At 36.7% G+C, this 72,089-nt stretch overlaps 1 long non-coding RNA gene across 1 annotated transcript; it reads left to right on the top strand.

The window, feature by feature from the left end:
• The first annotated feature begins 28,526 nt into the window (after positions 1-28,526).
• Positions 28,527-50,068, top strand: LOC140512000 (uncharacterized). Its single transcript, XR_011969747.1, has 2 exons — positions 28,527-40,329; positions 43,258-50,068. It is a non-coding gene; the product is annotated as an uncharacterized lncRNA (long non-coding RNA).
• The last annotated feature ends 22,021 nt before the right edge of the window (positions 50,069-72,089 follow it).

The following is a 72,089-nucleotide window of genomic DNA, read 5'->3' as shown; positions in this document are numbered from 1 at the left end:
TTATAATCACCCTGTAGAATTTTAGTCACTCTAATGTCCCCTGCTCTCATCCTACTTTCTAATGTCCCTAAAAGTCCTTCATGAAACTGAAATTAGTTGCTCTTCTTTCTAGTGGCACCCACTGCTCTGAGAGGTGAAGAGGGAATTTTCCTGTGCAAACGAGGACCTTTCCAACTACCTTCCACTCTCCATCCAATCATATTCTAACCTCCTACTTAATTTAAACTAAACTTTTTTACAGACCTATCCATCCTCACTGATGTCACCCTTTAATTTATTTCAGCTCTATTTGCTAGGACAGCACTATATCTCATGTCTACAGTGCAATTAGATAATGGTATCAATGAGTAGCTGAGATCAGTTATTTCCATGGAATAAAAGGATTACTCAATTAGCTCTGTTTTCATGTAGGCTTTTATGGTGATTTCCCTTAGTAATTCCAAAAATTATTCTTTAGTAAATAATCATACTCTGTTCATGGGTAGGAGAATGAATCCAAAGTCTCTAATGTCATTTTCCTCAGATTTATTGGAAAAATTCCTTTTCTCTGATCTTTGAGAGTTATAATTCTTTCCTCTTTTCTTTTCTTGTATATCTTTCTTTTTTCTTTTGGTCTTTTGGAGAAAATGTCTCTGAAGTTAGTAAAAGATCATGACAAGAACAGGATGATGGATTTCTTCCTGGATCTGCAGAACTCCTTGAAAGAACAATAACTGCCTTTAGGGTAAGGTTGTTGCTTACTGTGCCTTTTGTTCGAAAAAAAAATGTGCCACTTGACAATCCACCTTATTTGTCCTAAATGTTTCAGATTAGTTCTCATTTGGGTGATAATCATTTTGGTCAGTTTCATCTTTCTATTAGCATTCTACGCTGCATGAAATTTTCTAAAATATTTGTATATTAATTTATTTCATGGTATATTATATACTTTTTTCTTTTTTTATTATTAGTACTTTGGATCATGTTTATTTTGTCTAGTATTTCCTGAAAATATTGATTCTTTAACAACTAATTTCTCTATTAGATTATAAGCTCCTTGACAATAGAGATTGCCTTTTTTTCTTATTTATATCTCAGTTGCTTTCCAGAGTGCCTGTCATAAAAAGAGATGTCAATACCAACTCTCTGTCTCTTTCTCCCTCTCTCCCACTCCCTCATTTTCTCTCCCTCTCTCCCTCCCTCATAGCTAGGTATTTGTGGATATATACTCTACTCTATATCATCACTCCCCATGTCCCCTCTCTCTGTGCTCATTTCCTTGTAACAAAGATAAGCCATAACCAAATTTAGTTGTGTATGCAATATTCCATACTCACAAGCCTTCATTTCTCCAGGGACAGGAAAGAGATATGGCTTTTTTTTGGCTCTTCCCTGGGGCAAAAATTGGTCATTTTAATTATCACGGGAGAGAGATGTTATTATTATCTTAATTTTATAGTTGGGGAACTGAGGCAGGTAGAGATTAAGTGACTTGTCCAGACTCACTTACCTAATAAATGTCTGAGGCTTGATTTGAACTCAACTCTTCTTGATCAAAACCCAGTGGTCTATCCATTAAACCACTCAATGCCTCTAGAGTAGGCAATGGTCTCTTTCCTTTATATTTTTGTGTCCAACAGTACAAAAGTAAAAATTTTTCCCCTTTTCTCCTAAATATATTGGGGGCACTATACTCAAAGGGCAACGAAAATATGCATACACTTTGATCCAGCAATACCACTACTGTCTGTATCCCAAAGAGATCATAAAAAAGGTAAAAAGACCAACAAATGCAAAAATATTAATAGCAGCCATTTTTTGGTATAATAATATTGTTATTAATTACAATTAACATGATACATTATGCCAATTATTTAACTTTTTTTAAATTAATTTACTTATTTGTTCTCAGTTTTCTACAATCACTTCCATGTATCTTAGATTATTTTCCCCTCCCTTCCAGGGACAGAATACCATCTAATATACATTCTGCACATACATTCTTACTAAATACATCTTCATGTTGCATAGAAGAATTAAAATGAATGGTCTTCATTTTGTGATCCAATTTCATAGTTCTTTCTCAGGCTGTGGAAGGCATTTTGCCTCAAGAGTCCATTGGGAAATTTTTAGATCCTTGCATTTCTGTGAAGGGCTAAGTCAACCAGAAAATTTCCTCACACACTGTGGTTGTTGCTGTGTACAACATTCTCCTGGTTCTGCTCCTTTCTCTCATCATCAATTTATATAAGTCCTTCTAGGCCTCTCTGAAGTTTTCCTGTTCATCATTTCTTATAGTACAATAGTATTTTATTACAAGTAATAGCAGCCATTTTTGTGGTGGCAAAATTATGAAAACTGAGATGTCCATCGATTGGGGAATGGATGAACAAGGTGTGGTATTTGAATACAATAGAACACTATCATGCAATAGGAAATGATGAAAAGGCAGAGTTCAGAAAAACCTGGAAAGACTTATCCAAACTTGTTGTGTTCATCCTTCATTTTTGAAGAAGACCATGACATCAGAGAAATGACAACACGACTTGCACTTGAGTTTGTTTTGAATGAGGGAGGGTCACCAGCCTCACTGCTCCTCCAGAGCCATCTGGATCTAGTGACCAGATACTTATCAGGATGACTGGAGATGGCCCAGGAAGCAAGGGGAGACCTTGGCCCTTAAGGCCAAGCCCTATTCAGGTACTCACTTAGGGTGAGATAACGCCCCCATTCAGTGAATAGGCCCCATTTAGGAAGCAGTCAGGGGATAGCCCCTTTAATAAGGCAAAGAAAAATAACTAAATCAGGCTGAGAGGGAAACAGCAACAGTTACTATTGATAGTCATTCTTAAGCCAGGAGGGTACAGAAAACAGCTCTTAAGTGGAGCTTGGACAGGGGTCTAGTGTTGTACAATCTATGGGCTTCAGAGTACAGTAGGTTTAAGGTTTTGACAAAGAAAAGAAAAGGAAAGGATGCAGCTAGTAAACCCCAAGTTAACTGGGCATAGCCTGGTCATCCAAATTTACCTTCCTTTGGCTAGAAGAAGGAAGGAGAGGGGAGAAAGACAGGACAGGAGAAGCTGAGTTACCTAGTCTAGCTGGGTCCCCATTCATGTATCTGGGTCTACTCAGATTATTGCGTTCATCCTTCGTTGCTGAAGAACACCATGTGTACCATCAGAAAAATGATGACATGACTCACACTTGACTTTGTACAAACTGATGCAAAGTGAAATGAGCAGAACCAGGAAAACAACAGACACAGTATCAACAACATTGTGTGACGATCAAGTATGAATGACTCAGGTCTTTTCAATAACACAATGATCCAAGACAGTACAAAGGACTCATAAAGGAAAATACTATCAATATCCAGATAAAGAATTTATGGAGTCTTAATTCAGTTTCAACCATAGTGGTTTTTTTCACTCAATTATTTTTCATGTTCTTTTTTTATCTGTTTCTCTTTTCATAACTGTGACTAATATAGAAATATGTTCTACATGATAGAACATGCATAACTTATATCAAGTTGTCTAACATTTTAGGAAGAGGGGAGGGGAGTGAAGAAGGGAGAAAAATTTGGAACTTAAAACCTTATAAACATGAAGGCTAAAAATTGACATGCAATTTGGGAAAATAAAATACTTTAATATATATACATATATGAATATATATATACACACACATATACATACATACATATATACATATATATATTGACAGCAAGAAGATCAAGATTAGTATAGGACTGTTATTTGAAGTAGAAGGAAAAATGAAGAAGAATGGGAGAAAAAAGACAAAACTACTTAGCTCCTGTTTTGTTCCTGTGCTTTTTACTATGAAGATTGCTTTTTCACAGTAGGAAAGAGAGAGTATAAATAGTTAATAAAGGATTGAAACTAAAGACAATTGAGGAAATGGTAAAAGAATATTTAGATGCCTTTAATGAATTTGTCACTTGGTGACAGCAAATTAAATTCTAAGATGCTGAAAGAATTGGTAGATGTGATCTTCAAAAAATCATTGAGAATTTGCGAAATAATAGTGGGGAGAGACAGATGTGCCATGTTTTTGCACTTATTCAATAACCATTTATTAAATTTCTACTCTGTGAAAAGAACAAGAAATATTTAAAAGTCTAATTACTCTTTTTTTAAATTTTTAAAATTCATGCTTTATGTTTTAGTCTATCTTTTTCATTTGAAAAGCATTTTATTTTCCCCCAATTACATATTAAGAAAATTTTTGAAATTCAGTTTTACAAGATTTTGAGTTCCAATATTTTCCTCGTCAGCTTCCTCTTCTCTCTTCCAAAAATGGTATGCAAAATATTTCCATGTTTGTTGCAATTGTGGAAGAAAAAAGAAATCAAAAGTAAATAAAAAAGTGTAAGGTAGGTGAAAAAAATATGCTTTGATCTGCATTCTGAGTCTATAAGTTCTTTTTTTAAATGTTTATTTTTAGTTTTCAACTAAAACTAAATTATGAGTTCCAAATTTTCTCCCCATTTCTCCCCTCCCTCACCCCAAAATGCCATGCATTGTGATCTCTTCCCTCAGTCTACCCTCTCTTCTATCACATCCTTCCCTTCCCTCATTCCCACCTTCTTTCTTTTCTTGTATGTAAGATAGATTTCTAAACCCCATTGCCTGTATTTCTTATTTCCAGATGGCATGCAAATACAATTCTCAACCTTCATTCCTAAAACTTTGTGTTCCAACTTCTCTCACTTTTTCCCTTTTCACATATCCCCACTGAGAAGGCAAGTAATTAATTATAGGCTATATATGTGTAGTTTTGCAAAAGACTTCCATAATACTCATGTCGTGTAAGATTAACTATATTTCCCTCCATCCTGTCCTGCTCCCCATTTATTCTATTCTCTCTTTTGACCTTGTCCCTTTCCAAAAGTGTTTACTTCTAATTACTTCCTCCTCCCATTTGCCCTCTCTTCTATCACCCCCATCCCTCTTATCCCCTTTTCCTCTACTTTCCTGTAGTGTAAGATAGATTTTCATAGCAAATTGAGTGTGCATGTTATTCCTTCTTTAAGCCAAATGTAATGAGAGTAAGCTTCACTTTTTCCCTCTCACTTTCCCCCTTTTCCCCTCCATTGAAAAAGCTTTTTCTTGCCTCTTTCATGAGAGATACCTGCCCCATTCCATTTCTCCCTTTCTCCTCCCAATATATTTTTCTCTCACCTCTTGATTTTATTTTTTAGATATCATCCCTTCCTATTCAACTCACCCTGTGCTTTCTCCACCACTCTAGAATTCGTTTAGAGTCATTTTTACAAGTATTTTATGGGCTATGTGGGAGAGCTTCTACAGGTCCATCTTTCTACTCCACCATCTTGATTTCCTGAATAATTTCCTGAAAGATGATGTCTAGTCTCTTTTTTTGATCATGGCTTTCAGGTAGTCCCATAATTTTTAAATTGCATTTCCTGGATATATTTTCCAGGCCAGTTGTTTTTACAATGCGATAATTCACATTATCTTCTATTTTTTTTTCATTCTTTTAGTTTGGTTTTGCAATTTCTTGGTTTCTCATAAAATCTTCCATCAGCTTCATTCTAATTTTTAAAGAAAATATTGGAATGGAGCAGATGTGAAGTAAAGTCTGTACTTGATTTCAGTTTCTGAATTCTTGTGCAGAAGAAAGGATTATCTTCTAATTAAAAGATCATACTTTATATTGTTCACTAATATTATTTTTAATACTAAGGTGTAGCACTTAGATTGATGTACAAATTACTTGAGAGAAAGTGAAATGGTTTGATTTATATGATAAATTTAAAACTTTATATTAACAAACTTTTAAAATGCTATGTTTTCTTTTGCTGTAATCACATATTTTATATGATTTAACAGTAAGTTCTCAATATTTGATACGTATTATTTAATTTTTATTCATGAAACTACTTTTTACAACATTAGATATTATGTATGTAGATATTAACCCTTTGGTGAACAGCAATATTTTTCCAGATCTAGCCCTAATACCTCATAAATTTTAAATGAAGTTTAAGTTAAGTTCTCAGGCTATTGAACCATACTTTTCTCCATCTCTTAATCTTTTGTAACATCCAGCACAGTACAAGTTCATCATCAGTATTCCATATCTGTTTGGGAGTTTCTACAATTTCAAGACATTTCTAGTACATGGATGTTTGAGAATGGCATTGAAAAAATTGGCTTGTCCATTCACACAGGAAAAACAAATGAAATAAAATTTTAACATGCAAGTGAATGGATATGGATACCTGGGACCAACAGTACAGATAAACTGTGAGTTGGTACAGATTTCAACAGAAGGAAAGCAGGCTGGATGGTTTTGGGGAAGTTGCAAAGCTCTTTTACTGACTCCAAGCTTCCTATTAAAGTGAAGACCCATCTTTCAGTAGCCTTTCAGCTTTGGTAGGATGTGCCAAAGCTTAAGTATTACTGGTATAGCCTTTGAAGATGTAGAATTTCTAACCACCATGGTGAGACATCATTGTAGAATAAGTTATATGAAGAACCATATTGAAAGTAGAATGATTTCGTTTTTACTCTAAGAATATGGACTACACATATTCTTTAACAAGTAGAAAAAAACTATCCTTAACACTTACTTAGCAAGAATAATTAGTAAAAAGAAAGTATTAGTACTGTGTTTCCATCCTTTAGTGATCACTTCCCAGATGAACTTTTCCCTAGCCTAGTAACTCCTCAATCTTCACCTCCTTCATTCAGTCAGTCAGACCATCAGATGAATATCTGGTCACTGGATCCAGATGACTCAGGAGGAGAAAGTGAAGCTAGTGACCTTGCATAGCCCTCCCTCATTCAAAACAATATCAAGTGCAAGTTAGGTCATCATTTCTCTGATGTCCTGCTCTTCTTTGAAAACAAAGGACAAACAAAACCTATGAATGGACTGAGCTGCCTGAATCAGGACTCAGTTTGCTGGGTAACTCAACTCATTTTCTCCCTTCTGTCCTCCTCTCCCTTCCTTCCTTCCTCCTTCCTTCCTTGTCATTCCCAAAACCTTAAACCCAGTGCACTCTGAAGCCCATATGTTGGACAAAAATAGGTCCCTGCCCAACCTCCACTTAATGGCTGACTTAAAGTGGCTATCAATAGTAACAGCTTCTCTTTGCCTCCCAGTTTGATTTAGTTATTTTTTTTTCTTTGACTCATTAAAAGGTCCATTTCATGACTCCTTCTTAAAGAGGCTAATTCACTCAATGGGAGTTACCTCCCTCTAAGTGAGTAGGTGAAAAGGCCTAGCCTAAAAAGGCCAAGGACTCCCATTGCTTCCTGGGCAATCTCCAGTCATCCTGATGAATATCTGGTTACTGGATCCAGATGGATCAGGAGGAGAAAGTGAGGCTGGTGACCTTGCATAGTCCTCCTTCACTCAAAATAAAGTCAAGTGCAAGTCATGTAATCATTTCTCTAATGTCATGGTCTTCTTTGAAAATTCAGGATGAACACAACAGGAATGAATATTATTAAGTATCTACTATGTGCTAATTGCTGAGGATCCAAAAAAAATACAAAGATAGTCCCTGCTCCCAAAACTCACAATTTAACCTCCTTGGCAGAAACCTTGTGGTATTCCAACCCATGTGGACTGGTATTCTGGAGTGTCTGTATTTCTACTACAGTGAGATTTGCTAAAGAGAATTTCTACTCTTCCTCTATGGGACTTTATGTCTCAAGATCCAATGTCATTTGAGGTCCCTCTCTTTTTTTCCAGCACCCCAACTGAATTTCCCTTTAAAAAGAGCACTTTCTGCAATACTTACCCTAGAAGCAAAATTGCTAGTTAAAACTTTGGCAATATGTTCCCAGTAAAATAAGAAATTTACACATGTATTCAGTAGCATAGATAAGTATTTTTGTGAACTTTTCTTGAGGACTTGATCTCAGAAGAGTAGCATAGTTAATGTTTTTTTGTAAGCATTTACTTAGCTAAGGGGATTTCCTTAAGCTTGATGTTGATAAATGTCTATATGGACATTGGTCTGTGATTCATTTTCACAGTTAGAAGTCAGATTGAGTATTTTGCAGTTACTGCTCTCCCCATCCCCACCCACATACTCACCATATCATTGTAACCAATCAGATCTGAAAGGTTCAACATAGGCCAAAAAAGCAAACAGTTCACAAATAAAAGATACCATCTTTTATTTGCTTCACAACTACTTGGTTAAAAGGAGAAAACAAAGCAGCATGTGTATTTTAAGTTGTATATATTCAATTGTACTCAATGATATTTATCTTATAAGTTAAAAATATCATTTGAAGTGTTTAAGTGTTCCTTAAACAAGACCAAGAGATAAGAAGGAACATTTCACTGACATTTTTAGCATCCTTTGCCATACCAAAACAAATGATTTTGAGCCAAGGTAATGAAAACTTTTTGTTCTCCTAATGTCTCCTAAGGTGATTCTTAATAACTGGGCATCCTGACTCTAAATCGCAGCTTGAAGAATTGACCATTGTAAATTTTTGGAGGGAAGCCTTTCATGTTTTACATGGGAATGAGAGTCTAACTTTTACCCTTGTTTAGCAGTGGATATCTGGATCCTGAGATCTTTCATTCTAAGGGTCATTTAAAGGCTGTGTGAACTTCTGTGTGTATGTGTGTTTTTAGAAGGGGGGGTGGAGGCTCAACACAGATATGTTACCTAAGCATACTTGGCTGTACTTTGATGCATCACTGAAAGCAACACATAAACATGTCAGATGGCAACCACATGTGTACACAACCTTAGAGAATTCTTCTTTTCCCAGACTGCGAATGAAACTAACAGCAGGTTAGAAAATTGGGTGACCTGTTAGTAGGTTCTTCACTATATACAGAATTGCTGGGTTAGAGGGGAAACCCGAGCTAAATAAAAATTCTAAGTCAAGGGGGATCAATTTAACACAAGAGGGGAATCAAAGCTTCTGAAGCTTAAAAAATAAGTTTAGTCTCTTATAGACAATAACAAATGCCTCACTGAAAATTATGAATGTCAATATGTAAGTTATCTGAAAAATTCAAGCTGTGTGACCTTGAACAAGTCATTGAACTTCTCTGGATCTTTTCCTTCATTTGGAGAATATAGAATATTCAACCATAGAATAGTGGAGTCAAGATGGTGAAGTACAGGAAGAAACCCAGATGAACTCTCCTAATATTTCCCTCCAAACAACTTTAAAATAAAGCCTTAAGTCAAATTTTGGAATAGCAGGACCAATAAAAGGTCAGAGTGAGACATTTTTCCTTCCTAAGACAACTTAGGTGGTTGAAATGAAGGATCTATGATAGTAGTGTGGGAGCTGGTCTGGTACACAAGTGATGGAAGGCAGTACCACCACCAGAAGCAGGCGATAGAGGAAGTAGCAGCAGTTTTTGGAGGCAGCCCACATATGGTAAGGGGGTTGGACAACTGACCAGGAAAAAGATTATAGTAGAATCTTTATTGGCATAAAGTGCTACTGGTGCTGATTAGACACTTTATTGCCCACAAACAGTTCTGAGTCATAGTACTAGGTCAGGGAGGAGTGCTTGTGGTTGGTCTTAGTCATAGTTCCAAGGCAAAGAGGAGTGTTACCACTTGTGACTAGAGGAGAGCAAAGGACCTGTTCCAGTTGCAGGGCCAAGAGAAACACTAGCACTTGTGGCTGTAGGGGAGCAAACAAGGAGAGTAATGATCATACCTCTCCCAGGATCATATCACTTGGGAATACTGAAAGTTTTCACACACTCAGAAGGCACTGTGAAAATGGCAATATGGAATAGCCTAAAGCTTGGGATGATGCCTGCTCTTGGATGAGCAGAGTCTAACTTTAACATAAAAGTTGAGAAATAAGGCTGGAAAAATGAGCAATAACCTACAAACTAACTTGACAATAAAACCTACTAATGGTGGCAGTGAAAACCAAGACACAAATTCAGAAGAAGACAATAATGTATAAACAGCTACCAGCAGAACCTCAATGAGAAAACTGCGAATTGGACTCAATGACAACCAGAATTCTTAGAAGAATTAACGAAAGAGGTAAAAGTGGTAGAAGAAAAATTAGAGAAAGAAATGAGATTGATGCAAGACAATTATTAAGAGAAAATTAACAGATTGGTAAAAATAAGAAGAAAAAAGAAGAAAACCTTAAAAAATAAGAGGCTAAATGGAAAAGGAGGTACAAAAATTCACTGAAGAAAAGAACTCCTTAAAAGTAGTCAAATGGAAATTAGTCAGAATTAGTCAAATGGAAAAAAGGACTACAAGTCTACTGAAGAAGAAAATTTCTTCAACATGAAAATTGTGCAAGTGGAAGCTAATGACTCTATGTGGCATCAAGAAAGAAGAAAATAAAATTTTTAAAGAATGAAGAAAGGAGAAAATGTGAAATATCTCGTCAGAAGAACAATTGACCAGGTAAATAGATTGAAGAAAGATAAATTAAGGATTAGTAGATTACCTGAAAGCCACAACAAAAAAGAACTTATACATCACTGTTTCAAGAAATTATCAAGAACAGTTGCTCTGAGAGCTTAGATCCAGAGGGTATAATAGAAATTGAAATAACCCTTGAAACATATCCTATTAGAGATCCTTAAATGAAAACTCCCTGGAATACTATAGCTAAATTTCAGAGCTCCCAGATTAAGGAGAAAATATTATAAGGAGCCATAAAGAAATAATTCAAGTATCATTGACTCAGTTAGGATCACATAAGGTTTAGTTAGCATATTCCATGTTAAAAGAACTGAGGACTTGAAACATGACGTTCCAGAAGCATAAAGGTGCCAGGATTACAATCAATAATAACCTGACAACACATTATAATCCTTCAGGGGGAAAAATAGAAATATAATAAAATAGAGATTTTTCAAGCATTACTGATGTAAAAACCAGAATCGAATGAGTAGAACATTTGACATTAGAACAAAAGATTGAAGAAAAGTATAAAATAGTAAACATGAAGGAATGCTCATAAGAAACTCGAAGTTAAACTGTTTACTTTCCTATATAGGAAGATTACACACACAAACACACACACATTACATATAAACATGTAACAACAACAACAAAACATAAGAACTAAATGACCTAATGCAAGACAAAGTGAAGAGAACTAGGACATGTTGTACGGTGTAATATTTTTTCTTTTTTTAACCTTAAAAGTCCAATTAAAAGTATTTTAATAATTGAAGTTGAAAAAGTATATAAGAATTTTTTTTTAACTTTTAACATTCATTTCACAAAATTTTGGATTACAAATTTTCTCCCCTTTTATCCCCTCCCCCCCCAAACACCAAGCATTCTAATTGCCCCTGTGACCAATCTACTCTCTCTTCTATCATCCCTCTCTGCCCTTGTCTCTGTCTTCTCTTTTGTCCTGTAGGGCCAGATAGCTTTCTATACCCCTTTACCTGTATTTCTTATTTCCTAGTGGCAAGAACATTACTCGACAGTTGATCCTAACACTTTGAGTTCCAACTTCTTTACCTCCCTCCCTCTCCACCCCTTCCCTTTGGAAGGCAAGCAATTCAATATAGGCCAAATCTGTGTAGTTTTGCAAATGACTTCCATAATAGTTGTGTTGTATAGGACTAACCATATTTCCCTCCATCCTATCCTGTCCCCCATTACTTCTATTCTCTTTTGATCCTATCCCTCCCCATGAGTGTCAACCTCGAATTGCATTCTCCTCCCCACGCCCTCCCTTCTGTCATCCCCCCCACTCTGCTTGTCCCCTTGTCCCCCACTTTCCTGTATTGTGAGATAGGTTTTCCTACCAAAATGAGTGTGCATTTTATTCTTTCCTTTAGTGGAATGTGATGAGAGTAGACTTGATGTTTTTCTCTCACCTCCTCTCTTTATCCCTCCAATAATAAGTCTTTTGCTTGCCTCTTTTATGACAGATAATGTTCCCCATTCCATTTCTCCCTTTCTCCTCCCAATATATTTCTCTCTCACTGCTTGATTTCATTTTTTTTAAAGATATGATCCCATCCTCTTCAATTCTGTGCACTCTGCCTCTATGTATGTGTGCGTGTGTGCATGTGTGTGTGTGTACTCCCACCCAGTACCCAGATGCTGAAATGTTTCAAGAGATACAAATATTGTCTTTCCATGTAGGAATATAAACAGTTCAACTTTAGTAAGTCCCTTATGACTTCTCTTTGCTGTTCACCTTTTCATGGTTCTCTTCATTCTTGTGTTTGAAAGTCAAACTTTCTTTTCAGCTCTGGTCTTTTCATCAAGAATGCTTGAAAATCCTCTATTTCACTGAAAGACCAATTTTTCCCCTGAAGTATTATACTCAGTTTTGCTGGGTAGGTGATTCTTGGTTTTAGTCCTAGTTCCTTTGACTTCTGAAATATCCTATTCCATGCCCTTCGATCCCTTAATGTAGAAGCTGCTAGATCTTGTGTTATCCTGATTGTATTTCCACAATACTTGAACTGTTTCTTTCTAGCTGCTTGCAATATTTTCTCCTTGACCTGGGAACTCTGGAATTTGGCCACAATGTTCCTAGGAGTTTCTCTTTTTGGATCTCTTTCATGCGGTGTTCTGTGGATTCCTTGAATATTTATTTTGCCCTCTGGTTCTAGAACCTCAGGGCAGTTTTCCTTGATAATTTCATGGAAGATGATGTCTAGGTTCTTCTTTTGATCATGGCTTTCAGGTAGTCCCAAAATTTTTAAATTGTCTCTCCTGAATCTATTTTCCAGGTCAGTTGTTTTCCCAATGAGAGATTTCACATTATCTTCCATTTTTCCATTCTTTGTTCTGTGATATCATGCTTTCTCTCAAAGTCCTTAGCCTCCATCTGTGCCATTCTAGTTTTGAAAAAACTATTTTCTTCAGTGAGCTTTTGAATCTCCTTTTGCATTTGGCTAATTCTGCTTTTGAAAGCATTCTTCTCCTCATTGGCTTTTTGAGCCTCTTTTGCCAATTGAGTTAGGCTAGTTTTCAAGGTGTTAATTTCTTCAGCATTTTTTTGTGTCTCCTTTAGAAAGCTGTTGATCTGCTTTTCATGCTTTTCTTTCATCTCTCTCATTTCTCTTCCCAGTTTTTCCTCCACCTCTCTAACTTAATTTTCAAAATTCTTTTTGAGCTCTTCCATGGCCTGAGCCCATTGGGTGTGCTGGGACACAGAAGCCTTGATTTCTGTGTCTTTGCCTGATGGTAAGCATTGTTCTTCCTCATCAGAAAGGAAGGGAGGAAATGCCTGTTCTCCAAGGAAGTAGCCTTCAATAGTCTTATTTGTTTTCCCTTTTCTGGGCATTTTCCCAGCCAGTGACTTGACCTCTGAATATTCTCCTCACACCTACCTCGCCTTCTGATCCTCCCAGCCAGCATTTGGGGACTGAGATTCAAATGCTGCTTCCAGCCTTAGGGCTTTTGGCGGGGGCAGGGCTGCTATTCAGTATGAGATTATGTTCAGGTGGTCAGGTCGGGGCAGGGCCGCCTCTCAGGCTCAGTTCCCTCAGGGGGTTTATGCACAGACCTTCCACAATGGATTCAGGCTCCCTCCCGCTTGGGGAGCCCTGGTCTGCAGCCGCCTCTCAGCTTCTACCTCCCGGGGGGGCCCGAATCATGGGGGCACCCCACTCCCCTCTCCACCGGCCAAAGAAACTCTCTCACCGACCCCCGTCACCTGTGGGCGGAGGGACTTGTGCGGCCGCTGGAGATCCTGTCCCTGAAGCCTGCTCGGGTCTGTTTCTCTTGGTGCTGTGGCCGCAGCAGGTCTGGGCTGGGCTGGGCTCCGCGTCTGCAGCAATGGACCTTTTGCAAGAGGTTTGCAGGTCCCTCTGTGGGTGGAGGGACCCGCGTGGCTGCTGGAGATCCCATCCCCGAAGCCCGCTCGGATCTTTTCCTCTCGGGTGCAGCGGCCGCTGCAGGGCTGCCCTCAGCTCCCAGTCCCGGTGCCCAGTCAGCAGCGCGAAGGACCCCCCGCGAGAGATTTGCAGGTCCCTCCGGAACAGAAATCTCCCTCGCTCTAATATTCCGTGGCCTCTGGGTGCAGAATTCGCCGTGAGTTACTCTCCTGTAGCGGTTCTGTGGGTTGTGGGTTCGGAGCTATGTGTATGTGGGTCTTTCTACTGTACGGTGTAATATTGCAGTGATAACGAACTTTGAAAAACTTGACTGCTCTGATCAATATAATGATCAAAGACAATTCCAAAAGACTCTCTGATGAAAAATGATATCCATCTCCAAAGAGAGAACTAATAAAATCATTAAAAAATATTTTGGCAATATATCGAATATGGCCAGTATGAAATATGTTCTGCATGATTTTACATACATAATTAATATGTTTTGCTTACCTTCTCAGTAGATGGAGAAGTGGTGGAAGGGAGAGAGACAATTTGGAACTCAATTAAAAAAGAAAAGAACATTAAAAACAAATATTTTTTATTGATTTTTAAAATTTTTTTTGACATTTTATTTTTTAAATTTATTTTCAGTGTTCTACAATCACTACCATATAACTTAGATTTTTTTACCTTCCCTCACCCTTCAAACCCTCCCCTCCCTAAGATGGCATATATTTTTATATAGGTTCTACACAGACATTTCTATTAAATACATTTTCACCATAGTCATGTTGTGTAGAAGAATTAAAACTAATGGGAGAAATCATATAACAAACCAAAATGTAACACGAAAAAATGATCTGCTACATTCTGTGATTGAATTTCACAGTTCTTTCTCTGCATGTGGAAGGCATTTTGCCTTAAAAGATCATTGGGAATTTTTTAAGTACTTGCATTTCAGTGAAGTTCCAAGTGGACCAGAAAAACTCTTACACGTTGTGGTTGTTGCTGTGCACAAAGTTCTCCTGGTTCTGCTCCTTTTGCTCAGCATCAGATCATAAAAGTCTTTCCAGGCCTTTCTGAAGTCTTCGTGTTCACCATTTCTTATAGCACAATAGTATTCCATTACATTCATATACCACAATTTATTCAACCATTTCCCAATTGATGGGCATCCCCTTAATTTCTAGTTTTTGGCCCCACAAAGAGTGCTGCTGTAAATATTTTTGTACATGTAGGACCCTTTCCCATTCCCATGATCTCTTAGGGATACAGTCCTAGAAGCAATATTGCTAGGTCAAAGGATTTGCACATTTGTGTAGCCCTTTGGATGTAGTTCCAAATTGCTCTCCAACTGGTTGGATCAGATCACAGCTCCACCAGCAATGAATTAGTGTTCCAACTCTCCCACATCTTCCCCAACATTTATCATCTTCCTGTTTTGTCACATTAGTCAATCTGACAGGTAGGATGTGGTACCTCAGAGTTGTTTTGATCTCTAATCAAAAGTGATTTAGAGCATTTTTTCCTATGACTATAGATTATTTTAATTTCTTCCTCTGGAAACTGCCTGTTCATATCCTTTGATCATTTATCAGTTGGGGAATGACTAAAACAAACAGTTTTTCCAAAAAGAAAAAATACCAGTTCTAAATTTTCTTTACTAGCTCATTTTACAGATGAAGAAACTGAGGCAAACAGGGTTAAGTGACTTGGTTAGGGTCACACAGCTAATAAGTGTCTGAAGTTGGGTTTGAATGTAAATCTTCCTGACTCTGTGACTTTTCCTCTATCCATTGCAATACCTTCCTCTTTTTGTGTGACCAAGGAGCTAAGGTGCAGTTAGGTTGTGCAGTGGATAGAGAGATGGCCTTACAGTCAGAAGGATATGAGTAATGTGTCTCTCTCAAATACATTATGGGATCATATACACATGTGTGTGTATGTATATATGCAAATAAATGTGTTATATAATCAATAATCATTTAAAAGGTTTTGAAGCAAAATGATTTGTGAGAGTGTCATTCTAGTTCAAGAAGATGGTTACTTACAAGTGTATTGATTATGTATTTTTTTCTATATATTGTTAATGTAATTTTGCTTCTTAATGGGAAGATCTTTCCTGTCCATTGATAAGAACATATGACCTGCCTGGGTCACATGGAAGTCTGAATCATATGGACCCTGTGGTGAGGGGAGCTTGCTGAATGGGTGGAATAGGAAGGAGTGGAGTAGGAAGGGTGGAACAGGAAAAGGCTGAGCTAAAGCAGAGCTGAGAGAAAGTTGGACAGAGAGCAGTCAGGGCTAGGAAGGATGCAGGCTTCTGGCTAGTGCAAGTGAAAGAGCTTGTTTGTGATTTTGTTTAAGGGTTTCTGCTTGTGATTTGTTTAATGGAGGTGGTTTGTGGAAAGCCTAACAGAGGGAAGGATTGTTGCCCTCTGCATTGTGATTGTATATATATTTTTGTTGCTGTAATGGATTTGGCCTTCTGGTGTCTGAATAAATGTTTTGGTTCTGTCTTTCATGTGGAGAGTCTGTTGTATTTTGTGATTCAGAATTGCTCTGGGTATATTCATGACTGCTGTAGGCTCTGTGATGATCACATTGGCGTTATAACAAGTAAATATATAAATATCCATTCTTTTTTACCCAAATGCTTGGCTCAAGGAGACTGACACTTAACAACCTCAAAACACATTTTTAATTTAAGAATTTGACCACAGAATTAATTTTAGGAAAAAGTTAAAGAAATATGTCAAATGCTACATGCATTTGATTTCTATGACATGTGGGTCCTAAAGCCCTGAACTCATTTGTTCTGTCATTATTTAATACCAGGACCATGAATTATTTGGTGTCACCCTAATACACTGCTGGAAAATATAAATAATAATTCACTGCATATAATTATGGAGGAGCCAGGCTTTAAAATCAGAATTATCTGATTAGAGATGGATAGTAAATGTCTCTATTCATGGGGCAAGAGCTGAAGAAAAAAACACTCACTTCTCAACTACCTCTTTCAGGTGGTTCAACCACCTTTTCAGCCCCAAGGTAATGACAAGAGCAATGCCAGGGGTGTTTCTGGAGATCTCTGAGTACTGGTTACTAAAGTTACTAAAGACTGGAATAGCAGTGGTGCAGTGGATAAAGCCCTGAACCTGGAATTAGGAAGTCCACGAGTACAAACTCTGCCTCAGATACTTTAAAAACTGTATGTCCCTGGAGAAATGACTTAGACTCTGTTTTCCTCATTTTCCTTATCAGCAAAATGAGAATAATGGCAGCCCCTACCTTGTAGCATTGTTACGAAGATAAAGTGAGGAAAATATTTGTAAAAAGCACTTAGTGGAGTGTCTAGCATATAGTAGTGCTATATAAATGTTTGTTTCTTTCCCTCCCTTCCATTAGAACTTAAATTTTTTGAATTGTATGGATACCAATGGAGTACTTGGACTCCATTAACTATCATCCTTTGCCCTCCTCACATGTCCAGCCTGTGGCCTTTGCAATTCATATATCTCTCTGATGACATCTTTTATACTTCTCTAGCCTGATTCCTCACTGTGATATGTTGCTCCCTTCTCACACCAGTATGCAACTCTCTTATTCTTTGGGTGACCTTCAACATTAGTTATTTGAGACTGTAGTATTTTATGATAGCCTTAGGTCACCAATAGAAGAATATTAAAATTTAAGTGATAAGCCTTTCTTTCAGGGAGGATCTTCAGGACATTATAAAAGCACTGCAGTTTTCCAAAGGCAATCCAGTTGACTCTTCCCATACAATGCTGGGCTCAGTTAACTGTTTATTTATAGTAATTGTCATGCATACACACAGATGTGTGTATATATACGTGTGTGTATAAAATATCTGCATAGATACATTGTATGAATATTTGCACATTGCACATGTATGTAGATATATGCATTTATGTGTGAATTCACATATATACACACATACATACATATACATACACAAGATTTAACTAAATGCATAGCACATTATGAACAGTAGACATATTTTAGATTCTTTATAGTTCCTGTGTGGACAATTATACCAATAACAACTTTTTAATAATCATGACTCCCACATAGGACTTAATGTAATCAGAAAAATGCATTCTGAGAAAGTAGAGCCTCAAGCTACATATCCAAGGTTTGCCTCTTTTCCCACCAAATGCTAGGCCTACAAAGAACACACATAGAAAATGGTGAATAAATCAGTTTATCCAAGTTCACAGAATTAAAGAAATCAGATAAAGTATACATAGTAAATGAATATGTACCAGACAATACAGAGTGAATGAGTTCTCTCATTGGGAACAAGGTAACTGAGCTCACCTTAAAAAAGTCTTAGGTCTAATCCAATGAAAGGTTCCCCAAAGTCTATGGTGTAGCATGCTAGAGATACAGACGTGATAGAAATTTCCAGCTTGCCCACATATCAGCTTCTACCCATAGTCTTTCTCTCTGTCTAGATACCTAAGGAGCAGTTGTATTGGTACATCTTCTCTCTCAAAGTTGGAAACTGAAAGACCAGGAAAGAAGAGATTAATTTTACTCTAGTTCTCACATAAACGTGGGACACTGAATACTCAATCTTCATAAATAAGGCAAGTAGACCCCAGGCAAGAAGATCTTTTAACCAAAGATAACACACACACATATGTATATCTTCAAATATATGTATATATACACACACACACATATACATACATATGTATATATGAAAAGAGAGCAAGCGTATATATGTATAGATTGATAAAGGCTTTGTGTAGTCTATTACACTTAAATTTTACTGACCGTAATGACAAGATTTGTCCTTCTCCTGCTATATTTTTCTACATGCTCAAAACCAGATATTTTTCAGTAGCATTAATGAGAACCAAGGAAAGAAAAAGAAATAAAAAGGATTATCCAGTTCTTTAGGCATGGAAACTGTGTCACAGTAAATACTCCTATACTACCCAGGATACTTTTCTAATGAAAAAAAAAATGAATTTAAAGACAGTCAGTCATCTTTCTGTTATTTATCTTCATAGTTAAATTCTAATAAGTTCAATTCAACAAACATTCATTGAGGCTAAAACAAATAAAAATAAAAATAGTCATTGTTTTCATGATGTTTTCTTGATTGTCCAGATGACTAGACAGTTATATGAGTTTTATGATGCTTGAACTCTGCTACCACTCTCTTAAAATATTTTGGATGGTTTATTAGACAAGTTTAACTATTCTATGCATCAGATTTCCCAGACAGAGAGATATGCTAATAATAAATAACTCCCACAAATGGGGAGGAAAATCATGCAACCAAGTTTGGAAAGTATTCTGAGCTCTCAGGTGGAATAGACGAAGAAGTGATACAGGCACTCATTGTCTATTTCAACCAGTTTTGAGGAAGAATAATTTCTCCAAGAAGAGGAATCCATATAAGTGATTAACAAGTGATTACAAGTTGAAGCAGACAGAGAGGCTCTGGGGTGGGAGATGCATCATGAAGTAATCACTGGGTAAATAATTTCACTGTAGGTATTGAAATATTAGTTCGAATAGGGCCCAGATTGATGCACATTCTAAGCATTCAAAATTTCCATGAATCTGAAATTTCAGTGAAGTGGACAATTCTTTCCTTGCTGTAAATCCCAAACCTTCCGCATCTTCTCAAGGGATTTGTAATTCTTGTTCATGTCTTCTTTTAAAATGTTCAGTCTCTAGGATCCTTAGCTTTATGAATAGACTATGCTACCAGTGCTTGATATAATGATGCAAGCTTAAGTACATTGTCCCTGTATCATTCATTGCTCTCACTAGTTGATCAACTCACCTTTGCTGGTTAAATAATTCTTTAATAATATTTTTATCGTCACTTTATACTCCCGCTAAATGTCTTCTTATTGACATTTGGGTTGATTTATAGCTTTAATTCTCCAGAAACTGGTATTCCATTTTTCACCACCAAACAATGCGATCAGAAGAGTATGAGTGACATAAATTGGCCTTTATTTCAGAGAGAACACCACAATTTCTCAAAGACAATTCAGCCCTCTGTCCTCCTCCCAGTTAATTCTGATCACAATTTATTGTCCATTCAGAATAACTATCTCCAATATATGTACTGCTGGACAAGCTCTTTGGATTATATACAGAATTACATATCATACTCTGGAAAAGAAGGAGGTTTTGCACTTATACTAAAATATCTTATTAGAAAAATATGTGTCCCATTCTCCATTTACAATTCCTTAGTGAAAAGCGAGCAATGTGGATCAATGTTGTGATTTATTACCTATAGTTAAAGATAATATGAAGATAACATTTGAGGAAGACCAGAAGCTGTAGTAATTTAGGACGAATGACTAAAGCATGACAAATGTAGGAACATATTTTATAATATTCCCAAGCTTTCCATTAATCACACTAGATTTATCAGTTGACCATATTTTTATATATTCCAGTTTCAGAATAGAGGAATCATCAAACAGCCTAACCAAATCTATATGATCTCTCAATGCTTTAGTTTCCACATTTGCAAAATTATCTTTAAGATCCCTCCTCAAATTTGAAATGTCCCAATCCTTGCCCATATACTATAAAGCAGATAGAATCTTTGGTTAAGTCCTGAACTCCATGCTCCTCAATTCAAAGCACTGAACATATTTTAAGTACTTACTCAAAGCAACCCACTGTGCTACAAAAAGTCTCTGCCCTCAAGGATTTTCTATTTTACTGGGGATGATACAAAATGTGTGCAAATGTGTACAAAAAGCTAATTGGTGGAGTTAGATTATATTAACAACTTGAGGTGCAAGAGAGTTAGTGAAAGTTTCTTAGATAAGGTGGTAACTAAACTAAGCCTTCAGGAAAGATAAGAGTTTTGAGAGGTAGAAATGAAGAGGGAAACACTAGGAACAGTTCAGGCAAATTCCCAGAGGCAGAAAGTACAATGAATGCTGTATTCAAGGATCTGTTAGTACACTGGTATAGCTGGTATTTAGACTGCAGAAAGTGAATAATTTGAAATGAGACCAGAAAGTCAGGTTGGAGGCAGATTTTCAGAAAGTCTCAAATGCCAAGCAATAGTATCAGTATTTTACCCTAGAGGTACTGTTGTCATTTGTCCTTCATTCTTAAAGAGCACAATAGCCCAGGAAGATGATGCTATAACTTGTAAGTGAATTGGATTTAAGTGAGGGAGATCACCAGCCTCACTTTCTTCTCTGGAGCCATCTGGGTCTTTGGAGATGCGGTGGAGACCATGTCTTTTAAACTAAAGACTTTGAGTTCTAACTTTGACTGAGGTAACATCTATTCAGTGATTAAGGCCTATGCAAGAAATGAGGCCCTCATTCTTTCTTCTATGTATAGGAAAAGACAAGAAATATTACAAAGCATTAAGGTGCCTCCGGAAAAACAAATAATATCAATTATGTCTACCTCTGATAGCTGATATCCTTGAGTTAATTCTTTGGCAACCTTCTGAGATCAGGGCTTCATAGAGTACCTTGTGAATTAGAAGCCTAGAAATGTGTTGGAGCCAGTGCTAACTCGAGCAGTTTGTTAAATGTTCAGTGTGAGCACTTAGGTGTCAGAAATCATCAATCTGTCACATAGTAGGTGTTTCATAACGGATTGTTGACTGAGTGTTGGGTTGAGAATGACAGGCATTCTTGTAGAAGTGTGGTAGAGCATTTTTTAACAAAAATAGAAAAGCTAGATGTTAAATTTTCAGTGTGAGCATTTATACCTTAGGAATCACTACAAATCAGGGCATGATTTATTGTTTTGTTGATTGTCTAGATTTACAAAAATATTAATAATACAGATTAAACTTAAAAGTGTGTATATACATTCTTCCCCACCCACTTACCAGGAGGTCCTAGTATTGCTCTATAAACATTGCTTGAACTCCACAGGGGCACAAAAGATGGCTCAGGGAAAGAAGTCATCCACAGGTGGAGGCTTGGTGACTACAGGATAACAACAGCAACAATAACTGTCATTTATATAGCATTTAAGTTGGCAAAGTGCTTTAGATCCATTATCACAATTTAGCCTCACTCTTGTATAAATATAAATCCCTTTAAGAGAGGGACTGTGTCTTTCTCATCTTTATAGCCATCACAGTGTTTAACATAATGATTTTTGCATAATTAGTTCTCAAAAATATTTACTGAATGAAGGAAAACAAACATGCAGAAACTTACAATTACATAGAGCAGAACATTTAGAGAACAATTTAAATAAGCTTTTTTAATATCAGACATAGTGATCTTCCTCTACAGCATAGGATATAGTTTCTCTCTTATTTATTCTTCCTGTAGAAAGACTTTGATAGTTTATCTTCACTCTTTTTTCTTTCCTCAATGTTGGTCTCTATGAATGGGGATTCATAGAATTCGGTATTGACTTTCCTTATTTTGAATATATTCATGTTCCAACTCCCTCTTCTCTAATCTTCTGTTTGCTTTCTGTCTTTTGCTTTCTTCTACTCTTTTCTCCACAAACAGATGTCAAAAGACACATTTTTAGACAGTATAAAAATTCAGTTTTTCCTAGATCTGCCACATGATACTATATTGATTTTTGTTTGAAATTTTCTTTTGAGCAGCAAGTTATATTTGTCCAGGTAACTTTTATGTTAAGAGAGAACCAATTCAAAGAAAAACAAACCCACTCCCTTTTATTTGGGAGTAGATTTCAAACTTAACTTCTGGTTTTCCTGTTGTGTACTGACACAGGAAAAACACAACCAAGCCAAACATGTTTTTTCCTTCCTTCTAACTTTAAGAAATTTCCTTCCTGCAATCATGCCAAACTTGTCATGATGTTGCAAGTTGCTGTGCAAATATGATTTATGTCAAAGAAAGAAACATCCTTCAACTCTCCACAATTCCCCTGATGAATTTGATAGGGAAGGGAAGCTTTGCAGAAATATGTTAGAGAAAAGGACAAGCAGCAAAGACGTAACAGCAAGTTGCAAAAAAATTCAAATAGAAAAAATAATACCCATCCGTTTACAGCATCTTGAAGGTCACATCGAATTTTACTTCACTACTATTCAAGGACTACAAAATCTTTATGTTATAATTAAATATTTGTGTCTATGTCTATGTTTAAAAAAGCGAGTATTCTCAATGATACAAATCGCTAAATGGTAGACTCTTTGCCTAAATTTTGCCTAAATAAAATTAGTAGAATCAGGTTTGCAATACATGTAAGTGGGTATATAACCTTTCATTTTCTGGTAGAAAATGAGAACAATACATTGGTAAAATTAAAACATAGTCAATATTGAACAATCAAATTTTATCAATGGCTGAGAAAATAGTTATATATACCTTGTGTATCTTGGTATACACATATACAGTGGAGATTCAATATTTGCATATTTAACTTCTAGGACTTCAAGAGTTCCCATGATTCTATCCATCACTTCAATTTCACTTTTGTATTGGCAACTCTGGGCTTTTGCAGCTATGCACAGTAGATGGAAAAAAAAAATGAGAAACGATTTGTGGAGTAGCTATACTCCCAAACACTTAAGGACCTCAAATAGCTGAGGAAGGAGGCATTGTTGACAGATTATTTCAAGGTGATGCATCCTTCAGGATCCTCAATGTCATCTGCAACCACCAAAGAAAGAGTTTTGGAGATGATGTCAAGACTTCACTAATCTCAACATCTTCCAACAGCAGCAACTACAGTCCTCTCCCTCAGTTTTCAGAGGGTGACTGAAGTAGAGAGTTTTGACAGCAGTATGATATACAGTACAATGCCCTCACACCAGCATCTGACATCTGGAAAATAAGGTTCAGGCTAAAGTTTTAGTTCTAAGAACATTATTTGCTGTACAGTATTTATGGTATTGTAGATATCAAGTATTATGAAAAGTGAATATTGTCTGAGAACCTGGAATTGTTTTTAAAATTCAGATGTTAGCACAAAAGATTATAGAATTCTAGGGAACTATTAGTGGGAAAAAATGTTTTGCATGTTGTCAATTTTATTTTGTGTATTGCATTTGATGGGTTGATTCCTAGTTACTGACTTAGAAAAGTGCATTATGAGAATTAATTTTTTTATAAGTCATATATAGAATACGTTTTTTATTTTATTTTTATTGGGGTTTTTTGGTCTATTTTCTTCTGCAACATGGCTAATGTGGAAATATGTTTTGCGTAACTTCACATGTATAATAAATATCAAATTGCTTGCATTCTCAAGAAGTAAGGAAGGGTGAGAGGGAAAGAGAATTTGGAATTCAAAGTTTAAAAAATTATTAAAATTTTCTATATGTAATTTGAAAAAAATGAGATAAAATACTTTTGAAAAATAAAATTACATGTGAAAAATGTATTTTCAGCAACCTTGAGAAACTTTACAGCTGTTGGTGGTCACAGGAACCTAACCTTCTATTTCTGATAGATTCAATGAATCAATATATATATGCACACATATGCACTATATACCTGTTTTTCCTCTACTTCATTTCCTTGATTTTCAAAATCTTTTTTGAGCTCTTCCATAGCCTGTGACCATTTCATATTTTTCTTGGAAGCTTTGGGTATAGGAGCCTTGACCTAGCTATCTTCCTCTGGTTACCTACTTTGATATTCCTTGTTGTAAGATAATACCTTTTCACCAAAAAAGTAACCTTCTATAGTCTGATTCTTCCACTTTTTGATCATCTCTCTAGAAAATTACTTGGCTTTTGAGCTCTTTGCTAAGTGGGGGGTATGCTGCCCCAAGTTTCAGGGGTTTCGTTCAGCTTTTTTCAGAGATATCTCTAATGACCTCTAACTTCTCAGTTCCTCCAAAGTGATATGATCAAAGAAGGGAAGTTTACTCCTCTCCTGGGGTGCATTCTGGTCTGTGAGTAACCACAAGCCCTCTTTTGTGCCCTCAGTCTGTGAGTAGGTTTCACTCTCTACAGTCTCCCCCAGCTCTGCCACACCAAGGCTCCTCCTTGCCCCAGAACCACTACCCAGGACAGTGACCTGGATCAGCCACTTGATTCCCCACTATCTGTAGTTTGAGAGTTCCAGAAGCAGCTTTGGCTGCAGCAGTGGCTGCCACTGCCCTGGAGCTGGGGCTGGGGCTAGATCATGTTCCTCTCTCACCTAGGTGAAAGCTTTCCCATTGACCTTTGAAGTTGTCTTTGATGTTTGTAGTTTGAGATGTCTGGGAACTGCTACCACTGCCATTGATTCAGCACCCTGAGGCCTGCTCCTTTCCTATCTGTGCCAGTTTGACCCATGCTGGGCTGTGTTTCACTCTGAGCTTGTTGCAATAGACCATTCCTTTCAGTCTTCCAGATTGTCTTGGGCTGGAAATCTGTTTCATTCTGTCATTTTGCGGCTTCTGTTGCTCTAGAATTTGTTTAGAATAATTTTTACAGGTAATTTAAGGAGTTTGGAGGACAACTCAGGCAGGTCCCTGCTTCTATTCCACTTCCTTGACTCTGCATTCCTAAACTCAAGATGTCCTAAACTCAAATCACTCTGGCTCTCATTGATTGACCAACTATAGGACCCAGCCCAAGACTCACTTGGTCATTGTTTGGGCCTTGATGACTCAGATTGAATGTAAATAGTAATATTTTTTGCTTTGTCCAGAAACCCCTCCCAGATTGACTGTTTTTAACTAGGTCAGAGAGGCTATTCTTTGCCTTGTTTCTTATGTATCCTTAATCATTGAATGGACTTTGTCTGAGTCAAATTTAGACTTGATAAAGACCTTAACTTAAAAAGGCCAGTGTGTCTAGGGTCATCTCCAGTTGGCCTGATCTCTTTCTCACCACTGGACCCACATGGCTCAGGAGGAGGGAGTGAGACTTGTGAATTTGCACAGCCTGTTATCACTTAAATCCATGCAAGTTGTGGTATCACCTTCCCAATATCATTGTCCTCTCTAAGAATGAAGGGCAAAAAATCCCAACAACAATGTTCATATAAACTCTTCTTCAATTCAAATAACACGTCTTACTTCTTTCAACTGCCAAACACTATCTTATTATAATATAGGAATATTCATGATTAGAAAAGAAGGTAGTGGTGGGCTTATAATTAAGTGAAAATCAAGAAGAGCTGATGGACAGTTTGAATGCTGTACTAAATATTAAAGAGCTTAGGAGGTCTGTAATACATTAGGTGGTACACTATAGACTAGACCTGTAATCAAGAAGATCTGAATTCAGATGTAGTACCAGATACTTACAAAATGGGCAGCCCTAGGCCAAACTTTTAACTTCTGTGGGCCTCAGTAATTCAACTGGAAAATGGGGATCATGAAAACATTTACCTCTTAGGGTTTTGAGAGGATAACAAGAAGTAACAGTTGTAAAGTGCTTTGCAAACCTTAAAGAATTACATAAATACTATTATTACCATCTTTTAGGAATATGGAAACTTAAATTATGATTCTATAGGATTAGAAGGCAAGGAGAGTTGTTAAACTGGAAGGAGTGTCCACATTGATAGAATCTTGAATATGTGTAAGGAAACAGTATGAACATACACAGATAGGTGGAAATGCAAAACAATGATGAAGAGTCATCATGTTATGTGAATCCATTCTAGTCTGTTTACGTAACTTTCTTCAGTAAGTCACCACTTCTTCAGAGTTATTCAGAATCATACAGCTGTAAAGCTGATAGGTTTCTTAGACATCAACTTATTTAACCCCATCACTCCAGAGATGAGAAAACTGAGGACCTCAGAGGTAAATTTAGCCACTCAAGGTCATATAATTCATCACTGATAGTGGCAAAATTGTCATTGCTGACCCAGGTCACTTGAATGTGTCAGAAATAATATCACTAAAATAATTTAGATGTTTGACTGCCAAGAGTCATATTATAAAATGTGGTTTGTCTCATAGGGTCCATGTCTTCTTTATGGTTTAGGATTAGAATTTACTTCTGATAGTCTACAAGCTATGTTACAATGGTATGTGTGGGCTCATCTGATGTTATTTTGCTTTTATTCTAACACTGACACACCAATATACTACATCAATTAAAATCATTAAAATTATTTAATTAATTAAAATTATAAAAAATTCCTAGCTATTCTACAACAATCAAAAGAATTTTTCAGGATTGCAATTTTCTGGACAACTTGTGTTAGGGAAGGATACACAATCTGTATATGTCAGGACAAATGCTTTTCCTTTTCCAGTTAAGTAGGTACTTACTGCAAAAGCAATTTTATTTGATTTAAATTAAATATGGTTGTGGTTTAATGATTTAGTTTAATAATTTATAATTTTTGATATATCATGTTTCAAAGCAAATTAGAATTGGTGCCATTTTGCCCCTACGAGCTCTCTTTCCATCTGATGTGAAACACTACAACCGAAATGAGGAGAACATATTACAGTCCCTTCCAATGACATTGATAAGCTCGCCTTTCAGAGATGACAAGATCACTACAGGGAACTGGGAGTTCTGTTTGATGAATTCAAAACTGATGACCCAAGAAAAAGTTGTCATATTTAAAGAAGCATTCTTTGCTTCTCTATTGCTTCCAGTGAGTGCATATTTCTAGTGGTAACTTTGAAATTTTTGTAAATAATTCATAAGTAAAGGGAGGACATGACTGAATGTAATATTCTCATTGTGGGCGATGAGAATCAAAAAAGGTTTTAACTGGTGGTGTGTAAACTGGGGTCAGATGACCAGACTAAAACAATATTAAGCAGCTTTTTGGAAACATATAAAGAGAGATGAGAACTGAACCCACGAGGATGAATGAAGACATTAAGGAGCAAATACAGAGAGATCGTAGAAGACGCTGACAGAGTCTTTGGTGACAGCCATGTTTGGGGAAAAGCAAATGGATGATAATATGGCAAAGGAGACTGAAAAGGAGTATGCAGATAGGGAGGAGGAGAACCAGGAGAGAGCAGCATCATAGAAACCAAGAGATAAGGGAGTGACTGACTATCAAAGGCTACAGAAAATTTAAAGGGAATGCAGACAGAAAAATAAGTTCTAAATGTCACACCAAAGAGAGATTTGGTAACCTTGGGAAAAACTTTCATTTTTGAGTCATGGGATTGAAGATCATTTTTTTCTTTTTTTTTCTTTTTTATTCTTTTTATTTTATTTTTATTTTTTAAAAATTTATTTATTTAACTTTTAACATTCATTTTCACAAAATTTTGGGTTCCAAATTTTCTCCCCATTTCTCCCCTCCCCCACCCCAAAACACCGAGCATTCTAATTGCCCCTATCACCAATCTGCCCTGTATTCTATCATTCCTCCCTTCCCTTGTCCCCATCTTGTCTTTTGGCCTGTAGGGCCAGATAACTTTCTGTACCCCTTTACCTGTATTTCTTATTTCCTAGTAGCAAGCACAGTACTCGACAGTTGAACTTTGAGTTCCAATTTTTCTTCATCCTTCCCTCCCCACCATTCCTTTTGAAAGGCAAGCAATTCAATATAGGCCATATCAGTGCAGTTTTGCAAATGACTTCCATAATAGTTGTGTTGTGTAAGACTAACTATATTTCCCTCCATCCTATCCTGCCCCCCATTGCTTCTATTCTCTCTTTGGATCCTGTCCCTCCCCAAGAGTGTTGACTTCAAATTGCTCCCTCCTCCCATTGCTCTCCCTTCCATCCTCCCCCCCCTGCTTATCCCCTTATCCCCAACTTTCCTGTATTGTAAGATAGGTTTTCATACCAAAATGAGTGTGCATTTTATTCCTTCCTTTAGTGGAATGTGATGAGAGTAAACTTCATGTTTTTCTCTCACCTCCCCTCTTTTTCCCTCCACTGAAAAGGCTTTTGCTTGCCTCTTTTATGAGAAATAATTTGCCCCATTCCATTTCTCCCTTTCTCCTCCCATTATATTTCTCTCTCACCACTTAATTTCATTTTTTTAAGATATGATCCCATCCTATTCAATTCACTCTGTTCTCTCTCTCTCTCTCTCTCTCTCTCTCTCTCTCTCTCTCTCTCTCTCTCTCTCTCTCTCTCTCTGTATGTGTGTGTGTGTGTGTAAACCTACCAACTACCCAGATACTGAAGAGTTTCAAGAGTTACAAATATTATCTTTCTATGTAGGAATGTAAACTGTTCAACTTTAGTAAGTCCCTTATGCCTTCTCTTTGCTGTTTACTTTTTCATGCTTCTCTTCATTCTTGTGTTTGAAAGTCAAATTTTCTTTTCAGCTCTGGTCTTTTCATTAAGAATGCTTGAAAGTCCTCTATTTCATTGAGAGACCATTTGTTCCCCTGAAGTATTGTATTCAGTTTTGCTGGGTAGGTGATTCTTGATTTTAGTCCTAGTTCCTTTGACTTCTGGAATATCATATTCCATGCCCTTTGATCCCTTAATGTAGAAGCTGCTAGATCTTGTGTTATCCTGATTGTATTTCCACAATACTTGAATTGTTTCTTTCTAGCTACTTGCAATATTTTCTCCTTGACCAGGGAATTCTGAAATTTGGCCACAATGTTCCTAGGAGTTTCTCTTTTTGGATCTCTTTCAGGCAGTGATCAGTGGATTCCTTGAATACTTATTTTGCCCTCTGGTTCTAGGATATCAGGGCAGTTTTCCTTGATAATTTCATGAAAGATGATGTCTAGGCTCTTTTTTTGATCATGGCTTTCAGGTAGTTCCATAATTTTTAAATTGTTTCTCCTGGATCTATTTTCCAGGTCAGTTGTTTTTCCAATAAGATATTTCACATTATCTTCCATTTTTTCATTCTTTAGGTTTTGTGATTTCATGGTTTCTCATAAAGTCATTAGCCTCCATCTGTTCATTCTAATTTTGAAAGAACTATTTTTTTCAGTGAGCTTTTGAACCTCCTTTTCCATTTGGCTAATTCTGCTTTTGAAAGCATTCTTCTCCTCATTGGCTTTTTGAACCTCTTTTGCCAGTTGAGTTAGCCTATTTTTCAAGGTGTTATTTTCTTCAGCATTTTTTTTTTGGGTCTCCTTTAGCAGGGTGTTTACTTGTTTTTCATGCTTTGCTTGCATATCTCTCATTTCTCTTCCCAGTTTCTCCTCCACCTCTCTAACTTGATTTTCAAAATCCTTTTTGAGCTCTTCCATGGCCTGAACCCATTGAATATTTATTTTGGATGTTTGGGATACAGAAGCCTCGACTTTTATGTCTTTCCCTGATAGTAAGCATTGTTCTTCCTCATCAGAAAGGAAGGGAGGAGATATCTGTTCACCAAGAAAGTAACCTTCTATGGTCTTATTTTTTTCCCCCTTGTCTGGGCATTTTCCCAGCCAGTGACTTGACTTCTGGGTGTCCTTTCCACACCCACCTCACCTCCAGATCCGCCCAGCCAGGGTTTGGGGTCTGAGATTCAAATGTTGCTTCCCAGCCTCCCAGGGCTTTCAGCAGGGGCAGGGCTTCTATTCAGTGTGAGATTAAGTTTGGATGGGGGCAGGGCCACCACACTGGGCTCAGTTCCCTCAGGGGGTTTATGCAGAGACCTTCAACAATGAATCTGAGCTCCTGCCTGCTTTGAGAGCCTCTGTCTGCTGCTGCCTCCCAAGGGGGCCTGAGTTATGGGGACACCCCACTCCCATCTCGGCAATCTGAAAAGACCCTCTCACTGACCTTTGCACCTGTGGGTAGAGGGACCTGCACGGCCACTGGAGATTCAGTCCCTAAAGCCTGCTCGGATCTGCTCCTCTCAGTGCTGTGTGGCCAAGGCAGGACTGGGCTCTGCTCCGGGTCTGGGGAACGATGGAACTTTAGGGTCCATTTTCAGGTCTCTCTGGAACAGAAATCTCCTCTGCTCTGTTGTTCTGCAGCTTCTGCTGCTCCCGAATTTGTTGGGAGTTCTTCTTTACAAGTATTTTGTTGACTGTGGGTTCAAAGCTGGCATATGTGTATCTTTCTATTCTGCCATCTTGGTTCCTCCCCTGAAGTTCATTTTTTAAAAAAAAGTAGAGAAGCCAGAAGAAAATGGCTAGGTAAAAGTCACAGCATAGATGACTTATTCTCGGATTTTGAGAGGAAAATCAAGTAGAAATAGAGATTGAAAAGTTGAAGGCTTATAGGATTTAATATTTTAAATGTAGCTAGATGGTTTAGTAGATAGAGTGCAGGTCTTGACGTCAAAAAAATCTGAGTTTAAATCTTTCCTAGACACTAACTAGATGTAGAATACTTAGTCTCTTTCAACCTTGATTTCTTCAGTTGCACAGTTACTCACAGACAAAGACAGCCTTAACCTTAGAGGAAACGGACGTGGTTAAGTGATGAAGTGGTAGGAGACAGTAAGAATCCAGCTTGGACTTTAGATCCATTACTTCTGAACTCAGACCATTTTTTCCTCCCAGCTTCTGGATCTTGACTTTCTTTCTTTCTTTCTTTCTTTCTTTCTTTCTTTCTTTCTTTCTTTCTTTCTTTCTTTCTTTCTTTCTTTCTTTCTTTCTTTCTTTCTTTCCTTCCTTCCTTCCTTCCTTCCTTCCTTCCTTCCTTCCTTCCTTCCTTCCTTCCTCCTTTCCTCCTTCCTTTCTTTCTTTCTTTTTTCTTTTCTTCCTTCCTTCCTTCCTTCCCTCCTTTCTCTCTTTCTGTTTCTTTCTCTAAATGTTCCCTACAGTAAGGATCAGGGTAGGGTCATATGACTTATGTGAATTTCAGCAGGAGGAAAGGTTGCTGAGTGGCAGCAGGAAAAGAATAGTTTTGGAATAGCCATGAGACTCAAGAGGTACATCTTGCACTTCTGGCACAGCACATTGGTTGAATTTATATAAAAATTCCTGAGTTCTAGAGAGGGTGGTCAGAATGCATTGCTACAAAAGAACCAGGTTTTATGAGCTTGAGATGAAAAGAACATGAGATGAAGAGAAGTATGATCAAAGGGATTTTGCTAAAAAAGTGGGGATTCAATTGGATAGAATAGAAAGGCATGTAAAAGTAAGTTAGGAACAGGGAGGAGTAAGAATGGGCTGAATGAGATTGAAAGAGGGGAGATGATAGCAGGGGAATGATGTTTTGTTTTTTTTTAACCCCTATAGGCTATGACTCTGACACAAAGGAATATAGGTAGGAAGATATGGGAGTTTTATAAGCATGGGATAAGGGGAATTATTAATGCCTCTACCTCCAGAAAACTTTGACAATTTAGGCAGCTATCATTCCTATATTTTTTCAAACATCAGGGAGCAGGAGCTCCCTGGTGAGGTGAGGGAAGGAAGGGCAGAAATAAAATTCAAGTATATATTGTCTTCCTAGTGCTCCAAGGGACTCAACTCAACCTCTGTCCCAGTTCCTCTGTTTCATTCCAAGATGGCAGAGGGATGATGCACATCCCAGAAATACTTTCAATATTGAGCATGCACTTGGCTCTCTGTCAGGACAGAAATTGGAAGACTGTGCTGTGATTGGGGTCTTGGAAAGGAAAACCCTGATGTTTCAGGCACTAGTTCTGTACAGCATCCTGGTAGTCATAGGTATTTGTAGGCATTCAAGGTCTGCAGAAGTTGATGAATTTTGTTCAGATGATTTAATGAAGCGAGGTGGAATAGTAACATTCTCTCTATGCAGTGGATCAATTCTGCTCCCTTTTAGACTTTGGCACCCTGTTCTTCCTACTGTGTGTATGTATGCTTTATACTTATATACAAATATATATATATATATATATGTATATAATATACAGCATATGTACGCCTGTGCATGTATATAGACACACAAACTTCCATTAATTCTTGCAGCTTCATCATCTGTTGTGACTTTAGTCGCATACATGCTAGATAAGTGTAAAATCAGGGCAATATTAAAAAATATTAATCTGACTTTTCACACACATGTTCACAAATACACATTATATGCTATACATACTAATGCATACTGTACTATAGCATACTACTATACTCTCTTTTTAAAGGTTTAACAAACTGTGACCATGGGTCAAGTCCAGTTGCCACCTGTTCTTGTATGTCCCATGAGCTAAGGTGTAACTACTTGCACAGTGGATAGAATACTGGACCTGGAGTCAGGAAGATATCTTTCTGAGTTCAAATTTCGCCTCTGAGACTTACTACCTGTGTGACCCTGGGCAAATAACTTAACTTTGCCTCAATTTTCTTATATATAAAAGGAGCTGGAGTAGAAAATGGAAAATTGTTCCAGTATTTTTGCTAGCAAGACACCAAGTGAGGCTACAAACAATTGGACAGAACTGGAATGATCGAGCAACAATGAACCGAGAAAGAATTTCATTTATTTATTTAGTTTTTTTGTTATTCATCTGTTTACCTATTCTTTCATCTATCTGTCTATCTATCTATCTATCTATCTATCTATCTATCTATCTATCTATCTATCTATCTATTTGTCTATCTTTCTATCTACCTGTCTATCATCTTTCTCTCTATTGAATTGTAGCTATTGTAAGTTTATGGTATATATAAAAAGCAGTAGTAGCCCAGATTTGGCCCATGGACCATAGTTTTCCTATGATATACTATAGTATACTGTGCAATAGCTATTATGCTATACCAAACTATACTGTGTTACTGTACTATATTGTACTATACTACAATCTAGAAACTGTGAGATGAAATTTGAGTATGTACTGCTGTGAGAGGGAATTTGGTTGAAATTTGGATAAACTCAGGCCCCAATGCCTATAAATGCACTCTTCTTATAGGAAATTTCTTTCCTCACTGAAATGAGGAAATTCCATCTGAATTCCGTCAGGAAACTTGTTTTCATGATCTTTCCAACACTGATAAATATTTTTCTCTAAGTTGTTGGAAAGGACCCAGACTTTTAAGTCAGTTGCTTGAATCTAATTAAGATTTACCTGCTGTAAGACACGACCTACTATAATACACAAAAATGCTCTTAAGCCAGTATAAGAGGGAAACCCCCAGCACTAATATTTTAAGAGCTTTTCTCATAGTCTCTGACAGAAAAGTATTGTCCTTTAAGAGACTTGCATGATGCATGTGCACACTCTCTACCACCCTCCTTTGCTACTTTATTTGGACAGATTTTAGAATTCTGTTATAAGTTGAAACTCTTCCAGAAATTGTTGAAGCATAAAAAAAGTTCATGCAACATTATTCATGATGTGAATTTTCCAGAATTAGTGAGGAAATGTGAGGCTTGTAGTTCTGATCTGGCTGGGAAAAAATACTCTGACACAATGGGTGGGACTCTTTCCAGCAGGCCATTTCCTAATAAAAACAGTTATTATTATGCCATTAGCATATGATAAATAGATTTGCCAATAACAATATGTGACTTCAAGTATATAAGGAAAAGGAAGAAAGGATATCTCTGGTTATATCCCTCCCTTCTAAGGAAATGTTCTCTGTATTGGTCTCCCAGCAAGTGCCCAAAATAGTCTTGACAATTATAGTGCACAGGGTTACCTTTTCCTTTGAGAATTCAGTTGGGCTGCTTACCACATAAAGAAAGGCATTTAGAACTTAAGCTTTGAAAGTAAAGTACAGGCAGCCTTTACCTCCTTCTCTTTTGTGTGCCAGTATAGAATTGGCATTCTCAGGAAGTTTGAATACACACTGAATTGTGAATAAAAGGAGAGGGGAGAAGCCTGTAGAAGTATTCCATATTAAGACTGCTCCCCCCCCCCCAAAAAAACCCACTATATTTTAATAGTTTGAGATTCTCTGGACAAAAATGCATTAATATTCCCCATGGAGAGAAAAATTCATTCATTCGTATTTTGATACCGTCAAAATGTATTTGAAATATCCCACTCTATCCAGTGCTTAAGTAGTCAATTCAGTTAAAAATGTACACACACACACAAACGTAAACTAGTACGTATGCAACTGTGTGACTCTATGATGGATTGGCAGTTTTAAAGCAGTCTAACAACTTTTGTCACGTTAGTAATAACGTATTTTGATGATAATACTCAAATAGTTCTAGGTTCATCTCAACTTGGGAGTTCCTTCCATGTCAACAATCCATATTTTTTAAATTGAAAATGTTCTTTACTACTCTTCATAATGGTAGTCTTAGTATCAAAACTTTTCAGTCATTCTCTCAGTGGTTTTGGATTCAACATATAGATAGTTAGCAAGAATGTAAAGGTTAAAAAAAGTCTGGGATGACTGCTTACAGAAAGCCAACATATATAACACTGGGGATGTTAGGAGAGCAGGATGGCAGGACAGTGATTAATTCCAAAAAGTATTTAGTAGTAAGGACCAGGTGCGGTCAATTTTTCAAAGTGCCCATTTTCACCTGTCATGCCTACCACCATCCACTGTATGTCACTCTGGCAGTAACCATCAAGATTATTCTGTTTCTCACATGGCTAGGTACTTTCCTTATTTCTCACCTTTTGAGGGGACTTCATTTTTTTTATCACTGATTTAGGGTTGACATGTGGACGATCTAATCAGACCATGCCTCCTTATTCCAAAACCATGCTCCAGGATAACTCCTCCCCTTGGATGTTGTTTCTACTGCATTTTGTAATCACACAGTGCAGCCTCCATACATAGTTAAAATAAGTGTTTAATCAAAAGAACAGTAAGGTAACAAAGCAGAAAAATCAATTAGTCAGCATCAAATTGTGCATTAATTCACATGGTCACAAGTTTTGATCTCCCAGATGAAGTAATTGTTCTATCAACTCTGCCCATAAGTTGACTGAAGGGTGTGAATATAGATGAGTCTGAGGAGATCCCTATTTTAGTTCATTTCTGGAACAGATTTAGCATTTGCATACTCTGAGAATAACATTGTGTCATTGAATGGACCTTGTTCCCAGTAGGGCTCCCAATTCAAAATTTGCTTCTGGAGCCATAGCTCCTGAAAGCTGTCTCTTGGCTCATCTGCCTACATTCACCCCCTGTGCCTGGAACTGACTTATGGCCAAAACAATATGCAATCTCACTTTTAAACAATGAAGGGAGCTAAGCATGTAGGGGACATGAGCAGGCAGGTTCCATTTTGATTGCCATTTTTATCTCACCTTCCTATTCACCTTCCAAGATCCTCTGAGTTTCTCTCCGACTTTCTGCTCAATGCCTACCTCTGATAAAAAGCCATGTAAGTGCAAATGGCAGCAACACATCACACGAAGAGTTTCCAGGTTCCCCACATCCCCTGCTTCCACTTGCATTTAGGCTTCTCTCCACCTATCATGAGGTTGCCATTTGACCTAGTCTGCCCTTTTGGAAGTGAAGTATAGAGGAATTAAGATGATTTAGAAATCACGTTCCTGTATTAAGTCAGTGTTGTATAGGAAAGAGAAAATCAGAATTAGTATAGTGTTAGGTTGTATTGGCACTTGCAGTTTCATTGCCTTCTGAATTGTGGGGCTGGGGCTGGGGCTGGGCCTTGGGCTGGTTGTGTCAGCTAGCACACTACTGCCAAGAAATAATCCTATATCTGACTGACTCTCTGTGAGAAAGAAATAATCAAAATTTCCAACATTGAACTGATACTCGTTTTCTTGATGCCACTCAATATGTACCTGGCTCCTTCTATCAGCCTTCCACGGGCCAAGACTCACCAAGAACTGGCCTTGCAGGCCCCCCAAGGCCTGGACTAGGGTTTCTTAACTTGAGGCCTGTGAACTTTATTTCAAAACATATTTTGATAACTGTATTTCAATGTAACATGTTTCATTGGCAATCCAAAGTATCTTATCATATGTATTTAAAAACAATAAAAATGTTCATTGACTTCACCATCAAAGGAGAAATTTTATTACATAAAAATTTAGGAACCTGTGAATACAGAGTCTTCTTCAACTGTGGAGTAGGAAAAGACTCCATTAAGAAATTTCTCCTGTAAGGAGGGCTCACAAATATTAGGTTGATCAGCTGAAGTCAGAGTGTGCAGGAGAATGCTAAGACAAGACGCTGGAGGCAGGAAAGGGATCCCAGATCTGCAAAATGAATCTTTGCAATGGTCAGTGTTCAAGAAGCAATCAAATAATGTGGTCTGACCACGAGGCATAAAGGCCCAACACCTACACATCAGAGAGAGGATTGGGAATCTCAATTTGTAGCACTCAGCTTCCTGCAGGTGTATGTCTCTGTTTATGTCCAAATGCCCAGGGCCAGTCCTACATTCCAGCCTTCCCCAAATTGGTTGCAGCTGCAGAGGCTCCTATTGCCAGTGGGAGCATTATACTTAAAAGCAACAGTCACCTCTAAGTGTTGAAGTGATGGTGGGTAGTTGTGAATCCAGCTTTATATCCATTGCTTCTGAACTCATACCATGGGTTTTTTTCTTATTCTTTTTTCTTCCCCTCCACTCCACCACTAGCTCTTTGGATCTAGCAAATTCTGGTTTTCTGCCTTTGATTTTTGGTCTGATTTAGAAGGAACCAAAATGGCCTCTATTCCAAAGGCCTCTCTATACAAGCAAGTCCAAGGACTACCAAAATGAGAGGGCATGGTGACTCTTTGTTAACCACACACTAATCCAGTGCACAGCTTCTCCTTTGTAGGAGCCTCAGACACAATAGTTTGTGGGTGAACAAGGAAATGAAAGCACTTTGTCGAGTTTAAAAGAGGAAAAATCATGACTTCAATTAACTTGGAGGACAGGGAGTCTTAACTTTCTTGTGTTATGGAGCCCTCTGATAATGTGGTGACTATGACCCCTTCTTAGAATAATGTTTTTAGATGCATAAACTGATTATAATGAAATACAATTATCAAAATTCTAAGAAAAAAATAGTTAGAAATCCCAGGTTAGGAACCCCCGGGATAGGATAATGGAATGGGATTTATGGAAAAGGGAACAAACCACCATCAGAGAGCTTATTCTTTTAACTAATTATTCTTATCATGTATTAAATATAGCTGTTTCTAAGCTACTGAAGGCTTGAAAGCATTGAAAGCTCATCTTGAAATTATAGCACCCTGGGATGAAGTTTTAAGATAGTGATGTGGTATAATCAATGGTATATCAGTTTCTGAGTCAGGAAGACCTGAATTTGAATCCTGCATCAGAGGTTTATTAGCTATGTGATCCTGGGAAAGTCTCTCAAACTTTCTGGTCCTCAATGTCTGCATTTATAAAATGTGAATAATAATCGTACCTCTATCCCATTGTTATTGTGAGGATCAAATGAGATAACATTTATACAGAATTTTTATGTTATTACCGTCATTGAATAATGGATTTAGATCAGGAAGGGTCCTCAGAGTCACCATCTACTCCAACTCCTTTGTTTTAGAGATTAGGAAACTGAGGCTGAAGAAGTCAAAGTGATTTGCCCAAGATCATCCAGGTAGAAAGTAGAACAATCAGGATTGGAGTTCAGGTTTTGTGACTTCCAGACTTTCCTAATAGAGAAAATTCAGTTTAAAGTTAAGATTACCTGAATTGGAATCCTGCCTCAGAAACTTATGACTTTCAGACTTTTTGACTTCCTTCTCAGTGGTCTCACGACTGTGTCACCTGGCCACCTAGTACTATTGTTATCTTCATCATGCCTGTTATGTTTTTGGAACTGTTCATTATTGAGGATGTATTATAAACACAAATGATGGAGTTACTTGCAGAGATAATCCATTTAATCTTTTTCTAATGATTCAAGTGACATGTTGAGGATCTTGAACATCCTCTTCTGCTTTAACTTCTCCCAGCTATGGTGTTGAAATAAATTACTATTGTAAATATCGATAATATACTATTTTCTGGTCTCACAGTATCAGCAAATACATCACATTTATACTTGTGAGCATAAAATAGAAATAGGATGTGGCAATCTATCTTCATTTTGGCTGTTATTGTTTGTATCACTGGATGATTTACCATTCTTGATGGTACTATCATCTTTATAAACCTTCTCATGTTTTGGGTCTTGTCCATTTTCCCCCAACAAGCTCTACATCCCATTATTTCTCCCAGCACCCATTTGCCTTGCTTCTTCTCTAGAGCCTCCATATCTGGATTTGTCTTGGTTAGATGCCTTTTGACTAGAGACTTTGGGTTTCCTAGAGGATTGGCTGCTCCTTCTCCATGACCTTAGAGGTAGAAAACCAATCAGACCTCCTTTTAAAATCCCTAAGTTGCCCAAGTTGCCTGAATTGACCTGCTTCATAGAATAAAATTTGACTTATGAACTCCAGTAAGAATTTGATGGAATCATTTACCAAGAACAGGGAATAGCCTCTTGTTGTGCTGTTGTGGACATCATCTTTCTGCCATATCTTGGAGACCCTTGTGATAGAATATCTCTGGTGAAATTTGTGGTTGTAACCTTTCCCTGATTTATTGGTCTCAGTCTCAGATCTAGTATATGTTTGATTATCATTGGGCTGACTTCAATTACTAGGATAGATGTTGGTCTACTGTCCCCTTACTGACTCTCTCTGCACTTTCTTGTGTCTCTATTTAAAGTTCTTCTCTTAAACTGACCAAATAAAAGGATTCATTGTTTACAGCATTGACCAGACGACCTAATTCCTCTGTAAAATCCCAGTAGTAGACTCCAACTGAAGACCACTTAACTGATAAATTGCTCAATAAACTAAACAGAGAGGTCTAAAAATTATTTAATTTTTTATGGAACTGGAATTTTCTAATCAGAGTAGAGATGTGTCCTTACTATCACAGTAAACACTTAATCTATGAAAATTCTTAGAAGAATTTGCTTCAATTAAATCAGACTTGAAGTGTTCTTTTGCTGTATTTCAGTTTTTCAAGGTTATGACAGAATAACAGGAAAATAGTTCTTGATATCTGTATGACTGAGAAGTGCTGCCATAGTAGAGCACATGCAAGATGAAAGACAAAGGAACTTTGCTCCTGTGACACTAAGCTTAATGATCATAAATGAGCATCCCATGGCTTGCTGATGAATAAGATTCTTAAGACTATCCTAGCACAGGCTTGGTCAGAGAAGTAGCAAATTAGGAATTTTTCCATTTATTTCTGAGAACAGAACTTAAGCAACATCTTACTTTGCCATATGAAACTGTGGCAGGTCACTCATTGAGACTCATTTGCTTCATTTTTACAATGGGCACAGTAATATTTTAAATTCTACCCTTCAGGTCTATAGTAGGAAAACCATATTTTATGCTATAAAGAACTCAATCCAGGTGGGCCACTATTTTAAGTTAAGAAAAATTAGGGCCATTTGTTTTAGTCTTTTCATGCTACAAATCCATGTCATGGACATGCCCAAGATCATTTTCAGAAGAACTTGCTTTTTACATTTCTCTTTATTTCTGAGTATAGCAATCCTTTCATCCATTGGCTCTCACTCAGTTGATATTGAGTATCTGGGTCAGGATCTTTCATTCCATTCCCAATAAAATATAAACTCCTTGAAGGCAGGTTGGATAGCTAGCTGGTGCAGTAGGTAAAGTGTTGGGCCTGAAGTGAGGAAGACTGAGTTCAAATCTGGCCTCAGACACTTTCTAGCTACATGACTCTGGGCAAGTAACTTCAACCTGTTTGTCTCATTTTCCTCATCTGTAAAATGAGCTGGAGAAGGAAATGGCAAACCACTTCAATATTTTGCCAAGAAAATTGCAAATGGGATCACAAAGAATTGGACATGACTGAAATGACTGAGCAACAAAAAAATGAAGGTAAGGGTATGTATGTGTGTGTGCGTCTGTGTGTCTGTGTGTGTGCAGCAACTAGCAAAGTGCCTTGTATATAATAGGTGCTTAGTTAACACCTTTTTTATTGGACTAGGGAAGGCTTGAGTTCAAATCATGCTGCATATACTTAGTAACTGTGTAAATCTGGTTAATTCCTTAACCTTTCTCAGCCTCAGTTTCCTCATTAATAAAACACAAGTATTTACTTAAGAGTTGCTGTGAGGATGTGATGAAATAACATGTCTAAAATGTTTTACAAACTTCAAGGCATTATATAAATTATACATATTATTATTAACTATTATCTTTGGATTTGATTGACTCTGTATATTTAATACCTAAAAAACCTTTGATATTATAATGACATTCATAAACATGAGCAAAAATTTCACAAATGCTATGGCAAATATGGAAAACAATAAGTAAATCAATGAATTTCTTTTACTCTAGTAGTGTGAGCTTTCGAGTATAAAACCCTTAATAAACATTGCTGTGGCACACATATTTCAGACATATGGGAGATCATTTCTGCCTTTCTGATGACAGCATGCATTTTATCTGTTGCTTTTTCTGCACGGTTGGATCCATTCTGACTTGCTGACTCCCAGGGCCTCTTTATTCCTAAGGAGACAATATTTTAAAATGCTGCGGGACTGGGTTGGAGTCTCAGTTGATATAATAGTGAGAATCAACTTAGCTTGACATTCCCAGAAGTACAGTCTCATTCTTTACTATTTGCACACATCAGCAAAGTCTATGGAGATTGGTGCCTTTGCTGGAATCACAGAATCAAAGGCTTTAGAGTTGAAAAGAAAATTAGAGATTATCTAGTTCAACCCCTTATTTTATACATGAGTAAACTGAGGCAAAGAATGCTTAAGTGAAACTAGGCAGTAAAAGTCATTCAAGTAGGTATAACTAATAGCTAAGATTTGAGACCTGGTCAGTTAACCCAAATTCAAGGCCTATAACATCTGACTCCCTTCTCTTCAGAGTTATCTTAGAGATTGTCTGGAGTAATCTATGCCTACTTAAAGGTGTGCTGTGGCAGAAAATACCCTTTACCAAGAAATTCAGGCCATGGGTTTGATCCCTGACTCTGATCTTGTTAGACATATGGCCTTGAACAAATCACTCCACTTTGCTGAGATTTGATTTCCTCATCTGTGAAATGAGAATAACTATTTCACTACATATTTCTCAGAGGTTTCTAAAACTAATGTGAAAGAATTATTATTGCTATTTATTCAAAACAGCAAAGCAGCAATGGATGAAGAATGCTAATTGAATGTTGTTGGAGGGATTATAAGCAGGGTTGGTTCCTCATCACATTTATCTTAGATGCTATAAAAGAACAAGAAGCCAGTTCCAGAACTGAAAAGAATGAGGAAAACCCATAGGCTTGTCTTTAGAAAGCCATGTAGTCATTTAAATGACCCAAAGATTCCCCCTTAAACCAAAGCTCACCTTTCAAACACCACTTTTAAAGGAATCATAGTGCATGATTCCAAGTCATGGAATGTTAAATTATTTTTTGTCTGAAATGAGTTTATTCCATATTCTGGTCATATACCAAGTTTCTGGAAAACCTATGAGATTAAATTTACATATTAGTGTTAACAATTAAGTTCACTTTGTTATGTATATTTTATAGGTATCTGCTTAGTGATATCTAAAGATATGTTTAACTCAATTCTATCTCTGTTGTTTTCTGCTAAATGTTATAGGCATCCTTGTATATGCCATGCTCCTGCTGTTTTCTGTGATCTCAAGATAAGGTTTTATTTGCTTGTTTGGCTATTCCCCAATTGATGGGCATCCCCTTGATTTCCAATTCTCAGTCACTGTAGCAGTAAGCACCTGGCATACCCAAGATGGCCTGTTGCACAAGTTCTTAGATTTGCTTTTCTAAAAGGAAAGCAACTTTTGGGTAGGTCAGCAGTCTTCTTTAATTACATTTACCAACAGAAAATCCAAGCAGAGAAATAAAGACCAAAAGACATGGCTTCCAAGTGTCTGATGATAAGCAATACATACATCACAGATCAATAGACAGATCCACCCCAAATTTTCACACAGACTATCTGTGGTAGAGCATGCTGAACTCCTATTGGTCTAATCAGCCACACTTGTGGATACATTGAAACTTGGCTTTATCATGGCGGTGTCATTTTGGTCCTCTTTGAGAATAAAGGACAAGAACCAACCAACATAATTACCAGAGAGAGAAGCACCAACAACTGAGGGGAAGAGGGGGCTCCTTAGAGGCTACCCAGAGGCTTGTGTGGTCAAACAAACAATTCCAATGAATAAGCCCCAAAGCAAAACCTCACCTCAGAGTATTTAGATACTTTTCAGAGCAGGAGGGCAGAACCCTCTGACTCAGTGCCTTAATAGGAATTAACAAAAGATACTAAGGCCTATTAATGGGTGGGGAAGATTTTGCACTCTTCCCCTCCACTCACCATTAATTTTACATTAACATTCCAGCCACCAGTAAAAGAACTGCTATAAATATTTTTGTACAAGTTGGTCTTTTTTTTATCTCTTTGAGACATAGACTTAGTAGTGGAATTGCTGGAACAGAAAGAATACTAAAAAATTCTTAAAGATCTAGAGTTGAAGTCACCTAAAGGACAATGAGGAGCCACATGGTCATAAGAGCACAGATTCAGACCCATCAGAGACCTTGGAAGTCATTTTGGCCAACTCCAGGTGTGTGCTATAGCTAGCTCAAATCAACAGATGTTAAATTTTCAATATGTACATTTGCACCTCAAACTGGCAAATGCAATAAATAAAGTCTTGACTTCTTATTTGATTAGTTGTATAGGCTTAAAATCTGATGCAGAAAATGTTAATGGAGATTGAAGTATTTTGAATGTGTCTGTGGTTTCTTTTTTCTTCTTCTAGAAAGCTGGTTGTTAAACATTTACCAGCACACTACTAGGAACTCCTTCAGATGAAAAAGTGAGACTTGGAAGAATGAAGTGACTTCCTTATGGTCACTTATAAAAGTTACAGAGTGAGGATTGAACCAAAAGCTCCAAACTCAGCATTCTTTTCACTGTACAACTCTGCCTTCCACTTGAGCATAAACAAGCTATAATATATTATTAATGAGAATTTGAAAGGAAGAAATACCATTATGGGAATATGTGATTGGAAAAGAAAACAATCCAGTGATGTGCCATGAGTGAGAGATAGCTGATGCTCATCTGGCATGCTCCAATGGTATCCATGCACTGTTGAGTTCTAGTAGGAAGGCCCCTAGCATGCTGGGTTCATTTCTTGTGGGAGATTTTCCAAAGGGCATGAATGGGTTCTGATGAGAAGCACGGAAAGAAGTATCTACATTAATGAAATCATAGATTCATTGAAATATCTAGTCATTGTGATTAGTAGGTAGGGCAAGTTGAAAAGTTGGATCCATGTAACTTTGTTCCCTCCTGCTTAACATGTGGAATACCAGGTTTTCCCTTATCTGAAAAACCTGGGCCATTAGGGTAACTTGTCTGATTCCACTTCATCTTATAAGATAGTATGGCACCCTTCCATCAGAGTCTGAACTTGCTCTGCCCTCCCCTCCACTGCCCTCTCTTAAAACTCCTAGAAACATTGTAACTACAGACACACCACCACCAGGGTTCTAGAGATAGTCTGTATCTGCTACCAAAGTGAGAACAACAGTGATTCTTCTGAACTTCTGGAATGCTGACATTAAGGAGGTGATTTAACTGTGACAGGCACAAGGCAAAGTTGAGAAGCTGAGGAATTTTAATTTTTTGGAAAGAGGATATAAATGAAGTATTCTGGGACAGCTTATTCCTCCAGAAAATCCTTGAAATGACAAGGGGAGGAATTACAAAAATATGGGAAAACCAGGAGTCGAAAGAGTCTTGTAAAAGATGACACATTATTTACAGATATTGAGTTCTGAGTGTACAAAATAATTGCTTTTTTCAAGGCAATACTCTTTTTCTATTAAAGTAAAAGTGACTTTTTAAAAACTATCCAGTCACATCCTATCATAGCCTAAATCCCCTCCTCCATAGAACCTACCTTCTTTGTAACTAAGAAAAACAATTAAGCAGTTCAACAAAAAGTAATCAACAATTCAGTCCACCAGCACTTATTAAGTGCTTGTTGTGTGCCACATTCAACAAATGCTAGAGACTGGAAGCTGAGCCAGGATGCTGGAGTACAGGGAGCTTATGGTTGCTCACAGACCAGTGTGCAGGCCAAGAGAGGAGTAAACTTCTCTCCTTAGAGAGGAACTAAAAACTTAGAGGTGCCTAAAGGTATCTCTGAAAATAGCTGAACAAAACCCCTGAAACTTGGAGTAGTACACCTTCCACTTACCAAAGAGTTCAAAATGAAGCAATTGACTGGGAAAATGACCAAAAAGGGAAAAAGTAAGACTATAGAAAGCTATATTCTTGACGAAAAAGTATTTTCTTACAACGAGGAAGGTCAAGGCATACAACCAAAGGAAGATCAAAGCATATCACCAGAGGAAGACAGCAAGGTCAAGGTTCCTATATCCAAAGCCTCCAAGAATTATCTGAAATGTCTCAGGCCATGGAAGAGCTCAAATAGAATTTTGAAAATCAAGTAAGAAAAGTAGAGGAAAGACTGGGAAGAGAAATGAGTGTGATACAAGTAAATCTGAAAATCAAGTCAATAGCTTGCTAAAGGACACCCAAAAGATGCTTAAGAAAATAACACCTTTAAAAACAGACTAACCCAAATGGCAAAAGAAGTTCAAAAAGCCAAAGAGGAGAAGAATGCCTTGAAAGCAAAATTGGCCAAATGAAAAAGGAGATCCAAATGCTCACAGAAGAAAATAATTCATTCAAAATTAGAATGGAAGAAATGGAAGCTAATGACTTTATGAGAAATCAAGAAATTATAAAACAAAACCAAAAGAATGAAAAAAAATAGGAGACAATGGGATCCCAAAAGGAAAGCTCCTAGGTATATTGTAGCCAAATATACAGTTCCCAGGTCAAGGAGAAAGTACTCTAAGCAATCTGAAAGAAGCAATTCAAGTATTGTGGAAACACAATCAGGATAGCACAGGATTTAGCAGCTTCTACATTAAGGGATTAGAGGGCTTGGAATATGATATTCCAGAGGTAAAAGTAGGTAGTATTAAAATCAAGAATCACCTACCCAGCAAAACAGAGTATAGTACTTCAGGGAAAAAAATGGAGTTTCAATGGAGAGGGAGGAAGAGAGAGAATGTAGAACTCAAAGCTTTCAACATGAATGTTAAAGATAGTTTTTACTTGCAACTTGGAAATAAATTTTATAAGTAATGGGGTGTAGAAATCTATCTTATCCTACAGGAAAATAAAGGGGAGGGTGATTGGAGAAGGGAGGTGATAGAAGTGAGGACTGGTTGTACAAATGGGTGATTGGGGTGCATGCTGTCCTGGAGTGGGGGGATGGGAAAGATGGGGAGAAAATTTGGAATTCAAAATCTTGTGTAAGTGAATATTGAAAACTGAAAAATAAATTATATTAAAAAAACATTCTACTAAATGGGACATGGGGACAAAAACACACAAGCTGGACACCACTGGGGACACTTAGCGAACAGAAAGTAATTCAAGTTGAGTGGAGGATAGAGTGCGTGAATGAGATTAATAGGAAATAAGGTCAGAAATTTACTTAGAGGTCATAGAATACAGATCCTGAAGTGCAAGCATGTTGGTCTTGGGAGTTTATATCAAACCCTATTCTTAACGTGTTTGTTAGTGGTATAAAAATGTTCAGTACTGTCTATCCTAAGCATTTGAAAAGAATTATTTTGAAAGATGGAGATTATGAAAAGACTCTAGGGGATAGGTATGAAACATGACTTAGTTGAACTACAAGAAAAATTATTTATTGTTCCTAGGGGTGCATATGATTTCCATTCTATCAAGGAACTGGGAGCAAAAAGACCTGTTTGAAGTACAATGCACGAGTCCAGATTCTGAGCATTACTACCAGAGTAATCCTAACAATAATAGCATTTAAAAGATCTGTTATGCTTTAGGTGTGGATACTACTTACATTGCTGCCTATTCTGAAAATAAAAGCCAAACTTCTAATGTCAGTATGACTAAAATATTCACTACACTGTGACCAATCTGGTGATGAGTCTTTCTCAATTTGGAAAGGCTGGTCTTTGGATAACTGTCACACCAGGCCTATCAGAATAGCCACTCTGGTTTAGCGTAGAATCTATTACAGCTTTGCTGGGTCAATGCTGGATACAAACATGCTAGATGCATTATTCCAAACTGAAGAGAACAGGCAAAATGGGTCAAGGAGAGGAGCTACTAGGAAGCTGAATCCTTATGAATTCCAGGAAAAGGTCATGAGATAGGAAAGCCATGTCAAGTTGATCATATTACTATATCATAAATAGCCAAGCAAACAACCAACATGCTAGCAGCAGGAAGGCTGGCAATCAGGAAATAATGGACACTCCATCTCTTTGTTCTCAAGTAATCTGGATTTTTGCCCAAACCATCAATTCATTTTGTAATGAATAGACTTGCCCTAACACTACAAATTAATGCCAAATTTATTTAAATGGGAACCTTCCATATCAATTGAATAAGTGTAAAAAATGACTTCACTTTGTGCAATGTAGACAGATATTTTCTCTGCCAAAATTAAGTTACATGAGTAGTAATTCTAAGACATTATAAATGGTTGTAGATGTTCTATTTCCTGCCAGTTAGACTGTACCAAATCACAGTGGCAGAAGATTAAACAAATGAAATACCAGGATTTTCTTTCTGGTTCATTTCGCTTTTATATTTTTAAAATAAAATATTTTTTTTCAAAGAATAAATCTATTTTCTCTCCCTCCTAAAACTTTCCTCTTCTCCCTGGGGAAACGGAGAGAAAGAATATCAAAACCCTTCTAATATGCATAGTGAGGCAAAACAAATTCTTGTGTTAGTCTTTTCCTCAAAATGTATGTCTCAATCTCTGTCCCAAATACATCATATCTCCATCAGGAACTGGAGAACGTACTTCATCATCAGTTCTCTGGAATCATAATCAAGATGCTTAAGTTTATGATTCAGAGTTCTTAAGCTTCAAAAATGTTGTCTTTACAACGGTATATGGCATGAGTTGAGTAGAAACTCGCCCTACTTTGTCTTAGTCTTCCCAGGTGTCTCTGAAACCATCTCTCATTATTTGTTACAGCACAATAATATTACAATACATGTTCATATACGAATTTGTTCAACCATTCTCTGTATCCTCTTGGTATTCTAGCTTTCAATTATTGACAATTATTGCACATATGTGTGTTATGTGGCAGTGCTGGTTGTACACTACCAACCATTAGGGTTTTTTTTTTAATTTGTTTTTTGTCAGTTATCTAAGCAGGTAACAGTTGTTTTCAGTACTGTCATTTTAAAGGATTTTTGGTGGGAATGAAAAGGAAGAGGTTGGGGGCTTATGTGTCTAAGGTCTGCAACTTCATCAGCTTAGAGAGTTACTGGTGTTGAAACTCCTCTAATACAGAGGGGCAGCTCGTCTTTAATTTAGGTTTACACATTTGCCTGGGGGCACTGAGAGATTGAGGGACTTTTCCATGACTACATAGCTGGCATAGTGGAGCAGGACTGAAACCCAGACCTTCCTGATTTCAAGACCAGGTCACTATCCACCATGTTACATTTGTTTATAATTTTAAATTATCAGGCCTATGAAAAGATATATGTATACAGAGATAAAAGCAACTTACATATGTACAAAAGATAAAAATTTTGAAACACACATTCATTCTCATTTTATCCTTATAGTACTACTACAGGATGCTAGTCATAAGTCGGTAATTATGATTTCTATTTTTCCATCAGGAAATTGAAGTTTATGGAGGTTTAGTGACTTGTGTGTACTCACAAGCTAATAAGTGGGCTGTTGAATGGTTTCTAAGAGAATTCAAACAGTTCCAAAAAAATTCTGGAAGTTATCCTGATGCTTTTCTATTTTTTTATGGATAGAAGAGACCTAAAAGTTTCAATTATGTTCAGTCTCTGGGCAAATGTTTCTAGGAAAAAGAAGCCATTTTGAAAAAGGGCCCTGCATGTCATTGAATGACATTGATGTCATTGGTTGTTCGAAAAGATGGGAGAATTGTTGAACCAAATCAGAATTGATGAAAACTCTGATCTGGCTGTGCTGTGAAGATTATAGAGTTACTGTAAGACTGACGTCTAAGAGAAGAGTTGAAGACTGGCAAATTATTATTGAAGTGGGGAAATAAGTCACTCAGGGGGAGCAGGCAAGACAAGACACACCATAGCTGCCTTTCAACAAGTCCCTCAACACCACTCATGCTACTGGGGTTTTTTTTTGATCTGTGTTGTAAGGGTTTCTTTATTTATTTTTTTCTCTTTGAATTTGTATGGGTTTTGAATGACTTTTGAGGTAAAATAAAATGGAAATGATACTTATCTACTGGTGAATTATAATTGTTGCTTGGATAGCAGGTCTAGTATACTACTTTTTTCCTCTGTTCTTTGCATGCATTTTTAATATACTTGTTCTATGTTACATGTTTGGTTAATTTGATTCTTTCAGGGGAACTGAATAGTCCAGGAGAGACCTAGAAAACAATCAATTCATGTTTTCCCAATGATGGGTGATAGATAGGAAAAGAAATCAAAGAACATTGCCATTAAGAATAGCATTCAGTATGAAAGAGCTGTGCACATGAGTCCAGGTCTGCAGTTCTGAATTATAATCAAGAGATTAAACATGAAATACCTTATAAACTGTTATTGTTTCACAGAATATTGTATTTGTGCAGTTATTTTAGGCCAGTAGTCTTTGAACTTGAAATCATTTAAGTGTTGAGGTAAAAATTTTTATGTCATGTAACCCAATGGATAAATATTCATTTATTTATGTTATTGACATGTAATACTGCACTAATACTATCACCATTTTAAAACATATATAAAAATTTTAAAAAAATTAAATATTTTTTAACACATTAATAGTGCAAAAATGTTTGAAGTCCTCATTTCCGAGGTTGGTGTGATTGAGTACATTTTTTTATAATCTTAGCTTAATATTTTCTGATACAATAATTACAAGGTATGGTTCTAAGTTCTATTTATTTTAATACTTATCATGGATTTAACAAAAAGGCAACAAACAAACGTACGTAGATCCAAATAGAAATGCATTATTTGACATATTTGCTAGACACTGATATTCATTTTCACTCCCATTCCCTGATTATACAAAGGTTTTTGTTGAATATTGCTAGTAAATTTTGACCTTCTCTGATATCAGCTATTTTTACAAATTAAATGAAAGATGTTTCATTAAAAAAAAGAGTTAAAAACCTATTGAAACTTGTAATTGGGAAGACTTTTACACAGATTAGATAACCTTGTTTGCAAAATTTAAAATTTTGATTATGAGAATTTTTATAGGTAACACATCATTTTTAGTGACAAAAGATCAATTTTTAAATTTCTTGCTAATCATGATAGTTTTATAGTATCATGTACTTATCTTACAAGGCATAATAGACATGGCTGAGGTCCATCCATGATAGGGGATGCAAATTCATATTTCAAATAATTGTAATGATTGTTATTTTTAGCCTACTTATTGTCAAATTTAATTGTTTTCATTTTGTAGCTGATGAAAGACTCATTCTAGAAATAAAAATGTTAACCTTTGTTGTTTCCTTTGTTGTGTGGTTGCACTTATATTATTAGTGTTGCTTTCAATTTGTCATTTTTCTGCAGTAATTTTTTAAAGTGACATCCATCTTATCAGGATTTGTTTAGCTAAAACTAGATAATATAATCCATTAAACCCGTTCTGATCTTCCCTCAAGATAGCTCACATGCTATACTTAGGTAACCAACTGATTATATGAAAATGTGTGGATACCAGCAAAATCTATATATTCAATATTAGTAAACATTGTTTTCCTCACTTTTACAAGCCAAAAATAAATATAAATAGTTCTAATATTTTGTTCTGAATTCCAATAGACAATCTCATGTAATACCTGTAGTATGTGCACTGCATTTTGGATATCATTTCTATTGGTGACAGATTTTTCTAGTAAAATTTCTGTGAGAGAAATCTTAATTTTCCGTTCTCTTCCATTTATTAACCATTGATACATTTTCATAGGGATGTGGAATAGGAGAGTAGTTCTCTAAGAGGCAGCTAGTTAGCTAGTCTGGGGTTGGGAACACCTGAGTTGAAATCTAGCTTCAGCCATTTAACTAGTTTATGACACAGGGTAAGACCATTAACTTCTGTTTACTTCAGATTGCTCATCTATAAGATGGGAAAAATAATAGCATCTATCAGAATTGCTGCTGGGATGACATGAGAATATTTATAAAGCTCTCAGGAAAATGCCTGGCATATAGTAAGTGCTAGATAAGGGTCACGTATTATTATTATTCTCCTTGACTTCATGGAAACTTTAAGGCTAGAGCCAACCATATGTAACTTGGCCCCTCAGAAGTACTATGACTAAGGCCAAAGCCAAGATGGCAAAAAGAAAATACGAAGTTGCCTGACATCTCCCCAGCTTCCCTCAGAAATAACATTAAATCAAGCCTCTAAAAAAATGTTCTAGAGTGACAGAACCCACAAAAAGAAAAAGTGAAACAATTTTTCAAGATAACTTAGAATGACTTCAGGAAAGGTCTGTTTCATTTGGGTCAAAGAGGAGCTTAGCCCACCTCAGATGGAATATGAGCAAGACAGAGGGAAGCTCAGCCACAGCACAAGCCCACTGGTCCTGGCTCAGCAAGCCAGTGGCACAGAAACCCAGCTGTGAGCTTTCCAGACTCAGCACAGTAGGCAAACTTATGGAACCAGGGCACAACACATGTGATTAGGTTGCTCTTAGAGGTCCTGGATAGAAAGCCAGTGACTAGGACCCTGGCCTCCAGTGCAAGAAGCTTGAAATGGTGGCCCTTGTGCCCCCAGAGTAGAGATCAGCTTTAAAAGTCACAAAATAGACTAAAAAGTGAGCAAAAACAAACAGAAAACGAGCCCTGACCATAAGAAGCTGCTCTGGCAACAGAGAAGATCAAAACACAAACTCAAAAGAGGACAACAATGTCAAAATGCCTACATGAGAGGCCTCAAAGGAGAACGTGAATTGATTATAAGCCTAAAAAGTCCTGTGGAAGAGCTAAAAAAAATTTTTTTTAAATCAAATAAGATTCCAGCAGCCAAGATGGTGGAGAATGATTTAAGCTACTCACACTCCCTTACTGACCTCTAAAACTCAGAAAATATCACTCCAGGAAAAGACCTAGAAGAGTTGACCCTGCAGAAATTTGGGGTGCAGCAGTCATATAGCCAAGTAAGCTGGGGGTGGGGGGAATTAATGGGAAAAGTCCCTCTCACTCTGGTGGAAAGGGGACAGTACAGGATGGGAGTCATCACAGAAAATCAATGGCAAGCCCCGCCCCAGTGAACCAAGGGGATATCCTGAGACCCATGTAACGGTAATTTAAATGGGAAGATCTTTCCCTTTCATTAATAGGTCCATGTGACTTGCTTAAATCAAATGGAAGCCTAAGTCACATATGGTGGGAGGAACTTGCTGAACGGGTAGAACAGGAAAGATATAACACAACTGGAAGCAAGTTGGTGTGAGAACTTAGAGGTAGAGGAGAGAGGACACAGGCAGGCACAGCTAGTCTTTTGAGTGTTTGTGGGAAGGCCCCAACTCAGGGAGGGAAGAAGTTTGGGAATGACTTTGTCCCCTGTGGTGCTAATGGGTATTGACTTCTTGGTTACTATGATGGATTCTGCTTTCAGGTGTTGGGATTTGACTTTCTGGTGTCTGAGTAAATGGTTTTCTTTTGACTTTTATGAGGAGAGTCTGTTATACTTTATGATTCAGAACTCAGCTGATGTATTCGTAGTTATCATTGGTGCTTTAGAGGCAGAAAGGCTTCAAGAGGAAGAAAAGCTTTAGAGGAAGAAATGAATATCCCATGATGGGAGGGTTTACCTAATTCCTCCCACACAAGGGAATTGGCTAAATGCTCTGGACCATATGAAAATCAGAAACTGAGGCTATAGGAGGGGGAATTTAGAGGTTTAGAAAGGTTTTTGCAAGGAGTACCAAGAAAAACAGGGAAAGAACTGGCAGGGGTATGTAGGAGAGGCTGGATTTTGTTAACAGGTTACTGTATTATGTATAAAAACAAAGATGTTGATGGGACAAAAGTCACATGGAAAAAGAACTATCTAGTTTACGTGGGAATTCTCAGTATTTGGGCAAGAACAAGTTGGAAGTACAGATGGTATTCCACCTAATGAACTATGCAAAACATACTGAGAAAAGCATCTTGATACTACATAGAATAGAAAAGTAAGAACTGTCCCTACAGATCTTCCTGAAACATTGTATCCAAGGTTTTTGCACTTTCAGGGAAAATAGGAAATTGGTTGAGTCCCAACTCAGATTAAAGATGGGACTATAGACTCCATATCAATTTGACCATACAGTAGAATCTCAGCTTACAAATTTAATTCATTCTGAGATTCTGTTTGTCATGCAATTTATTTGTATTGCAAAGCAAATTTTTCCATAGGAAATAATGTAAAATCAGATGATTGGTACCACATCCCCAAAATGTCCAAATAAAAGTAATTATTTATAATTTTAAGTAAGTATTTTTGTCTATAATGTGCCTGAAATACAATAGCAATGATCAGGACATAATAGAAACCAAAAATAAGATGAATTAACCTGCACTTTACTTTTGAGAAGAGTCATGGTTGGGGTGAAGGAGATGGGAGGGAGAAGAAGGAGGAAGAGAAAGGGTTATTGCTTGGAAGGAGAATCTTCTTCCATGGGAATATCAGGGATTTCAATATTGGGAGTGTTCTCTCTTATGCTATTTAAACAAAAAGTAAGAGTAACACTCCTGCCTTCATTTATTTTTCATTTTTTAGAATCACTTTTATATTTTGAATGATTGGTTCTTTTTTCTTTACATTCACTTCTGTCTAATAATCTACCTAAAGACACTTATTTTTGATGTTTTTTCAGAATGTCACAGAAATTTGACATTGCATTATCATTAAAAATGTTTGTGGATCCCATTGCTACAGCCAAATTTGGGTGATGTTTTTCAACAAAATGTTAATGATTGTACTGTGAATATTTGTTCATCCTGCAAGACAAATTTTGCAAAAATTTTGTATTTGTCCAGCAAAGCATACATAAACCAGGCTACTTGTAAGCTGAAGTTCTACTGTATATTGAAAAAGTTGATCAAATATTGTAACTAGGGCATTGATAGATACTGGGGCAGAGGCCTCCCTTATATAAACTTATATAAACCGATAAGTTCAAACATGAAAATCGCATCAGCATCACAGGACTAGGAAGGGCTTAAATATCAGTCAAATGAGTCAAACTCATGATAAAAATTGGACTGTGATAACTGTACCTATTCCTGGATACATCACTGGAATAGATGAGAAGTATGACTTTAAATTTACTTGAGGGTAGATACCAAATTGCAATAAGGAAGACAGAAATTAATACAGCTGTACTGATTAAAGCAAAAATGGACCCAATCACTTTACCTGAACCTTCTGAAGTAATTACTTTAAAGTAATATCATATGCCAGGTGGGCAAGATAAAATTATCAATACTATAAAGGAATATGTTGAGGCAAGAGTTTTAGTCCTTACAGCCACTTGATAGAATAATCCTGTCTGGATAGTATGAAACTTAAATGGGACATGGAGCATGACAGTAGATTGTAGACATTTGAATAAGGTGACTCCTCCCTTGTGTGCTACTGTTCCAGATACCATTCCCTTAAGAGAAAGGATTTGGAAATGGAACTTGGTAAACAGTTATTGATTTAGCAAATGCTTTCTTTATTATACCAATAGATTCCAAACAATGAGACCAATTTGCATTCACTTGACAGGGCCAACAATATGCTTTTACACACTTGCCACAAGGATATCTGCATAGTACCACCATTTGTTATAGGATTGTGGCTGAACATTTCAATGAATTAGTTACCTGGTGTACAGCTTATCCACTACATAGATGATATTATGATGCAGGAAAAAATGTAAAATAAATGGAGAAGATTTTGATTCCTTTAATTGAGCATATAATAAATAAAGTGTGGGAAATTAACCCTGAAAAGATTCAAAGGCCAGCTCAAATTGTGAAATTTTGGAGTATGGAATCAGGCACTGTAAGAGATTCTCCCACAAACCTGACGAAAGATTTATGATTTTTGCCATCTCCAGCAATAAGGAAGAAGCTCAAAAGTTTATAGGATTATTTGGATATTGGCAACATCACATAATGGGTATAGACTTTTTGCTTACTATGATGGATTTGGCTTTCTGGTGTTGGGATTTACCTTTCTGATCTCTGAATAAATGTTTTTCTTCTGCCTTCTATATGGAGACTCTATTATACTATTGGACTATGCTGACATATTCATAGTCACTGTTGCTTCTGTGGAGCAGGCAAGTGCCAAGATTAGAACACTCATATCCTCCCCGCCAGTGCCTAAGCAAAGGCAAGGGAACCAGTAGACACCAACTCAGAAAACCATCATGTATGGGTGAAACCAAGATGGCAGAGTAAAAGTAGGTGCTTTCCTGAGCTTTCCCACAAAGCTCTCCAAATGACTGTAAAAAATAACTCTAATCAAATTCTAGAGCTACAGAAACCACAATATAAAAGAGTGAAAAAAAATCTCCAGCCCAAGACAACCTGGAAAGTTTCTTTCATAGCAGTCAGGGAGTAGAGCATAGTCCACCATGGGATGAAACATCCTAGACAAGCCAGAGTAGACGTCAGAGGACCTGAGGACTGAATCATTGACTGTTGTTACAGTTACCAGACTTCTCAATCCACAACTACCAAAAAGATCAATGAGAAAAATCTGTGGGACCTGAGTGAAAAAGGAGCACATGGTCTGGCCAGGTCCAGACCCAGTGCCAGGGTGGTGGGGATGGTGGTGGCAGTAACTGGTGACAGTGGGGGCAGCAACAGCAGCAGCAACAATAGTAGAGGCTGATGAAGGAGCTCTGTGATCACAGCAGTGGGATATCTAGTGGCTGATATAAAATCACTGGAGCCTGGGACAGTACACCCACCCCCATCCCCATCCTCATCTTACTTTGACAAAGAGTTAGAAAGTGAAGTATTTGGGGGTGGAACCAAGATGCCAGAGTGAGAAAAAGTGCTCACCTAAGCTCTAAGACAAACTTCTTTCAATACCTCTAAAAAAAAAAATGTGAACAAATTTTAGAGTGGTAGAATCCAATAGGACACAGTGTGTCAGATTTCCAGCCCAGGATAGCCTGGAAGGTCAACAGGAAGGATATGTTGTGGTATCAGCAAATCAAAGCAAAGCTGCGCAGGAAGCCTCAGGCAGTCTGAAGTAGCAGCAGCACTACACATTCTCAAAGATATCAATCCAGGACTGGAGTCCAGTGGAACTGAGTGAGAGAGAAGTGCAGAACTCCAGGTAACAGCAACAACCTCGCCTGAGACTATCCAGTCCACAGATTAAATATTTGAAAGTCACCTATTTGAACTTCCTGGAGCCAAGATGGCAGCATGTGCTGTAAATGCTATCTCCCTCCCCTTGTTGACATTGAAAAGCCCAGAGAAGACTTCCCCAGGAAAAATCCTGTAATCGTGGGATCAACCGAAGGGGTAAACAGTCTCTTAGCCCATGAGGCTAAGAAAATCAAAAAGGGGAGTTTTTTTTGCTGCAGCTGAAGGGTACCAGTGTGGGACCAGAGCTGTCCCAGACAGCCCCACCTCAGCAAATTGGGAGGAGATCCTGAGCTCTGGAGGAGGGGGGATGGGAAGTCCATAATTGCTGACACCAGGATCCCACATACCCTCAGCACAGCCACCTGGAATGGGAAGACAGAAGTATAGACAGGATTCACAAACTACTCAGCCTGCCTGTGCTCTAACTCAAGAAGGAGACCTCTTGCTGCAGCAAGACCACCCCTCCTCCACAGCTTATGCAGCAAGCTCTAGGGTAACTCTGGCAAAATTCAGAAAGACTTCATTTGGCCTTTGCTTTGGCATACCAGCCAGCTCAACACCAGGTAAGCTGCAGCATTTTAGCTTCTGGTTGAAAGAACCAGTGTCCACAATATCCAAAGCCTCAAGTTCTAAGCAGAAGAACTGTGTGAGAGAGACCCCAGAAGCAGATATAAGCTTTAAAAGGCAGAAAAAGGGTGATAACCATGGAAAGAAACAAACCAGAAAAGACCATAGAATCTTTCTATGGGGACAAAGACCAAAATACAAATAACAAAGAGGTCAGCATTGAGACAGTACTCGAATCCAAGGAGTTTTCTTGGAAGAGCTGAAGAAGGATTTTAAAAGCCAAATTAGGGAAGTTGAAGAAAAACTGGTCAATGGTTTTAAAAATATGAAAAAAAAGAAATCACGGAAGATTTTAAAAAGAAAATTGGACAAATGGAAAATGAAGTGCAAAATCTAACTGGAGAAAATAACTTCTTAAAAGGAACAATTGGGCAAATACAAAAAAGGGATGTAAAAGTTAACTGAAGAAGGAAATTTATTAAAATTAGAAATGGGCAAGTAGAAGCTAATGACTTTATGGAACACCCAGAATCAGTCAAGCAGAATCTAAAGAATGAAAAAATAGAAGAAAATGTAAAATATCTCATTGGAAAACTGCCTAAACATCCTAGATTCAAAGAGCAAAATAGTCATCAAAAGAATTGAACGATCAATTCCTGAAAGAGATCCCAAACTGAAAACACCGAGAAGTATTGTTACCAAATTCTGAACTATCTACTGGAGGAGAAACTACTGCAAGTCCGGATCACACAGGACCTTGCAGCTTTTACATTGAAAGTTTGGAGGGATTGGAATATGATATTCCTGTAAGACAAAAGAGCTACAACTACAACCAAGGGTCAATTACCCAGCAATATTGAGCATAATATTTCAGGCAAGGAGATGGACATTCAACAAAATAAGGCATTTCCAGAACTTCCTGATGAGAAGGCCAGAGCTCAATAGAAAATTCAATCTGCAAACATAAGTCTCAAAAGAAGGTAAACATGGAACAAAACTTTTAATTCAATATGGGCAACCCGTTTATGTCCCTATAAGGGAAAATGATACTTGTTAATCTTGACAACTGTACATTTATTATGATGTTTTAAAAGGATATACATAGATAGAAGCAGTGGGTATAAATTAAATGATTTGATGATAAAAATATGATATGAGTATGAAAGGATTGTAATGGGAGATGCCAAAAGGAAGAGACAGAAAAAAGAAACTTAAATCACAGGAAGATACTCTAAAACATATTTCAGTAGAGGGAAAGAGGGGAGGGAGGTGTGCATTGTTTGAGATTCATTCTCATCCGATTTGATTCAAGGAGGGAACAACAACCTCATTTAAGTATAGAAATCTAACTAGCTCCATAAGCAGTAGGAAGGGAAATGGGAAAGAAAAGGGAGGGGAGGCTAAAAAAGAGGAAAGAAGTGGTAAGAGAAAAGGGGAGTAAAAGAGAGGGGGACTGAAAAAAGGGAAGGAAGACTAAGGGAGACAATGGTCAAAAATTAAAACTCCATTTTGGAGGGGAAGAGAGAAGGGAGAGCTAAAAGCATAAAGAGGGGGGAAAGAGGGTGGTGGGAAAGACACAGATAGTAATCATAACTTTGAATGTGAATGGGATGAACTCTCACATAAAACTGGCAAACAGCAGAACGGAAGAAAAATCATAATCCAACAATATGTTGTTTACAAGAAACACATTTGAAACAGGGGGATGCACATAGAGTAAACATAAAAGGTTGGAGCAGAATATATTATGCTTCAGTTGATGTAAAAAAAAACACAGGTTAGCAATCCTAATCTCAGACAAAGCAAAAGCAGAAAGAGATCTAATAAAAAGAGGTATGGAAGGAAACTATATCCTGCTAAAAGGCATCATAGACAGTGAAGCAATATCATTACTAAACATGTGAACCAAATGGTATAGCATGTAAATTCTTAGAGGAGAAGTAAAGGGAATTATATGAAGAAATAGACAGCAAAACTACACTGGTGGGGAACCTCAGACTCCCTCTCTCTGAACTTGGTAAGTCTAACATGAAATTAAACAAGAAAGAAGTTAAGTGGTTGAATATAACTCTAGATAGTGTAGATATCTCTGGAGAAAACTGAATGGGGATAGAATGAAATATACGTTTTTCTCAATGGTACATGACACATAAAAAATTGACCCTGTACTAGGGTACAGAAACGTTACAATTCAATGCAGAAAGGCAGAGATAGTCAATATATTCTACTTAGATCATAATGCCATAAAAATTATGTGTAACAAAAGGTCATGGAAAACTGGACCAAAAATTCATTGAAAACTAAGTAATATAATGCTAAAGAATGAGTGGATTAGACAACAAATCATAGAAACAATCAATAACTTCATTCAAGAGAATGGCAATAATGAGTAACCTATCAAAACTTATGGGATACAGTAAAAATAGTTCTTAGGGGAAATTTCATATCTTTGAATACCAACATAAATAAAATAGAAAAAGAGGAGATCAGTGAATTGGGCATGCAGCTGAAACAGATAGAAAAAGAACAAAACTGAAAACAAAACTGAAAATATAAAAACAAACAAACTGAAAATCCCCAAGTAAATACCAAATTAGAAATGCTGAAAACCAAAGGTGTGATTAACAAAATTGAAATTAAGAAAACTATTGGACTAATAAATAAGACAAAGAGTTGGTTTTATGAAAAAAAATAGAATTGATAAAGCTTTGGTCAATTTGATTTTAAAAAAAGAAAGAAGGAAACCAAATTGCCAATAACAAAAATGAAAAGGGCAAACTCACCTCTAATGAGGAGGATGTTAAAACAACAATTAGAAATCATTTTGCCCACTTGTATGCCCATAAATTTGACAATCTAAGTGAGATAGATGAATATTTTAAAAATATTTAAATTGCCCAGGTTAACAGAAGAGGAAGCTGAATACTTAAATTACGGCATCTCAGAAAAATAAATTGAACAAACCATTAATGAATTTCCCAGGGAAAAATATCCAGGGTCAAATGGATTTACAAGTGAATTCTATCAAATATTTAAAGAGCAATTAATTCTAATACTATATAGAGTATCTAGAAAAAATTGGTGGAGTCCTACCAATTTCTTTTTACATTCTCATTAGATAGTATTTATACCAGGAATATGGTGTTGGTTCAATATTAGCACAACTATTAGCATTAATGGTCATATTAATCACAAAATGAACAGAAACCATATGATTATATCAATAGTTGCAGAAAAAGCTTTTGAGAAACTACAACACCCTTTCCTGTTGAAAACACAGGAGAGCATAGGAATAAAGGGATCCTTCCATAAAATCGTAAGTAATACCTACCTAAAACCATCAGCAGGCATTATCTGTAATAGGGATAAGCTAGGTATATCTCAAATAGGATCAGGGGTGAAACGAGAATGTTTATTATCACCACTGCTTTTCAACATGGTAAGAGAAATGTTAGTTTTAGCAACAGGAGAAGAAGAAGAAATTGAAGAAATTAGAATAGGTAAAGAAGTAATTAAGCTATCACTCTTTGCAGATGATATGATGATATACTTAGAGAATCAAGTAAAAATCTACTTGAAATAATAAGCTTTGGCAAAGTTGCAAGTTACAAAATAAACCCACATATATCATCTGTATTTCTGTATACTGTTAACAAAGCCCAGTAGCTAGAGATATAAAGAGAAATCTCATTATCTATGGTAGACCTTATAAAATATCTGGGAGTTTACCTGCCAAAACAAACCCAAGCACTATATGAACACAATGGGAAGGCAAAGCTAATATAATAAAAATGACAATTCTACCTAAATTAATTCACTTACTCAGTCCCATACCAATCAAACTACCAGATAAATAGTTTAATCCTAAAGGATGAGTGGGTCAAACAATAAATCATAGAAACAGTCATGAAATTAATTCAAGTGAATGACAATAATGAGACAACCTACTGAATCTTATGGGATACTGCAAAAGCAGTTCTTAGGGGAAGTTTTATGTCTTTGAATGCCTACATAAATAAATTAGAGAAAGAGGAGATCAATAAATTGGGCTTGGAGCTGAAAAAAACTAGAAAAAGAACAAATTGAAAATCCCCAAGTAAATACTAAATTAGAAATACTGAAAACCAAAGGAGAGATTAATAAAATTGAAATTAAGAAAACTATTGAACTAATAAATAAAACTGAGTTGGTTTTATGAAAAAAACAATATAATTGATAAACCATTGATCAATTTGATTTAAAAAGTGAAGAAGAAAACCAAATTGCCAATATCAAAAATGAAAGGGCTGAACTCACCTTCAATGTGGAGGAAATTAAACCAATAATTAGAAATTACTTTGGCCAACTGTATGCCCTTAATTAGACAATCTAAATGAGATGGATGATTATTTTAAAAATATAAACTTCCCGGATTAACAGAAGAGGAAGTGGAATACTTAAATAACTTCATCCCAGAAAAAGAAATTGAACAAGTCATCAATGAACTCCCTAGGAAAAAATCTCCAGGTCTGGATGGATTTACAAGTGAATTCTATCAAACATTTAAAGAACAGTTAATTCCAGTACTATATAGACTATTTGGGAAAATTGAGGAAAAAGCAGTCCTCCCAAATTCTTTTCATGATACAAATATGGTTTTGATACCTAAACCAGAAAGAGCCAAAACAGAAAGAAAATTATAGATCAATTTCTCTAATGAATATGGGTATATTGTTAGTGTTGTCCTTTTCTGAATTTGTATTTTGGTCTTCTTTGCTCTAGAGGAAGATTCTATGGCCTTTGCTTTTCTGATTTGCTTCTTGCTCATGGTGATTGTCTTTTCCTGACTTTTATAGTAAATCTCTGCTTCTGGGACACAGAGGGCTCTATCTCACATTTCTTGTTCTAAGAACTTGAGGCCTGCTTACTGCCTTTTGTGTGTTGTGGCCTCTGGTTCTTTTTAGTTAGAAGCTATATAATGCTGCAGTTTTCTTGGTGCTGAACTCTCTGGTATATGTGCCAAGGCCAAGGCCAGGTAAAGTCTTTCTGAGTTTCCCTGGGCTTATCCTGAAGCTTATGGTCTGAGTTGTGGGGAAGGAGTTGTCTGACCACAGAAGTTCTCCTCCTTTCTTAGGTCTGAGCTAGAGTATAGGCAGTCTCAGTGACTGGTGAATCCCCATACGTGCAGATGTTTACCCAATTCCCGTTGTTTTACTAAGGTACACCTGAGGTCCTTGTGTTTGTGCTTACCAGCTCCACCCCTGTGGGCCTCAATATCTCCTTCTAATCCACTGACTTGGGGCTTGCTGAGATGCCTCAGGTCCTACACTGGTCCTTTGTAACCACAGCAAGAGTGACTCTTCTAGATCTTCATAGCTTCCTGAGCTGAGAGACTACTTTTTCTTGTTGATTACACGCTTCCAGGATTTTTCCTGGGGAATAATTTTCTTGGTTTTTCGAAGTCAACAAGGAGAGGGCGAGAGCACTTACAGTTTACTCCACCATCTTGGCTTTGGAAGTTCAAGTAGGTCATTCTCAAACCTTTACACTGTGGGTTGATAGTCTCAGGATCCAATCATTTTGGAGAGCAATTTGGAATTATGCTCAAATGGAATCAAATTGTGTGTGCCCTTTGATTCAGCAATACCATAATCTATATCCCAAAGATATCATAAAAGAGGGGAAAGGACCTCCATGTACCAAAATGTTTATAGTACCGTTTTGTGGTGGCAAAGATTTGGAAATTGAGGGAGATGCCCATCAAGTGGTCAATAGCTGAACAAGTTGTGAACCCAAATCAAATGAATCAAATCATATGAATCAAATGTTGTAAGAAATGATGAGCTAGTAAATTTTAGAAAAAAAAATGTGGAAAGACTTACATGAACTGATGCTGAGTGAAGTGAGCAGAATCAAGAGAGCATTTTACACAGTGAAAATATCATTGTGCAAAGATTAACTATGGTTGACTTCATTCTCAGCAATACTATGATCTAAGACAATATCAAAAGACTTATGATGGAAAATACAATTCATATTCAGAGAAAGAATTATGAGTCTAAATGCAGACTGAAGCACACTATTTTCTCCTGCTTTTAAGGTTAGGGTTTGTTCTCCGTTTTTCATGGCTTTTCACTTTTATTCTGTTTCTTCTTTTACCACTTGACTAATGTGTAAACATGTTTAACATAGTTGTACATTTATAGCCTATATCGGATTGTTTGCATCCGTGGGGAAGTGGGAATAGGAGGTAAGAAGAAAACAATTGCAACTTCAAATCTTATAAAAAATGAAGATTAAAAGCTACCTTTACATGTAGTTGAAAAAAAAAGATATTATTTACTCCAAAATGTTCCATGACTCCTGGAAATGATACTCATTATCTGGCTATTCACCTGGATCTTTGCTGCCTTGCTTTGGATTTCCCTTCAATTTCATCTACTACTCACAATTTCCCATAATATTTTGTCTCACAATTAGGTGTCTTTTGACACCACATTCTCTGCTGGAACTTTCTTCTCGTTTTGAGAATTATATTGCTAGATAAATGTTACTGGCATGCAAAGAACAATAGTCTGAGAAAAAATCCATGTTTCAGAATCTACTTGGTCTAAATGAAATTAACTTCTTCTTTCTTCAGGGTTTTTTACAATTCCTTTACATTGAGTGTACACTGAAGAATACTTGTAATAATGTGAATTTATAATTATGTTTTCCATTTGTTTAAGTTTTAAAATTGATTTTATTGTTTTTTACATCACTTACATCTCCTAATTTATCTCTTCCTTCCCAGAGACACACACTTTATAAAAAATAAGAAAAAATAGAAAAACTACCAAACATATCAAATAATTCTGACATTATATACAATGTCACACACTCGTAGACTTCTGTTTCTGCAGTGGGAGTTCTGCAATGCACTTTTTGAAACCAAGTTTGCTCATTATATTTTCACAGAATTCAGTTTTAATTGTTTTGATGTTCTTTCTATTTACATTGGTGTGCCCATTGTGTGTATTGCTTTTCTAGCTTTGGTCATTTAACCTTGCATCAATTCATTTGTCTTCCTATGATTCTATATATTTATCATATTCAATATTTCTAATAACATAGTAATGTTTCCTTGCATTTCATGTGTCACAATATTAGCCATTTGCAGTTTAATGGTATCTACTTTGTTTCCAAAGGAGTACAGTTAGGTCGCATGGTGGATAGAGGTCTAGTCAGGAAAACTCATCTTCATGAGTTTGAATCTGGCCTTAGACCCTTACCAGCTATGTGACCCTGGTTATGCCATTTAATCCTTCTTTTTAATTGACTTATTTTATTTGTTTTCAGTGTTGCACAATCACTTTTATATATCTTAGACTTTTTTCCACTATCTCCCTGTTATTCCACCCTCCCTCCCCATTCCCTCCCTGAGGTGGTGTACAATCTTATATAGGTTCTACACTTACATTCTTATTAAATGCATGTTGCATAGAAAAATTAAAATGAATGAAGGAAACCATAAAACAAAACAAAACAACATAATACAAAAGAAAATGATCTATTTCTGTCTGCGATCCAATTCATAGTTCTTTCTCTGGATGTGGAAGATGTTTTACCTCAAGAGTCCATTGGAAATTTTTCTAAGTCCATGCATTTCAATGAAGAACTAAGTCTAACGGAAAAATTCCTTGCACACTGTGGTTGTTACTGTGTACAAAGTTCTCCTGGTTCTGCTCCTTTCACTTAGCATAAGTTCATATAAGTCTTTCCAGGCTTCTCTGAAGTCTTCCTGTTCATTGTTTCTCATAGCACAATAGTATTCCATTACATTCATATACCATATCCCATTTAATCCTGTTTGCCTTAGTTTCTCATCTGTAAAATGAGTTGGAGAAGGAAATGGCAAACCATTCCAGTATCTTTGCTTTTAAAACCTTAAATGGGCTCATGAAGAGTTGGACACAACTGAAAAATGATTCAACATCAACTTTGTTTTCAGTTCTTCACTAGTACAAAATAAGCTGTTGCTAATATTTTTGGTATTTACTTTTTTTGTGATTGTCTGTCTTGGGTGGAATCTGCAATTTCTTTTAAATCTCTATTTCAATTGTATTTCAATTTCTTTTAAGTCTCTATTTCATTTGCCAACTCAGTCTCTAAGATTCCTTCTTGCTCTAAAGTATGTGTGTGTGTGTGTGTGTGTGTGTGCACGTGCATGTGTATCACATTATTTTCAGCAACAAAACTTTAATTTTTAAATATCTTGTAAATTGTGAGTGACGGCTTCAGAATATCAAATGTTTATGTCTCAAGGCATGAAAGACACTAAGGGTGAGGTTTATCATCAATGATAGTGGATGAAAATCATATCTCATATGTACACAACAATGCATGTTTCTCTTTTTTATATGCACATATTTCTTTATACATAGTTATTTGAATATATCTTACACATGTGTGCTTATATATGTGAATATATACATATCCACATGAACTTTATTCAGATCTAAACCTTGCTTGTAGTGATTAAAATTAAAATTTGTTTCTTCGGTTTGAATTCTAGGGAGAAGAACACAATGAACATAATTAGAAAACTGTTTTTTCCACTTATGCTCATTTTCTGTCCTTCTTGTACCCAGAGAGTAATTTCAGCCATAATGAATCCAAATAGCATATTAGTCATCAGAAGAAATTGATGGACATTTCTGTTTTCTGGTTCTTTATGAAATTTACATTTTGTATGAGAAGAAATGGCAATTTGTTCCATACTTTCAGAAATAAAAATAATGCAAAACTGTCTAATATGAATTGCATGCATACTTCTATTCAAAATTGTATGAATTAATGAAAATAAATATTTATTGTTTATTGTGTGTAAAGTGTTGAGTATACATATAGAAAGGTAAAGCAGTCCCTGTTCTCAAGGAACTTACAATCTAATGGGAAAGATAACATATATCAATTGTTTAAGCTGTAATTTGGGTAGAAAATTTCCATATTACTTATGATACAGTATCAAAGCAGATTTCACTGTTATTTTCACTGATGAAACCATTTTAATTTCTGAATATTGAACCTTTTGCCAATACCAAGGACTCTGGTTCAATAGTTTTCATATGTAAGAATTTTTATGTATTACTGATTTTCTAGACTAAAGTTTGGGGAAATATAAACAAGCAAAAGAAAACAAACAAAAAAATCTCAGAAATAGTTAACTGTTTCCCAGAAGTGATTCATGTTGGTTTCTCATGAATTCTTCCCAATGAGACCTTGCTGATTCTTGGTTATCTGTGCTTATGATCTATATAGATATATGTGTATATATATGCATATATATATGTATATATATGATTATGTTCTAGAATTTTGTAAGAATTTTTATTCAAGCTGTGAACTTTTGTTTTTAAATATTATATCTATATTCTTTGATTTTAAATACAATATCTTGTACCCTGCCCCCACAAAACCATTTCTTTAACAACAAAAAAAATATTTAAACAAAATAAGCTGAAGGTGATTGAGACAGCAAATGTGTTCCATTGGTACTCATATAATGCTAAGAAGGACAGCCCATGTGTTTGATTGGTACTCGCATATTACCAGGGGATGTAGAGGGAAGTATCCAGCATGTTTTATGGACCCAATATGGAAAAGTTATAGGAGGATGAGGATAAGTCACACAGCATTAGAAGGCATAGACTATTTCCTATCTACACTTTTGAAAGAATGCATTTCTGGGTGATCTCATTTTAATGATACATCCTTTGGAGTACTACTATATTGTTAGATTTAGGACAGCTAGGTGGTGCAGTGGATAGAGCAGGTGCAGGAATCAGGAAGTCCTGAGTTCAAATCTCACCTCAGACACTCGACATACCCCAATTGCCTCATCCTGGGTCATCTCCAGTTATCCTGATGAATATCTGGTCACTGGAATCACATGGCTCTGGAGGAGAAGTGAGGCTGGTGACCTGCACAGCTCTCCCTCACTCAAAAAGAAAGCCAAGTGCAAGTCATGTCATTATTTCTCTGATGGCATGGTCTTCTTTGGCAATGAAGGATGAACACACACATATATCGTTATATACCATTAAATGTATTTCCTGGCCTTTTCCTCTCAATATCAGGTTTATTGGTATTAGGTATGTTAAATCATTATTTCTTCAAACCTTGTAGAATCTTCGCTGATTTATGGATCTTGATGCAGTGCTAGCACTAGTTGACCATATTGAATAACAGACTTCATAACTCTTCAAATTATTATTTAATTTGACGTATTAAAAACCATGGAGGGGGAATCATTTTAGTAGACAATCCAGTAAAGTGAAAATGTTTATATGAGATCTCTCACTCTGTCTCTCTCTCTCTCTCTCTCTCTCTCTCTCTCTCTCTCTCTCTCTCTCTGTCTCTGTCTGTCTCTGTCTGTCTCTGTCTCTGTCTCTCTGTCTCTCTGTCTCTGTCTCTCTCTGTCTCTCTGTCTCTCTGTCTCTGTCTCTCTCTGTCTCTCTGTCTCTCTGTCTCTCTGTCTCTCTCTCTCTCTCTCTCTCTGTCTTTCCCTCTCCAAATAGTGAGATATTAATAATATAAAGAGATACATATAAGGAAAGGGATCTGAATCACGATTTCTTAAGTATAGGGAAGTTAAGTATAAGCAGATAATCTCCATCGACACAGATCAACAACTCCTCTACAGCCTATACTATATTCTTAAAGATTTGTCTGTCATCTTGACTTAAGGGAAAGATGACTCCCCATGGTCACATGCCTGGTGTGTGAGAGACAGGACTTGAACCCAAGTTTAACTCAGATGACAATTAATCAGAAAAATGAAAAGTACACTAAAAAAAATAAGAATCCAATTTTCTCTTCCTGGAGAGTCACCAAGATGGTATTTTTTATCTCTTATTTTTTGATTGAGTGGGAATCGACTTTCCTGTCACTGACTAACAAGCCACTTCCTTCATCTTCTCTAATGCTATTTTAATTAATCTCCCCAAGTTGCAGCCATTTGATTTCCTGGGGAAAGAAATGAGCTGCTTTGTTCTGTAAACACTGGCTAGTCTGGCTCCTACATAGAAGGAGATGGATGAACAAATCAAAGATTTTTCTCTAACACTCATGGTTTACCAAGAGCAAACAGAAGATGAAAGCACCTTTGTTTTGGTTTCCATCTTTTCTTCAGAGGAAATATCCAACCATGACTCCTCTTTGTTTGTAAAAGTCTCAGGGATTTCATTTTCACAGCCTAGAAAAATTGTTCTTTGAAAGGGAAATATGAGGGGAGAGAGAGGGAGAGAGATAGATAGATAGATAGATAGAGAGAGAGAGAGAGAGAGAGAGAGAGAGAGAGAGAGAGAGAGAGAGAGAGAGAGAGAGAGAGAGAGACAGAGACAGAGAGACAGAGAGAGAGAGAGAGAGAGAGATGGGTCTGACAAATAGAAGTGCTTTTTATTCTTAGGTTTAAAAAAGTCAATGTCATTCTTGGTCAATTGTTCCCAAGAACTTTTATTCAGTATTAATGCAATCTTTTATCTATTCTCCCTGTTTTTTGCTACTTCTATTTCCAGAACAACTCCCCCCTCCTCCATTTTATCAAACCACTTTCTGTCATCTTGTTTTCCCATTATTTTTCCATTTTAAATTCCTGTGTAGGTCCCACCTAGCATGGATCTAAGTTTGTACAAAGACCTAATAGAGAAGCAGGTAGTCACTAAAAATGCCCTTCTGACTCTTGAGGCCAGCTAGATGGTGCAGTGGATAGAGTGCCAGTTGGAGTCAGAAAGATTCACCTTTGTGAGTTCAAATCTGGTTTCAGATATTTACTAGCTGTGTGAATCTGAGCAACTTACTTATTTCTGTTTACCTCAGTTCCTCATCTATGAAATGATCTGGAAAAGGAAAAGGCAAACCGTCACAATATCTTTGCCGTAAAAACTTTAAATGGAATCATGAATAGTCAGACATGACTGATTGAATTGGATTTTGATCCTTTTTTCCTGACTTTCCCCTTTTCCAGTTACCAACTCCAAATTTTCAGGTTCCCTGACTCTGCTGAATGTGGTTTTGGTTTAACAGATTTCTGTGTTTGGCTTTCACTTAGTAACTTTACTTTTGTCTCCTGTGTTCTTATCCTTCCTGCTTTCTTTACTGTAGTTCCTTCAATGAAAGAGTAATATCCTTGTTTCTAGTTCTAGAATAAAAGTCTGGTCCTGATTCTTTATAATTGATGGCTTAGTTTGGAATTGTACATAAAAAGATTGACCCTAATCATTTTCTAAGCTATTAACTGAGCTGGAGGCAAAACCTCTCCTCAGACTTGGCTTTTTCAATGCCCTTTTAAATTTCATTTTCTATTCCAAAAGTTGATTCTTTAAGAATCTTTAGGAGTTTTTTAAGAACTCTTTTGAGGATTGACTTAGAATAATGGAACCATAGATGGACATCTTCTACAATGAAGACTTTAAATGCTATTTTTGAACTGAAAGATCTTCTTTCTGTTTGTTTGTTTGTTCGTGTGTGTGTGTGTGTATTTGTGTATTTGTTTATAGTTGATTTGGGTAATTGTGAGATATTTCACAATTCCCAAACCAAGTTTTGAGGCAATGTGCCTTCTTAATTGAACTGGAATAACCCATTATTTCATTGATGCTAGGAACTCTCTAAGAGGAAATTCCCTCTTTAATGCCATCTGGTACTTTCTCTATAATTTATCTTCTTGGAAAGTTATGAGGGGATTAGAACAGCATTCTGAGTCATTGAAAAGTAACACGACCTGCCTAGGGTTGTGTTGAAAATATGTGTCAGAAGCAGGAATTGAATCCATGTCTTCTTAACTTAAGGACTAACTATCTTTCCACTATGCCTGTCTGATCTGTTTCTCTAACTTTATGATCATAGAAACAAAGAATGTTAGACGTGTAAAGGGGCACCTAGCAGATATATAACTCAGAATTCTTGGAACAAGTTTTGGAGTAGAAATGGAGTTTTGAGATAGGGTTAAAGTAGATTAGATATAAACCTCCTGGGATTTAAGGAACTTGAGGAATTGAGAGCCCAAGATATTCAAAATTGGCTGAGAAGAGAAATTATCATCCAGATTCTTAACTTCTTGGGAGGAAAGAGTGTGATTTGGAAAAGCATAGATGAAAACAACATGCATTTGTTAACAAATAAAATGAACAAAAAACGTCTTAGGGGTTTTTGAGTATTAGAACACAAACAAGGACTATGAGACAAAGTGATTTAGGATGAAAGTGAGTTTGCTAACGATTGATGGAGATTTCAGAAAGCACAGTGGAATGGGATAGAAGAGGAGTTTAAGAACTGGGGAGGATTGGGTCAATTTAATATTTGTATCCCCTTCTCTCTTTTCCTTCTCTCCTCCTATCTCTGCTCACCCTGGATAAGACCCCCAGGCCAAGTAGCTTCCAGTGAAAAGATGTCTCCAAGGATCAAGTCCTATACAACTTTGGTGAAGTAGTGACCCAGAATTAAGAAAAAGCAGTAGGTTGGAAATGCACCAGATGCTTTGCTGGCAATGTAGTCTAACAAAACAAAACAAATCAAACAAAACCCCAGGTAACTCACATTTATTTTGTCATCTAGTTTATGATGTTCACACTATAGATGAAAGGAAAAGGCACAGAAAAGTTATGTGACTTATATAAGATCAGACAGAGTCTGGAATCAAACGTATGTCTTTGGATTTAAAATATAATACTCTTTCCACAATGGTACTGCAGAAATCCTGAGAAAAGTAAATACATAGTTTGTTTTTTTTTAATTCAAGGACTGGTGCACCACCAGGTTACTATGAACCCATAAATAAGGGGAATATCTTGTGACTAAAGTTAAGATTGATGAGGGTTCATCATATAACAAATGACATTTTATTCTAGTAATTTGACTTCTTTAGCATTGTTATATTGAAATATAACATTTATTTCCTAAACAATAATTATAAAATTTGATGTTCTAATGCCTCAGAATTTTTTAGCATAAATACTATTTAACATAATGCTTTAGAACTAAGACCTGCAGTGGATTTTAATGTGAGTTTTGTATGTACAACAACAGCAGGACGTACAGTTCTGAAGTAGACATGATGACATAAGTTCACAGTTACCTTCCAGATGTTAATAGAGCAGATGTTTATTTAATGAATCTGTATGTATGTGTGTATAAAGAATAGAAATTCTGAGAATAGGAAGTAGTTGAATAATTTGCTTTGAGAATAATTTTACTTTAAAAATTAAGAAAAAGGTCTTAAAATTACAACATTGTATAATTGATAATGTCCTCTAGATGTATTCGCTATTTAATCTTTTGGTTAAATACTAGTTACTATCATTATGAAAGTGGGGAAAGGGTTACATATTCAAAGAGATATAAATCTATTCCATTCTTATTGCTCTGGTTAGGGAAACAGAAATCTTTAGGAAACATCTGGTCTCCCTGAAGTAGCAGAAAGTCTATGGCCAACTCCCAGTTGGCTTATTTCATAAGCATTACTTTGAGAAGAGAAAACAGTTGGAAAGACTGTAGTTATTGGCAAAGTTGCACATAAAGATACATTTTTCCATTCTTGAGAAAGTTGTGAAGCATTCATTATACACTGAAAAGTGAATTTGAAAAAAAAATGGCCAACTTTCCAAACGGTAACTAGATGATATTTCTTATTCCAAGAGCTATAGCCAGGACTACAAGCTATACAGCGACATATGGGGAAAGCACTGTTTATTAGTACAGCTACATATTAAACTATGTCTTCCCCATCTTTGGATTTTAATGTCTTTTCTGTTCTCTGATCTTTGCTGCCCTCTAGTGAACCATATTTTGCTTATTTCCCAGCCTTAGGCTACTTGATAAACAAATAATGAATATTGTCATAATGATGATTAATATTTGCTGAGATCCAAAATAAATTTGGCCACTTGCGTGTATAGATGAGAGATGCAAATCTCAGTTTAAATGGGGACATATTTAATGTATTAACCTAAAGGAAGAAATAAGCTTGATTATACACCATAATTCAAGGAATGGTTGAAAGATAAAATCAAGTAATGTATCTGAGTTCAGGAAAAGTAGAGAATTTATATGTACATTCATGCCTAGGCTTAATGAAACTTAGGCAAATGCTATTTCTTTTTAACCTCCCTTGGGTGATAACTGTAACTCACAGATTGAACTGAATGGCCTTTCGGATCCCTTTCCACTCTGAGATAATGTAATTCAATGCAGTTTAGTATGCTTGGCTATATTTCTTCACAACTATTCTATGAGATTCAGAATCTTGGGCAAGGTTAAATTCCTAGTGATGAAGTATATAAGTGTAACCCATGTGTTCTTAAAATCCAAATAGTGCTTGCTATAGTGACTGTGTAACTTTCGATAGAATAATTTCCCTTAGTGCATCTCAGTTTCCTTATCTGTAAAATGAGGCAATTGAACGAGAAAGTTTCTAAATTTTTCTAGAATAAACTATATCATTCAATGCTCTCATAAGGTGCATACAAGAAAATATGAAGAGGCAGGATTACCAGAGGAAAAATAGGAAAAGAAAAAAAGTATGGAGATAAACTGTAATTGGCCTACAAATGTGGGAGGTCAGATCTCTCCTCCCTATGG

The sequence above is a fragment of the Notamacropus eugenii genome, chromosome 6 (genome assembly GCF_028372415.1).
Source record: "Notamacropus eugenii isolate mMacEug1 chromosome 6, mMacEug1.pri_v2, whole genome shotgun sequence".
NCBI classification, from domain to species: Eukaryota; Metazoa; Chordata; class Mammalia; order Diprotodontia; family Macropodidae; genus Notamacropus; species Notamacropus eugenii.
Note: the sequence above shows the minus strand (reverse complement) of the source record. Positions and strands in the feature narration are given on the sequence as shown.